This window comes from Hevea brasiliensis, chromosome 9 (genome assembly GCF_030052815.1).
Source record: "Hevea brasiliensis isolate MT/VB/25A 57/8 chromosome 9, ASM3005281v1, whole genome shotgun sequence".
Classification (NCBI taxonomy): domain Eukaryota; kingdom Viridiplantae; phylum Streptophyta; class Magnoliopsida; order Malpighiales; family Euphorbiaceae; genus Hevea; species Hevea brasiliensis.
The window spans coordinates 93,348,411-93,420,499 of NC_079501.1; the positions used below are offsets into that span (position 1 = coordinate 93,348,411).

The 72,089-nt window shown below is 31.8% G+C and overlaps 7 protein-coding genes across 7 annotated transcripts; 2 read left to right on the forward strand and 5 right to left on the reverse strand.

Annotated features, from left to right (window-relative positions):
- Positions 1 to 24,898: 24,898 nt before the first annotated feature.
- Positions 24,899 to 27,469, reverse strand: LOC110643395 (heparanase-like protein 2). The gene is made up of 9 exons (XM_021795753.2): positions 27,212 to 27,469; positions 27,093 to 27,129; positions 26,817 to 27,000; positions 26,578 to 26,729; positions 26,251 to 26,484; positions 25,982 to 26,171; positions 25,770 to 25,895; positions 25,571 to 25,670; positions 24,899 to 25,366 (listed from the first exon to the last, which is right to left on the reverse strand). The coding sequence occupies exons 1-9, from the start codon at positions 27,422 to 27,424 to the stop codon at positions 25,031 to 25,033; spliced, it is 1,572 nt and encodes a 523-aa protein (XP_021651445.2). The 5' UTR covers positions 27,425 to 27,469; the 3' UTR covers positions 24,899 to 25,030.
- An 11,542-nt stretch (positions 27,470 to 39,011) lies between these two features.
- On the forward strand, positions 39,012 to 40,961 carry LOC110650810 (pentatricopeptide repeat-containing protein At2g20540). The gene has a single exon (XM_058153997.1). The coding sequence runs from the start codon at positions 39,097 to 39,099 to the stop codon at positions 40,702 to 40,704; it is 1,608 nt and encodes a 535-aa protein (XP_058009980.1). The 5' UTR covers positions 39,012 to 39,096; the 3' UTR covers positions 40,705 to 40,961.
- A 252-nt stretch (positions 40,962 to 41,213) lies between these two features.
- On the reverse strand, positions 41,214 to 44,204 carry LOC110650811 (probable leucine-rich repeat receptor-like protein kinase At1g35710). Its single transcript, XM_021805925.2, has 11 exons — positions 44,011 to 44,204; positions 43,781 to 43,928; positions 43,624 to 43,695; positions 43,465 to 43,536; positions 43,265 to 43,336; positions 43,037 to 43,180; positions 42,870 to 42,950; positions 42,682 to 42,753; positions 42,397 to 42,468; positions 41,523 to 41,594; positions 41,214 to 41,434 (listed from the first exon to the last, which is right to left on the reverse strand). The coding sequence occupies exons 1-11, from the start codon at positions 44,096 to 44,098 to the stop codon at positions 41,344 to 41,346; spliced, it is 984 nt and encodes a 327-aa protein (XP_021661617.2). The 5' UTR covers positions 44,099 to 44,204; the 3' UTR covers positions 41,214 to 41,343.
- A 1,882-nt stretch (positions 44,205 to 46,086) lies between these two features.
- LOC110650806 (uncharacterized protein At3g61260) lies at positions 46,087 to 47,747 on the forward strand. Its single transcript, XM_021805919.2, has 6 exons — positions 46,087 to 46,265; positions 46,339 to 46,430; positions 46,506 to 46,712; positions 46,843 to 47,170; positions 47,257 to 47,338; positions 47,416 to 47,747. Exons 1-6 carry the CDS (start codon positions 46,237 to 46,239, stop codon positions 47,605 to 47,607), a joined length of 930 nt encoding a protein of 309 aa, XP_021661611.1. The 5' UTR covers positions 46,087 to 46,236; the 3' UTR covers positions 47,608 to 47,747.
- Positions 47,748 to 47,962: 215 nt separating this feature from the next.
- On the reverse strand, positions 47,963 to 48,658 carry LOC110650807 (nodulin-related protein 1). Its single transcript, XM_021805921.2, has one exon. The coding sequence runs from the start codon at positions 48,539 to 48,541 to the stop codon at positions 48,122 to 48,124; it is 420 nt and encodes a 139-aa protein (XP_021661613.2). The 5' UTR covers positions 48,542 to 48,658; the 3' UTR covers positions 47,963 to 48,121.
- A 15,769-nt stretch (positions 48,659 to 64,427) lies between these two features.
- On the reverse strand, positions 64,428 to 65,554 carry LOC110650812 (nodulin-related protein 1). The gene has a single exon (XM_021805928.2). The coding sequence runs from the start codon at positions 65,548 to 65,550 to the stop codon at positions 65,041 to 65,043; it is 510 nt and encodes a 169-aa protein (XP_021661620.2). The 5' UTR covers positions 65,551 to 65,554; the 3' UTR covers positions 64,428 to 65,040.
- Positions 65,555 to 69,343: 3,789 nt separating this feature from the next.
- Positions 69,344 to 69,997, reverse strand: LOC131183306 (nodulin-related protein 1-like). The gene has a single exon (XM_058153998.1). The coding sequence runs from the start codon at positions 69,924 to 69,926 to the stop codon at positions 69,516 to 69,518; it is 411 nt and encodes a 136-aa protein (XP_058009981.1). The 5' UTR covers positions 69,927 to 69,997; the 3' UTR covers positions 69,344 to 69,515.
- Between the last annotated feature and the right edge of the window lie 2,092 nt (positions 69,998 to 72,089).

Consider the following 72,089-nt stretch of genomic DNA (forward strand, 5'->3'; position numbering starts at 1 on the left):
CAGCTGATGGGATTAGGGTGGATCCTAAGAAAATAGAAGCAGTGATGGAATGGAAGCCTCCCAGGAATACAACTGAGGTCAGAAGTTTCTTGGGGCTAGCTGGGTATTACAGGAGATTTGTGAAGGGATTTTTGTTAATAGCTGCTCCAATGACCAAGTTGTTACGCAAGAATGTCAGATTTGACTGGAATAACAAGTGTCAGGCTAGTTTTGAGAAGTTGAAGGCTATGTTGACAGAGGCACCAGTGTTAACACAGCCAGTGTCGGGAAAGGACTTTGTGGTCTATAGTGATGCCTCTCATAATGGGTTAGGGTGTGTATTGATGCAAGAGGGGAAGGTGGTCGCTTATGCTTCCAGACAGCTAAGACCACATGAACAGAATTACCCTACCCATGATCTAGAGCTTGCAGCAATTATCTTCGCACTGAAGATATGGAGGCACTACTTATATGGTGAAAAGTGCTACATTTACACAGACCACAAAAGCCTGAAATACTTGCCAACCCAGAAGGAGCTCAACCTTAGACAGAGGCGATGGATTGAGTTCCTAAAGGACTATGATTGTGTAATTCACTACCATCTTGGGAAGGCAAATGTAATTGCTGATGCTTTGAGCAGAAAATCCATCACAGCTTTGAGATCATTGAATACCCATCTATCTTTGATTTGAGATGGAGCTATTTTGGCTGAGTTGCAAGTGAGGCCAAACCTGTTACAACAGATTTTAGATGGACAGAAGATAGATGAGAAGCTAAAGGCTATTATGAGAAAAATCCTAGAAGGGAAAGAAACTGACTATGAAGTGAAAACAGATGGGTGTCTGTACTACAAAGGAAGACTGTGTGTAGCAGATGATGGAGAATTAAAAGCCAGTATTCTGAAAGAGGCACATGCCAGTGTTTATGCTATGCACCCAGGAAGTACAAAGATGTATCATGATCTGAAGCTTCAGTATTGGTGGCCTGGTATGAAGAAGGACATAGCTGACTATGTGACTAAATGCTTGACATGTCAACAAGTCAAGGCAGAACATCAAGTTCCATTAGGTTTGCTATAGCCGATACGTATACCTGAATGGAAATGGGATCCGGTCACCATGGATTTTGTAAGTGGTCTACCTCTCACCCAAATGAAGCATGATGCAGTATGGGTGATAGTAGATAGATTGACGAAGTCAGCACACTTTCTGCCAGTTAGGACTAACTACTCACTGGAGAAGTTAGCAGAATTGTATATCAGTGAGATAGTTAGACTACATGAAATTCCACTTTCCATCATATCTGATCGAGACCCAAGGATTACATCGAGATTTTGGAAGAAGTTGCGTGAATCCTTGGGTACACAACTCCACTTTAGCATAACTTTCCATCCTCATATGGATGGGCAATCAGAAAGAGTAATCCAGGTAAATAATTGAAACCAATTGAATTAATACAAATATTGAACTAAAATGATAATAATAACATAAAATATATGTCAGGTCCTTGAGGATATGCTGAGGAGTTGTGTCATTGAGTTTGAGGGAAGTTGGGATAGATATCTTCCACTGGCAGAATTTGCATACAACAATAGCTATTAAGCTAGCATCCAAATGGCCCCGTATGAAGCACTGTATGAGAGGAAATGTAGAACTCCAGTGTGCTGGACTGAATTGGGTGAAGATAAACTAGTTGGGCCATACCTGGTGAAACAGACTGAGGAGAAAGTAAAACTAATCAAAGCCAATCTGAAGGTTGCCTCAGATAGACAGAAATCATATGCCGACTTGAAGAGAAAAGGAATAGAGTATGCAGTTGGTGATAAAGTGTTTCTCAAAGTCTCACTGTGGAAGAAGGTGCTGAGATTTGGAAGAAAATGTAAGTTAAGCCCTAGGTTCATTGGCCCATATGAAGTCATTGAACGTGTGGGTCCAGTGGCCTATAGGCTAGCTTTACCACCAGAGCTGGACAAGATCCACAATGTGTTCCACGTATCTATGCTAAGAAGATACCGCTCAGATCCTTCACATGTCATCTCCATGGAAAAAATTGAAGTACAATTAGATTTGACATATGAAGAAGAACCCATACGGATCTTGGGTCGGGAAGTGAAAGAGTTGAGGAATAAGCAGATTCCACTGGTGAAAGTGCTTTGGAGGCACCACAACACTGAGGAGGCAACTTGGGAAAGTGAAGAGATGATGAGGCAACAGTTCTCTCAACTGTTTGTATCAGGTAAATTTCGAGGACGAAATTTAAATTAGAGGGGAAGAGTTGTAACACCCTCCCTGTAGCAATTCTGCACATTCTACTGTTCCGGTGATCGGTGTCTGTCCAGACAGCTAGAACGTCTGGAAAAATATTTAAACTAAAGTGAGGAACCATAATTAACTCAAATATTAATAAGAAAAATTTAGTAAAAATTTTAGAAATAAAATACAACCAAGTTAAATGAGCCGGTGCCCAAGGGATGGGTAACCTAGTGAGAAGTTGCGGTTCTCGCAACTAGGAGCCCTAGACTCAGGGAAAAATTCATAAAATAATTTTTGGGACTCCAGAGAAGGGTCATTGAAGTTCCTATAGCATTATAATGCCAAGAAAATATTTAGAAAAATTTTTCAATCGGTACAGACAATTTTGACCCGTTAAGCCAAACGGAGGGCATTTTGGTCATTTCGTCTTCAGAGATGATTTTTGGCCGACTTGTCCAGTTAAGTAAATAATTATTATAACATAAAATATGGATAAGAATACAACAAAAGCTCATAAAAATCCAGCAGCCATCACCTTCACAAAACTCACCCGTAGCTCTCAAATTCCATACCCATTCCACCATAGAAAACTTCATCAAGCTTCACACCCCACTAAGTTTCATCATAAACCCACTTAATCACTTCACAAAAACTCTTCCTTGCACCTTAAACTCTCTCTAACCAGCAAAAAGAAGAAGGAAAAGAAAGTTTTTGCAAGCTTAGGAGTTAGCTCCAACAAGGTTAGTGCCATATACTTTGCTTTTATACCTTTCTAATCATGAATTTGAGCTAAGTTAAGTTGAAAATTTGATAAAAATTGAATTAATGAAGCATGGTTATATTCCATGAAATTTTGGCAGCCTTGACATGAGTTAGTGTTAGGAGAATTCTTTGGTTAAAGTGACATATTAGCTGCCCCTCTTATAAATTATATGATTAGTATAGCAAATTGGGAGTAAGATGCATGAATTGGAGGCTTGGTCAATTAGGGTTAGGGTTTTGAAACTTAATTTTGGTGGTGGATGACAATGGACATAAACTAAAGTTTTAATGGTCAATTAGTGACCATTTGAGGTAAATTGACCATAACTTGGAGTGAATTGTAGCATTAAAAAACTGATTTGGTATGCTGCCTAGTGAAACCAGCAGGTTTGGATGTGAGTCCAGCCTGTTTGGACAGCCATAACTTGGGTTGAGTAGGTTCAATTGGTGTTTGGCCAATTGGACATGAAACTAGACACATAATGGCACAACTTTGGTGAAGAAACCATGCCCATAAGACCAAACCAAGTGAACCAAAAACTTGCCCCAATCCGGGTGTCCTGTAACCAGTTTCTGCAGAATGACTAAATGAACAGTGATTGTTCATTTGGCCATAACTTAGTGTAGAATGGTCCAATTGACCTGAAATTTTACCAGCAACAAGCTAAGATATAGAACAACAACTTTCATGAAAAAACCTACCCCAAATTATGACCAGAACCTATCCAACAAGGGAGTTGCAGTCACTGTTCACTGCACAGTAGATATGGTCAGCCCTGAAAATTTTCAATCCGGCCAGTTGTGGTTTTTGGACCATAACTTGAGCTAAAAAGCTCCAAATGGAGTGATTCAAAAAAAGAAATTCAACTAGACAAAATAAGGAACAACTTTCATGTTTATCATTTTCTCAAATTCCCACTGCAACAGTAACTAATGGAACAGTAAAAATAGGGTATGAAAACTGAAAATTTTGCTCCATTAAATTTAAGCTTAGAAATGGTATTGGTAATCAATACCAACAAATTTTGAATGCAAAATGTGGTATGTTGGGAGTGTTAAAACCAATGTACCTATTTTCTATACAAAAGTCAACATTTTTGTTGACTAATGAAGGGAATAGTAACACCAAAATTTGAAATTCAAAAATTGAAAGATTCAAAAGTGTCAAATGCCCTAGTATACCTAACAAGATTGGTTTGGATAGTTTGGCATGCCAATAGGGTTCAGTTAGCAGTACTGCATATGGCATTATGCTATTCTGTCACTTCATGGCTTTTAGCCATTCTGACATTGTGTTGAGATTTGGCCTTGTGCCTGATGTTATTACAGCTTATTAGCTGTTCTGTTGCACACCAGGAGATACATATGTGACCGATGGTGTGACGGCCCAAGGTACTTGATACCCAGTGCTAGTTTACCCGTTTATCCAGTCCAGTCGTCCAGTATAGGTTACTTGGGAAACCAAAAATGAAAGTGGATAAATGTAATGAAATAATGAATATAACCAGTACAAAATAAGTACGACTACAAATACTCAACGAAAATTTATTTAAAATGAGATATCAATGCATTCACTACATATTTATTTTCTGTTATTTCTTTTTATTTTATTTTTGGCACCACTAAGCATTATTGCTTAGCACGTTGCTTTTGCCACGCGTAGGTTCTGGAGATACTGACCAAGAGCCCAGTAGACCACAGACTGGGTGAGACCTCCTGCAGCTCTGCATAGTATCCGTGTCACCTCACTGTCATCAGTGCATTGGTAGGACACTAGGTTTTATTTTGATATTTTGTAATTAACTTTTATTTTCTCATATGTAATTGAAACTTATGTAATGTATTTTGGTATTAATGTAAATAGTAGAAATTGTAATTATGAATGAAAAAGTGAACATTTATTTATGACTTTTACATGATTATCATATGAGATGAATGATTGAGAAATGGAAATGTTGTTGAAAAACATATTGAGATTTTGTTGATGAAATGGAGTTTGGGATTGATTGAAAATATTGGAAGTGTTTTTCACAGGTTTCGAAGAACTGTTTTCTCCATTTTTAGCCGGTACTCTACCGGATTTTCTATAAAATTTTCAGAATCTCAAATAAATTATAATTTCGATAAATGACTTAAATGAATTATATTTCACAAGTTATATTCAAAACTATGATAAAAATTAATTAAGAAAGAATAAAATGATTAAGATAAAATAAAGTGTTCCGGTACACCGTGTGACATATCTTACTCGGATATACTGTAGACGGGTAAGGGGTGTCACAACATATTCTGTGACACAGTACGCCTGACTCTACATTCGAGAAATAGTCAGATTGCATGGAGTTCCTGCTTCAATAATATCTGACAGAGGGCCCCAGTTCACTTCTCGGTTTTGAAGGAAGTTGCAGGAGGCACTTGGCACACAGTTGAATTTTAGTACTGCTTTCCACCCTCAGACAGACTGTAACACCCTCCCGGTAGCAACTCCGTACATTCTACTGTTCCGGTGACCGGTGTCGATCCGGACAGCTAGAACGTTCGGAAAAATATTTAAACTAAAGTGAGGGACCATAATTAACTCAAATATTAATAAGAAAAATTTAGTAAAAATTTTAGAAATAAAGTACAACCAAGTTAAACGAGCTGGTGCCCTAGCGATGGGTAATCCAGAGAGAAGTTGCGGGTCTCGCAACTAGGAGCCCTAGACCCGGGGAAAAAATTATAAAATAATTTTTGGGACTCCAGAGAAGGGTCATTGAGGTTCCTATGGCATTAGAATGCCAAGAAAATATTTAGAAAAATTTTTAAATCGGTACAGACAATTTTGACCCGTTAAGCCAAACGGAGGGCATTTTGGTCATTTCGCCTTCAAAGATGATTTTTGGCCGACTTGTCCAGTTAAGTAAATAATTATTATGACATAAAATATGAATAAACATTACTAAAAATTAAATTGAAAATGAGTAGTGATGAAAAGAAAAGAAAAATGAAATAAAAAGCAAATTATGACATATGATGATGTCATTTAAAAAGCTACCACCAATCATATTTAAACAAACATTCAATTAACAAATAAAAAGAGATAAATATGGCCAAAAAATTAAAGAAAGCAGCAGCCTTCTTCTTCCCCAAAATCAGCCGTTTCCTTTGCCTTGCCCAACCTCCATTAAACCTCACTTCCCAAGCTTGATTCTTACTTTGTTTCATCACAAAACCCTAACCTCTCTTCATTAAAATTTTACACCACACCTTAAACAACCTCTAGGCAGCCATTAAGAAGAGAAGTGTGGAGTTTTTCAACTCTTGGAGATTGGCGAAATTCAGGTTAGTGCATCTATATACCTAAACCTCTTTACTTTCATGATTAAGGACTTGAATTTAGTAAGAAATTGTAATTTAAATGGACAAAAACTCATGTGTATGTGTACATTGATTTTCGGCAGCCCTATTGCAGGAATAGGAATGAGAGTTTTGTTGAACTTAGAGTGGGCTAGAAAAGATGTTTAAGGTATATATATGCATGGATAATGACCTAGTGTGCTAACTAAGGTGTATGAGTAAATTGAAATGGACACTAGGGTTTTGAGAAGTGAAAATTTGACTAGGCTTAGGAAATTGTTAGAGAACATTTTAATGGTCAATTAATGACCATTTTAGGTAACTTGACCATAATTTGGACTGAAATGTAGCATGGCAAAGTGAATGAGTATGCTGCCTAGGGACAGCACCAGGGTGACTGAAATTTCAGTCCACTTAGACAGCCATAACTTTGGCTGTGTAGGTCCAATTGGTGTTTGGCCAATTGAAAATGAAACTAGGCTTATAATGGCACATTTTTGCTGAAGAAACCATGCCCAAAAGACCAAAGCAAGAGGACCAAAAGTTGGCCCCAATCCGGATACCCTGCAACAGCACCTGCAGAAATGACCAAATGAACAGTAACTGTTCATTTGGCCATAACTCACTGTAGATATGGCCAATTGACCTGAAATTTTTACAGCAACAAGTTAAGACATAGGAAAACAACTTTCATGAAGGAACCTACCCCAAATTATGGCCAGAACCCATTCAACAAAGTGATTTCAGTCACTGTTCATGTTACTGTAGATATGGTAATTTCTGCAGAATGGAAATCCGGCCAGCTATGGTTTTTGGACCATATCTGGAGCTACAAAACTCCAAATGGAGTGATTCAAAAAAAGAAATTCAACTAGACAAAATAAGGAACAACTTTCATGTTTGCCATTTCTTCAAATTCCCACTGCAACAGTGCTTAATGGAACAGTAAACTTAGGCTTCAAAAACTGAAATTCTGCCCTCTTGGTTTTAAGCTTAGAAATGGTAATGGCAATCAATTCCAATAAGTTTTAAATAAAAAATGTGGTATGTTTGGGGTGTTAAAACCAATACACCTATTTTCTATCCAAAAGTCAACATTTTTGTTGACCAATGAGGTGAATAGTGACACCAAAACTTGAAATTCAAAATTTAAAGAATTCAAAAGTATCAAATGCCCTAGTATACCTAACAAGATTGATTTGGATAGTTTGGCATGCCAATAGGGTTCAGTTAGCAGTACTGCACATGGCAATATGCCATTCTGTGATTTCATAGCTTTCAGCCATTCTGACCTTGTATTGAGCTTTGGCCTTGTGCCTGATGTTATCACAGCTTGTTAGCTGTTCTGTTGCACACCGGGAGATGCATATGTGACCGATGGTGTGACGGCCCGAGGTACTTGATACCCAGTCCAGTCATCTAGTGTAGGTTACTTGGGCAACCAAATGAATGAAAGTGGACAAAGTTAATGATATACAAATTCAAAACAAATAAAACATATACATTCACTACATATTTATTTTCTGCTATTTTCTTTTATTTTATTATTGCACCACTAAGCATTATTGCTTAGCGCGTTGCTTTTGCCACGCGTAGGTACTGGAGATACTGATCGTGAGCCCAGTAGACCGCAGACTGGGTGAGTCCATCCTGCAGTTCTGCACAGTGTCCGTGTCACCTCACCACCTGCAGTGCATTGGTAGGGCACTAGGTGTCATTTTGTTATTTTGTAACTAAATTTTTATATTCTCATATGTATTTAGAATTATGAAATGTATTTTGATGATCATGTAAATAATGAGAATTGTGTTTGTAAATGGAAAAGAGAATGTTTATTTGTGATTTATACTTGATTATCACATGTGATGGATGATTGAGAACTGAAATTGAAAATTGTTGAGAATTTGATATTGAAGTTTGAGAATGATTGAATATAAATATTGGAAGTGTTTTTCACAGGTTCCGAAGAACGGTTTTCTCCATTTTTAGCCGGTACTCTGCCGGATTATCTTCAAAATTTTCGGAACCTCAAATAAATAATAATTTCGATAAATGGTTTAAATAAATTATATTTCATAAATCATATTCAAAAGCATGATATAAATTAATTAAGGTATATTAGAGTGTGCCGGTACACCGTGTGGCATTACTTTCTCGCATATCTTGTACGGGTAAGGGTGTCATATTTAGTGGTATCGAGCACGGTTAGGCGTTTCTGGGCCTAGATTGAGTCCATACCATGCATTGCATTTGTACGAGTCGAGGTGACACTAATGCAGATCTGTGTGTCTTTCTTATTTTGAATAGGATATGGACCCTACATCTCGGGGCGATTGAGGAGGAAGTGGAGAGTCATGCTCCACCGCAGCAGTGAGACTGGGGTATGGGAGAACTCGCTCGCCACTCAAGCGAGCTCGCTCACCTCCACAGGCCATGTTCCATCAAATGGCTGAATTTTTCAGACAAATGGCCGGGGTAATGCCAGTACCACCACCACCACCTCCACAACCAAAATCACATCTGGAAAAACTGAGGAAGTTTGGAGCAGTGGACTTCTATGGTAAGAGAGAAGATGACTCATGCGTGAGAATTGGTTGAACAGAACAGGCAGAGTACTAAAACAACTCCGCTGCACTCCAGAGCAAAACCTGGAAGCTGCCATATCTTTGTTGCAAGATGATGCCTACGAATGGTGGGATACTGTGTCGAGTGAAGTGCAGCCAGAAGTTATAACTTGGGACTTCTTTCTCTCCGAATTCAAGAAGAAATATGTGGGTACTGTATACCTAGAAGAGAGAAGAAGAGAGTTTATTAACCTGAGGCAGAGACAGTTGTCAGTGACCGAGTATGAGAAGGAATTTGTAAGATTGAGCCGCTATGGAAGGGAGATAGTCCCTAATAAAGCTGAAAGGTGCAAGAGATTTGAAGAGGGACTAAATGACAACATAAAGATCATGATCACTGCTTTGGGAATCACTGACTTCACCAAGTTAGTGGAAGCGGCAATAAAGGTTGAAAAAGTAAGAATCAGTGAGCAGACCAGAAGAGAGAGACAGCAGAAGAGGGGCCCAGGTCAATCTAGTTCAGCTCTTGCATTTGGGAAGAAGTTCAAGGGTCCACCTGCACAGAGTTCAGGCCAACCACAAGGTCGTGGTCGATCCACGAGGCCTGTGCCACGCTTACCTCTAGGAGAGACCAGTCCACACCATCAGTGGGCAGCTCTCCAGGGATGGGGTTCAGGGGACCAGCCCCAGCAACTTCTGCATGTCCACACTGTTTGAAATGGCATAAGGGGGAGTGTTGGAGAGTAACTGGTGCCTGCTTGAGGTGTGGGTCAACAGAGCATCAGTTGAGGAACTGTCCACGCAGAACTACTACCGCTGCTCCAACACAAGCAGACAGACCTACTCTTGCACCACAAAGGGGTAGGAAATCTGGCAAATCTGAGGCAGTGGGATCATCTCAGAGGCCTGCATCTGAGCCAGCAGAGAGGCCTGATAACAGACCACCTGCCAGAGCTTATGCCATGAGAGCTCAGGAGGAGCAAGATGCCCCAGACGTCATCAGGGGTACGTTCTCCCTCTACAATACACCTGTGCATGCATTGGTGGATCCAGGATCCACTCATTCATACATCTGCGTCAACTTACCCATAGAAAGGGGGATACTAGTAGGGGAGAGTGACCAAGACATTCTGGTCACTAATCCATTGGGCCACAGTGTAGTGGTGAACAAAGTATACAAGGGTTGCCCGTTAAGGATTCAGGGGTATGAATTTTTGGCAGACCTAATTGAGTTGCCTTTCCATGAGTTTGACGTGATTTTGGGAATGGATTGGTTGTCACGTCATCAGGCAATGGTTGATTGTAAACTGAAGAGGATTTCTTTGAAAACTTCTGAGGGTAATGAGATCACAGTTGTGGGGGAAAGGACAGATTTCTTGTCCAATGTCATCTCAGCCACAGTTGCGAGAAGAATGATGAGAAAAGGCTGTGAAGCCTACCTAGCACATGTGGTGGATACTAGGCAGGCTAAGCCAAACCTGAGTGATATACCCACAGTAAGAGACTTCCCAGAGGTATTTCCTAAAGAATTGCATGGTTTGCCACCAGAAAGGGAAGTTGAATTTGCTATTGAGACACTGCTGGGTACAGCACCCATTTCCATTGCTCCTTATAGGATGGCACCCACAGAATTGAGGGAGTTGAAAACTCAGTTGCAAGAGTTGCTGGATAAGGGGTTTATACGCCCCAGTGTGTCACTATGGGGAGCTCCAGTGCTGTTTGTGAAAAAGAAGGATGGGACTTTGAGGCTATGCATCGATTACCGGCAGTTGAATAAAGTGACTGTGAAGAACAAATATCCGTTGCCTAGAATTGATGATCTGTTTGATCAGTTGAAGGGAGCAGGAGTATTTTCTAAGATTGATCTCAGATCAGGGTATCATCAGTTGAGGGTGAAGGATGCAGATGTGCCAAAGACTGCATTTAGGACCCGATATGGGCATTATGAGTTCCTAGTGATGCCCTTTGGCCTAACAAATGCACCAGCGGCATTCATGGACCTTATGAACCGTATCTTCCATCCACACTTAGATTGGTTCGTAGTGGTCTTTATTGATGATATTTTGGTGTATTCCAAGACCAGGGAAGAACATGATGAGCATTTGAGGATTGTTCTACAAACCCTGAGAGAAAAGAAGCTGTATGCTAAGTTGTCCAAGTGTGACTTTTGGTTGAATGAGATTGCATTCCTTGGACACATAGTGTCAGCTGATGGGATTAGGGTGGATCCCAAGAAAATAGAAGCAGTGATGGAATGGAAGCCTCCCAGGAATACAACTGAGGTCAGAAGTTTCTTGGGGCTAGCTGGGTATTACAGAAGATTTGTGAAGGGATTTTCCCTAATAGCTGCTCCAATGACCAAGTTGTTACACAAGAATGTCAGATTTGACTGAAATGACAAGTGTCAGACCAGTTTTGAGAAGTTGAAGCCTATGTTGATAGAGGCACCAGTATTAACATAGCCAGTGTCAGGAAAAGACTTCATGGTCTACAGTGATGCCTCTCATAATGGGTTGGGGTGTGTATTGATGCAAGAGGGGAAGGTGGTCGCTTATGCTTCCAGGCAGCTAAGGCCACATGAACAAAATTACCCTACCCATGATCTAGAGCTTGCAGCAATTATCTTCGCACTGAAGATATGGAGGCATTACTTGTATGGTGAAAAGTGCTACATTTACACGGACCACAAGAGCCTGAAATATTTGCCAACCCAGAAGGAGCTCAACCTTAGACAGAGGCGATGGATTGAGTTCTTGAAGGACTATGATTGTGTGATTGACTACCATCTTAGGAAGGCAAATGTAGTTGCTGATGCTTTGAGCAGAAAATTCATGACAGCTTTGAGATCATTGAATGCCCGTCTATCCTTTGTTCGAGATGGAGCTATTTTGGCTGAGTTGCAAGTGAGGCCAAACCTGTTACAGTAGATTTTAGATGGGCAGAAGATAGATGAGAAGCTAATGGCTATTATGAGAAAAATCTCAGAGGGAAAAGCAACTGACTATAAGGTGAAAGCAGATGGGTGTCTGTATTACAAAGGAAGACTGTGTGTACCAGATAATGGGGAATTAAAAGCCAGTATTCTAAAAGAGGCACACACCAGTGTATATGCTATGGACCCAGGAAGTACAGAGATGTATCATGATTTGAAGCTTCAGTATTGGTGGCCTGGTATGAAGAAGGACATAGCTGACTATGTGACTAAATGCTTGACATGTCAGCAAGTCAAGGCAGAACATCAAGTTCCATCAGGTTTGCTACAGCCTATGCGCATACCTGAATGGAAATGGGATCGGGTCACCATGGATTTTGTAAGTGGTCTACCTCTCACCCAGAAGAAACATGATGCAGTATGGGTGATAGTAGATAGATTGACGAAGTTAGCACACTTTCTGCCGGTTAGGACTGACTACTTACTGGAGAAGTTAGCAGAATTGTATATCAGTGAGATAGTTAGACTGCATGGAATCCCACTTTCCATCATATCTGATCGAGACCCAAGGTTTACATCGAGATTTTGGAAGAAGTTGCATGAATCCTTGGGTACACAACTCCATTTCAGCACAGCTTTCCATCCTCAGACGGATGGGCAATCAGAAAGAGTAATCCAGGTAAACAATTGAAACCCATGAAATTGATACAAATGTTGAACTGAAATGATAATAATAACATGAAATATTTGTCAGGTCCTTGAGGATATGCTGAGGAGTTGTGTCATTGAGTTTGAGGGAAGTTGGGATAGATACCTCCCACTGGCAGAATTTGCATACAACAATAGCTACCAAGCTAGCATCCAAATGGCCCCGTATGAAGCAATCGTATGGGAGAAAATGTAGAACTCCAGGTGTCTTTGGACTGAATTGGGCGAAGACAACTGGTAGGGCTGCACGGTGAAACAGATCGAGGAGAAAGTGAAACTAATCAAAGCCAATCGAAAGTTGCCTCGCATGCATGTAAATCTTATGCCGACCTGAAGAGAAAAGAAATAGAATATGTGGTTGGCGACAAAGTGTTCCTCAAGGTGTCACCGTGGAAGAAGGTATTGAGGTTTGGAAGAAAAGGTAAGTTGAGCCCTAGGTTCATTGGCCCATATGAAGTCATTGAACGTGTGGGTCCAGTGGCCTATAGGCTAGCTTTACCACCAGAGCTGGACAAGATCCACAATGTGTTCCATGTGTCCATGCTTAGAAGATACCGCTCAGATCCTTCACATGTCATCTCCAGAGAAGAAATTGAAATACAACCGGATTTGACATATGAAGAAGAACCTCTACGAATCCTAGCTCGGGAAGTAAAAAAATGAGGAACAAGCAGATTCCACTGGTGAAAGTGCTTTGGAGGCACCACAACACCGAGGAGGCAACTTGGGAAAGTGAAGAGATGATGAGGCAACAGTTCCCTCAACTGTTTGCATCAGGTAAATTTCGAGGACGAAATTTAAATTAGAGGGGAAGAGTTGTAACACCCTCCCGGTAGCAACTCCGTACATTCTATTGTTCCGGTGACCGGTGTCAGTCCGGACAGCTAGAACGTTCGGAAAAATATTTAAACTAAAGTGAGGGACCATAATTAACTCAAATATTAATAAGAAAAATTTAGTAAAAATTTTAGAAATAAAGTACAACCAAGTTAAACGAGCCGGTGCCCTAGCGATGGGTAACCCAGAGAGAAGTTGCGGTTCTCGCAACTAGGAGCCCTAGACCCGGGGGAAAAATTATAAAATAATTTTTGGGACTCCAGAGAAGGGTCATTGAGGTTCCTATAGCATTAGAATGCCAAAAAAATATTTAGAAAAATTTTTCAATTGGTACAGACAATTTTGACCCGTTAAGCCAAACGGAGGGTATTTTGGTCATTTCGCCTTCAGAGGTGATTTTTTGCCGACTTGTCCAGTTAAGTAAATAATTATTATGACATAAAATATGAATAAACATTACTAAAAATTAAATTGAAAATGAGTAGTGATGAAAAGAAAAGAAAAATGAAATAAAAAGCAAATTATGACATATGATGATGTCATTTAAAAAGCTACCATCAATCATATTTAAACAAACATTCAATTAACAAATAAAAAGAGAAAAATATGGCCAAAAAATTAAAGAAAGCAGCAGCCTTCTTCTTCCCCAAAATCAGCCATTTCCTTTGCCTTGCCCAACCTCCATTAAACCTCACTTCCCAAGCTTGATTCTTACTTTGTTTCACCACAAAACCCTAACCTCTCTTCATTAAAATTTTATACCACACCTTAAACAACCTCTAGACAGCCATTAAGAAGAGAAGAGTGGAGTTTTTCAACTCTTGGAGATTGGCTAAATTCAGGTTAGTGCATCTATATACCTAAACCTCTTTACTTTCATGATTAAGGACTTGAATTTAGTAAGAAATTGTAATTTAAATGGACAAAAACTCATGTGTATGTGTACATGGATTTCGGCAGCCCTATTGCAGGAATAGGAATGAGTGTTTTTTTGAACTTAGAGTGGGCTAGAAATGATGTTTAAGGTATATATATGCATAGATAATGACCTAGTGTGCTAACTAAGGTGTATGAGTAAATTGAAATGGACACTAGGGTTTTGAGAAGTGAAAATTTGACTAGGCTTAGGAAATTGTTAGAGAACATTTTAATGGTCAATTAATGACTATTTTAGGTAAGTTGACCATAATTTGGACTGAAATGTAGCATGGCAAAGTGAATGAGTATGCTGCCTAGGGACAGTAGCAGGGTGACTAAAATTTCAGTCCACTTAGACAGCCATAACTTTGGCTGTGTAGGTCCAATTGGTGTTTGGCCAATTGGACATGAAAGTAGGCTTATAATGGCACATTTTTTCTGAAGAAACCATGCCCAAAAGACCAAAGCAAGAGGACCAAAAGTTGGTCCTAATCCGGATACCCTGCAACAGCACCTGCAGAAATGACCAAATGATCATTTGGCCTTAACTCACTGTAGATATGGCCAATTGACCTGAAATTTTTATAGCAATAATTTAAGACATAGACAAACAACTTTCATGAAGGAACCTACCCCAAATTATGGCCAGAACCCATTCAACAAAGTGATTCCAGTCACTGTTCATGTTACTGTAGATATGGTAATTTCTGCAGAATGGAAATCCGGCCAGCTGTGGTTTTTGGACCATATCTGGAGCTACAAAACTCCAAATTGAGTGATTCAAAAAAAGAAATTCAACTAGACAAAATAAGGAACAACTTTCATGTTTGCCATTTCTTCAAATTCCCACTGCAACAGTGCTTAATGGAACAGTAAACTTAGGCTTCAAAAACTGAAATTCTGCCCTCTTGGTTTTAAGCTTAAAAATGGTAATGGCAATCAATTCCAACAAGTTTTAAATACAAAATGTGGTATGTTTGGGGTGTTAAAACCAATACACCTATTTTCTATCCAAAAGTCAACATTTTTGTTGACCAATGAGGTGAATAGTGACACCAAAACTTGAAATTCAAAATTTAAAGAATTCAAAAGTATCAAATGTCCTAGTATACCTAACAAGATTGGTTTGGATAGTTTGGCATGCCAATAGGGTTCAGTTAGCAGTACTGCACATGGCAATATGCCATTCTGTGATTTCATGGCTTTCAGCCATTCTGACCTTGTATTGAGCTTTGGCCTTGTGCCTGATGTTATCACAGCTTGTTAGCCGTACATTGCACAAGGAGATGCATATGTGACCGATGGTGTGACGGCCCGAGGTACTTGATACCCAGTGCCAGTTTACCCGTTTATCCAGTCTAGTCATCTAGTGTAGGTTACTTGGGCAACCAAATGAATGAAAGTGGACAAAGTTAATGATATACAAATTCAAAACAAATAAAACATATACATTCACTACATATTTATTTTCTGCTATTTTCTTTTATTTTATTATTGCACCACTAAGCATTATTGCTTAGCGCGTTGCTTTTGCCACGCGTAGGTACTGGAGATACTGATCGTGAGCCCAGTAGACCGCAGACTGGGTGAGTCCATCCTGCGATTACGCACGATGTCCGTGTCACCTCACCACCTGCAGTGCATTGGTAGGGCACTAGGTGTCATTTTGTTATTTTGTAACTAAATTTTTATATTCTCATATGTATTTAGAATTATGAAATGTATTTTGATGATCATGTAAATAATGAGAATTGTGTTTGTAAATGGAAAAGAGAATGTTTATTTGTGATTTATACTTGATTATCACATGTGATGGATGATTGAGAACTGAAATTGAAAATTGTTGAGAATTTGATATTGAAGTTTGAGAATGATTGAATATAAATATTGGAAGTGTTTTTCACAGGTTCCGAAGAACTGTTTTCTCCATTTTTAGCCGGTACTCTGCCGGATTTTCTTTAAAATTTTCGAAACCTTAAATAAATAATAATTTCGATAAATGGTTTAAATAAATTATATTTCATAAATCATATTCAAAAGCATGATATAAATTAATTAAGGTATATTAGAGTGTGCCGGTACACCGTGTGGCATTACTTTCTCGGGTATACTGTACACGGGTAAGGGGTGTCACACAGACGGACAGTCCGAAAGGATAATCCAAACACTGGAAGACATGCTTGGCATGAGTGTTTTGGATTTTGGAGGTCAATGGGATGATCAGCTAGCTTTGGTGGAGTTTGCCTACAACAACAGTTACCATTCCAGCATAGGGATGGCAGCCTATGAGGCACTATATGGAAGAAAGTGTAGGTCTCCTCTGTGTTGAACGAAAATGGGAGAAGCGAAGGTGCATGATGTAGATCTAGTGCAGTACACTTCAGAGATAGTTCCTTTAATCAGGGAACGATTGAAAACAAACTTTCAAGATGGCGTAAGAGTTATGCGGACCCGCAGAGGGATGTGGAGTTTGCAGTAGGCGACTACGTATTCCTGAAGGTTTCTCCGATGAAAGGAGTCATGAGATTTAAAAAGAAGGGCAAATTGGCACCTCGGTATATTGGACCTTTTGAGGTTACTGATAGAGTTGGAGCAGTTGCCTACCAGTTGGAGCTACCACCCAACCTTTCTCATGTTCATCTTGTGTTTCACATCTCCATGCTCAGGAAATACATTCCTGATCCTTCTCATGTGCTACAGCAGGATGTAATAGAACTGAAAGAAAACTTGACGTTTGAGGAGCAACCTGTAGCCATAATGGACTACCAAGTGAGGCAGCTAAAATCAAAACAGATTCCTATGGTTAAGGTTTTGTGGAGGAGCCAGTCAGTGGAAGAGTGCATCTGGGAGTCAGAACGGGACATGCGTAGCAAGTACCCTTATCTATTCAATGTGTAATCTTGTACTTTATTCTGCCTTGTGTAAAATTCAAGGACAAATTTTCTGTAAGGGGGGAAGAATGTAGCACCCCTAAATTTTTAAATTTATTTTTTTTTTGTAAATATTGATATTTTATTTTAATTGAATTTTAGGAAATTATTTGAAATTTTTCGAATTTTAGAAATCAGGTTCGATTTTCCGAAAATAAAAACTTTGATGATTTTTAAAAATTAATTTAACGACCACGTGGCAAAAACTAAAAATACATTTAGAGTCTACGAATTTTTCTGAGTTTTCTAGAATTTTTTCAAAATTTTTGAACCTCGTTTTCGGTCCCAAGGCAGATTTAAAATTCAAAATTTTGTATCTTGAATCGGACCGGCCGAATCTAACCAGACCGGATCGGACCGATCGAATCGGACCGGCTTCTTCTTCCTTTTTCTTTCTCCCCGCGCGCGTCCCGACCTCTCCTTCTCTCTCTCCCATTTTCTCTCTCCTCCCTTCTCCCCTAGTCGGCCAGCCGCCACCCAGCCCTCTCCACCTCGCCGGTGCGCCACCTCAGCCTCCCTCCATCGCGCTCTGACATGGAATGTCGGCAAACCGCGCGCGGCGTGGCAGCGCATCTGCTTCGTCTTCCGGCGAATCAGATCCGCCACCGACGATTCCGGGTCTTGTGTCAAACAACATCTACACCTCGAGAGCTTTCCATAGACACCAAGAACACCAAAATCCATCGAGCTGTTTGTCCAATTTTTGTCCGGGAAGTTTTAGCCCATTTTGACTTTTGGGCTAGATTTCTTGCAAACCGTGAACCCCACGAGGAAACCGAGAGTACTAGAGAGCTCCACTCGTCGAGAGCTTTGCTGCAATATAAATTTTGAAATTTTCCGACACCGTTTTTTGGTGGGTCCCACGAAACTTCGTAGTATTTTTTTGAGTATTAAATGAGCTTAGAAAATTCCGTAAAATTTATGTACTAACTCCCGTGTTGTGGGCCTCGTGTAGGTATCTTCAATTCGGGGAAATTCGACAGTTGTCCGGGTCTGTGAATTTCCGGTCAGACAGACCGGCTACCAAAAAGGTCTCCGAATTAGATCTAGATTTTGGCTACCCCATCATTGTCAAACGTCCCGAGCGTGTCCCCAGAGTCGAAATCGGCATAGGTAAACCCAAACTTTACTTTTTCTTAATTTTCTAGTGCTTAAATGAGATTAAAAATCCATAAAATATTCGTGGTAGCTCAGAAAATTATGATTCTTTTTGCATTAGCCTAGTAATATTGCTAAGGACCGTGGGGAAAAGTTTTAGAAATTTTAGAGTTTATTTGGATAGTTTTTGCAAAAAGGGTCAATTATAAGGACTAAACTGTAATTTTACATGTTGTGATTGATGACTGTTTGGATGGGCCCACGAGGGGCTGTGTGATATGATTGAGTTGTGGGTGTATAGTTGGTGGATATAGAAGTGTGTTTTAAACCCATATGCAGATTGGGTAGGTCCTAGGTATAGGGGAGACTCTGCCGGATTTTCGGCCCGACTTAGGATGTATTTGGTCTTTTCTTGGTTTGTATTGAGTCAATTATATTAAATAATTGTAATAAAATTATCAGGTGAGCCGGGATAGCTTTCTTCCTCCGCCCAACCGCCACAGTGACTGCTGTCAAGTCTGTGAGTAAAATATTAATTTTAATTGTAATTTCCATATTATTATATGTTCAAGCATGCCCATGCATCACTTATATGCATATATCTATGTAGTTAAATTCTAGGCACGTTTTATGTTGCATTCACAACTGTTAAAGTGCCATGGATGTTGTTATGGTAATTTGGAGCAGTGTGCGTGCGTTGGTGTGCGTGTGATGTGGTGTTGACTATGGATAGGACGGGTAGACACGACTTGAGATCTTCGCTAGGACCCGGTCCTTCGGGGTAGACACAACTTGCATTCTTCGCTGGGATCCCGATTTGGTTTATTATAGAAAGTCCGGCTTGAGTTCTTTACTGGCACAGGTTGGATTTAAGAGAGCTGTATAGGGGATCAGCTCCCATATATTTATGATTTGACATTACTGGGTGTATGAGTGCTCCAAATTACTTTTTTGCTGTTATGATGTGAAAATATTGCTGATGTTGCATTTCACTCTACAGGGTGCATTAGCTTTAGATAGTTATAGAGATTATGGTTAAAATTGATATTTTACTCTCTGAGTCGAACGCTCACTCCTGTTCAATATTTTTCCAGGCCACAAGAGGATATTTTTGAGGTTAACCTGCTTTTCTCCCTCGCAGGTTGTTTATTAATATTTATATAAATCTGTTAACTCTTAGAATTTCCGCATGTGTTAGAAATATTTATTTGAATTAGGTCTGTAATATAAATTGTCATTTTAGACCTATAAACTTATTATTTTATGCATGTGTGTAGGGCTGGATGAGGGAGCTGAGCTCCCCAATTGATTATATATTGTGTTTACAGGTCGGGTGAGTCAGAAACTCCCTGTTGAAAGGTCCATTTTATAGCCAGACTTTGTCCGGTTGAATTATTGAAATTAGACCCAATGAGCCTTAGAGTTGGGTTAAGGAATAGTTAGGCTTACTACCGGCCTCGGGGGATTTAGGCTGGCCCAGGTCCTAGTGTCGGTCCGGCCCATAGGTTGGGTCGTGACATTCAAGATCTGATTAAAATTCATAATAAATTATTTATATCCATCTCGAATCGAAATATTATTATTATTTAAATATTATTTAATTTTATATATTTTAATTAATAATTCAAATAAAATTAATAATTTATATTTGAAAATTGTAATAATCTTATAAAATATTAATTTTTTTATTTAAAATATAATATTTCAAAATATATAAATATTATTACAAAAATATATATTTTATTATTTAATTAATTATTTATTTATATAACGAGTTCGAATGACGGGTATTCATAAAATCTAAATTTAATCCAAACTTATCTTGAATACTATAATTTAAACTTATTTAAATTTAATTACATATTATTAGAATTTATTATATTAAAATTAGATTAAATTGTCCAATTAACAACTTTATTTGTTGCTATAGGTAAGCTAGCTAGAGTGAGATTTAATGAAAAGAAAGTAGTAAATTTTAGAATACTATTGCTTATAAGTTTAATTTCATATAAAAATAAGTTTTTATAAGTTTAATTTCATATAAAAATAAATTTAACAATCATTAAATCAAATATTTATATTAAAATTAATATATTTATTATATATAAATAATAAATTTTATATATATCTTAATATAAATATTTCATATAATAATTATCAAACTCATTTCCATGTCATGTCGGGAATATATCATTTGGTGGTGTGGTGTAACTTAGTATTAATAACTACATGTCCCTAACTGTCCCTGCAAAAAATGGGAGTAATGAAATGCACAAAATTGGGTATCTCCTAATTTCCACACCTATAAATATTCGTGAATAATTTGATGACATGAAGAGATAGGTCTTTGCCAACTTCCTCCAGAAAAGGTGGCCCCTTTTCTTCTTTGGCAAAATTATATTCGTTCATGGGTCTCTTGCTTTGCATTAAAACCCTCTTTCTTCTATCGCCATCTTCTCTCCCTTTTCTCCTGCGTCTCTTCACCACTCTCTCTCTGGACCTCTCCATCAACTCCTCTTTCTTCAACCACACCATGTCTCGTCATTCTTGCCTTTTCATCTTGTTGCTATTTCTTCCACTGATCTTTTTTGTCTCCTCTGCGGCTAGACTCCCAAACCCTACTTCTTTCTTCAACTCCTTTCCAAGAAACCACCAACATTTCAACCCTCAACCCCTTTCTTGTGATTCTTTCTCTCACAAGAGTACTTCTCGTTCTTTGTGCATTCATTTTCAAAGAATGAACCCACAGCGACGTCTCGTGCCACCGCCACCTCCGCCGTCACCAGCAAGTGAAGAGATTGATCCAAGATATGGCGCGGAGAAGAGATTAGTCCCCTCTGGGCCAAACCCACTTCACAATTGAAGATACCAGCGTCAATACTATATGTAGTTTTTGTCTCCTTGAAGTAGTAGCCCACGATTAAATTTAGCATTTGGCCAACTTCCTCTATTAAGCAAAAGTTTCTTCTTCTTCTTTCTTTCTTCATCGTTACCTTGCATTTCTTGGTTTCTTTTACGTTGTCCTCGTCATGCTTTCTTCAGCATCAACGACGGAAGCAGCTGCAGAGAGAGAGGGAGAGCATTAATGGGCTACAGTAACTACTACAATAGGATCAATCTTTCTCATAGATTAGTCATATATTATTTTTTTAAATTTTTTCACCAATCCCTTGTACTACAAGCGAGATCATCGTCAAGATTGCTATTTCCATGCTTGTTTTTGATCATGTGATGTGCTTCATTATAATCTCATCTGTGACAAGAAAGGGTAGATTTTTGGCAAAAACAAGCATGGAAATGGTATGCTTTTGTGGGTTTTTTAATTTTTATTTTTTTCTTCAAAATCTAACCAATTCTAGGTGATGTTTAATTTAATTTTCAGTGGAGGCAGTTGAGTTCAAGAGAAACCCATGAGCTTCATTAATTGGAGCCGTTTAAGGGTGCATGCCAACACAAGACTCAAGAGGAGTTTCATCTTGACTTTAATTAAGGGTAAAATGGTCTTCTAGCAGCGCATCATGGTTGTTCTGCAATTATTGTATTTGATGTAAAGATCATTTATTAATTAGCTTGTGTTAATGTTTTAAATCTATTAATATTACTATTATAGATTAATATAAAGGTTTCTTTCCCTCCCTTTCCTTCCCTCAATTATTTTTTCCAACTTTACAAATTCTCTTTCCAATATGCCTCTAATAACTCTAATTCTCTCTATAATCTTCCTTCAGTGAGTGAGTTATTACAATCAATTTTCAACATTCAACTGCAACAAAAGAAAGATATTCTGCATTCCATTGAATTTGATTGCTAATTTTAATAAGAATAAAATAAATAAGAAAGGCGTCAATTAAGGATAGTGTGCTTAGTTTTCTTTCACCTTTGTTCGAATTTTCCCATTGGACCTCGAGTTGTGGCAAGTTACGAAGTGTAGAGAAATCATAATCATTATTTGGATCCTTCTATGTTAGACAAATAGAAGTAGTTAAGGATAAATTTTAATTAGGTTGGAAGCATGTTTGAATATTAAAATTATTAATAAAAATTTTGATACAGCGATTTTCGTTGTCATCCTTGCTCAAGATGATAATTATATATCCCAGAAATTACAATTAGCATTTTAGATTCTTGATACAATGGGACAGATTCATGTCAAAAATCCCAATGATTGGCTGGATTCCTGCTTTTTTTTCTTTGTAATTGTATTGGGGAATTTAGATACTCATCTTTTAATTGCCATGAGCAGATGAATTATAGATGGTTTTAGCTTCATAGTTTCACTGTTGGCAATGTCATTGCTTTTGATGAATACAACTAACATACAGAATTGTGCAAGAAATGTTCGTTTACAGAATTACATTTTATGGAAAAAGATTGTTCTTTTTTCTTCATGTCAGAAAATGCTAAATAATGGTTTGATTCAGAAGCAGAAACATGCCTGCCTTTGCCTCTTCAATTTCTTGCATTTTCCTTCCCTCCAATTTTTTTTCTATACTTTTCTTACTGATTTCAATGGTCTTCACGTTAAACGTTCTTGGTTGAGGCCACGCCGGCTGAACCTCTATTTTTGCCATCTCTTTCATCTCCCAGGAAAGTATTCCGGCATCCAATTTCTCATACCTGAAGATTTTGTTTATTAGAAGAAGAACAGCATATGACTCTAATTGCTAGTAAATGAAAATACCACTCTTAAAGTGATGAAGTACTTCTCTTTAATCTTAGTCAGCTCAGCTCTCTACCAAGCATCTACTTCTGTTTCTCCTATTCCAGATGCTGTTGTAGTTTGCGGGTCGAATTTAGCTGGTGAAATTGCAGGTTTAGTTGTGGCAGGCAGGTCAGGTCTTGGCACTTCCATTTCAGGGTTTATGGCAGGCATATCAGTTTTTGTCTTCTGGCTTTGAGGTTGCATTTCATCAGTTCTGCTCAATTGCCTTTTTCATTGATGGAGCAGGAGCAAGAGCATTAATTTACTGGTGTTTTTTCATCCTGGATTTCTGGACTTCTCATTGAATCTTCACCTGATGAGATGGACTATTTCATTATAATTAGTTCCAGAAATTATCTTATAATGAGCTGTACCTTTAATTACCTGATAACTTCACAGACAATATTATACCAGGCCCTGGACTAGAAACTGTTACCGTACCATCATTTCTGTTCTTGAATTCTTGACTCTTCCAATGGTGAAATGGCATATGCAGCAGCTGCCGCGGCAGTTGCACGCTCTCTATTTCATTGGAGTCATATTCTTGATTCATCTGCCAAGAAACCTTTCTCTGAAATCAGTTTTGAAATCTCTTCTTTTCTGCAAAATGCACCATTGTTGTCTTGGCGGTGGCTTGAAGTAGGGATAAAAATTAGTAAAGTTACCTTCTTTGAAGGATGGAATTTTCAGGGGTGGTATTCTTCTTTCTCTGTTGCTGCCAGGACCTTCTTATCTTTTTTTCTGTTCAGAAAATGTCAACCTAACAGAAGTTGTATCATTCCCCGGTAAGATCATAATAAAATTTTACCAAGCTTGCCTGATTAAATCTCCAGTGCTTCAGCAAACAGCAACTCTGAAATGTTAAACTTTCTAAACAATTGTTATAGCTGGTCATAGTTGGATTTGATTTGCACGCAAAGCCTGGTTTGGATCTTAAAAAACTCTAACATACACATTAAAAGAGAGAATAATTGAAGGCTACGAAACACATCTAACCACACGCAGGAGCATTGAAGTCTCTTAGAAGTGCAACAACTATTGAATGTGGTGTAACAGTAATGGGCATAGAAGGATCGACAAGCTTAGGATTCATAGGATGAATGTCAGATAAGCACCAATGGAGTTCCATTCAGTAATTCCATCATTGACGATAGAAACACTGCAGTTAGTGGAGTTTGACAGGTTCTGAGAAGCAAAGCAATGCCAGGCTGCAATGATTAGAATGAAAATTTTACGTTCAGGAATCATATAGTCCACAGAAAATCTCAAGTTCGAGTTCCCCTCCACCTCCTTTGTTAAAAGTTAACAATTAAGAAAGTGCTCATCACAAAGTATCTTTAAGGGTACACCCATAATAATCTGCGAAAGCTAACATGGTATCACTGCTTTACTATATAATTTCTTCCAGTACATGTCCCAAATTTCTTGACAGTTGCTAAGATGTAACCATACACCTTTGCTATTTGATCTAGGAAATTAATGTGGATCCTGAACCTTCTCAGTAAGGTTGGGATCATCACCTACCATTTTATTTTCCACATAAAATGGGCAGATTATATCATTTTTTTGAAATCAGAAACTTGATTTCTACAACATAACAAAAAGTTACCAAGGAAATGCTACATTCATTCAACTTTTAGTTTGCCTGATTAAATACTCCATAGCTTGAGCAAACAACAATTCTGAAATGTTAACTTTCTGAAAAATTGTCCTGCACAAACTTTGTCAAGAAAAGTATTCTCTGTCTAGCTTTGATGCTTCATCTTTTAATAAATAAAGTATAACTTAAACCTTTTTAAGATTGGTAGTGTGGGCATCATGATTTATTTTTCACAATTAGTGCATAAAAGATTAAGGGAATCAGAGAAATAAATTAATTGAAACTAAAAATTAAAATCCTTTATAGCTCATTGAGACTAAAAGTCCAAAACCTCAAAAAACAAAAGAAGGGAAATCCAGACTGTTTCTCTACGGCTAAGCTAAGCACAAGCAGGTTCTCTACGGCTAAGCTAAGCACAAGCAGGAGCCTTGAAATCTTTAATGGTAACATAAACAAAGGAATCAGGAGCAACGGTGATCGGAGTTGAAGGATCGACATACTTGGGTTTCATTTCAGGAATTTCTAATGAACTTGTAAGCTTCAATGGAGTTCCATTCAGTAGCACTACATCACTCTGAATATTTCCATCTTCAGGAGTCAAATGGTACTCTTCCCTTTTCTCTGATCCTCCATAAGAATAACTCTTCAACTTGTAATTTCTTGGATAAGGAGCATTATCATTCAAAACAGAAACACTGAAGGTTGTTTGGTTTGACATGTTAATTAGAAGTAGAGCAATCCCAGGCTGCAATTAAAACAAATCAACTTCCATAAATAATCTTGTCTTCATAACATAAAATGTTCTTGTAACATTAGTTTTTATTATTACTTACTAGAAAGCAAACAAACCAATTAATTAGGCTAATCAGGCATAATCCCATTAATCATAATCAGGCTTAGATAAGAATTTCCTGAAAGAAACACTGCAACTAGTTAAAGTAAGGATTACCTTGTGCCTAGAACAATGGGAATATGCTCGCAAATAGGGAGTAGTATTGTGAGTGGTAACTAGCACTTCTTTGCCCATCAGACGATGCCATAGAAGTGCACTAATGCAAGGAAAGAAATCAATATTAAAGAAAGGCAATTAAGATTAGAAAGACTTATGTAGATTAAGGTATGAGATAGATCTTAATTATGTATAATACCCATAATAATCAGGATTTGGTATGAATGATGTGGTATTAAGGAGGCCATAATTTCCACCAATAAGGGCTTGTCTGCAGAAAACCTTGTGGTTGAATGTTGCTGTCATGCCAAGTTGATCCAAGTACCTATTTCACACAGATAACTGTTAATATCATATTAAAGATGATGTACAAGATAAATAAAATTTGTGCAAGGAAGTAAAAGTCCTGACCAAAATCCATCAGCAAAGGTATGTGAGACATCCTTCCCTCCACTGTTATAAGCACCACCAGATTCCCCAACCCAAGGTCCTGCCCATGGAGCATTTTCCTTGATGCTGATTGAAAGATCTCTGTATGTCTGTGCTATTTGGTCCAAGAAATATGGATCTTGAACCTTATGAATCAGGTTTTCATCCACACCTAAATGTAATATTTAGCTTATCAATTTTTGAAAAAAAAGAGAACCAATAATCATATAGAAAATTAAAGAAATATTTACCTGGACCAAGGTTGTATATATGGTGGGTTATTGCCTGAGCAACATTTGGTCCAGTGACCTGAAAAAAGGTATTAAACCATTTCTCATCATAAAAACCAGCAGGGCCTAACACTGCTGGTCTTGTTTCAGGATCTGGGTACAATTCATCTACTAATTTTTTCAGTGTAATGAGATCTTTGCCATATTGAACAGCATCCAGTCTTGCAGATACTCCTGATGCGCACAATTCATTTCCTGATGATAATATATGATACACAATTCAGAAAATTTTTCATTAAATTGATAAATATTTATTAAAAAATTCTTTTTAATAAAAAAGAAAATTACCCAATTCATAAGAATCAATCTTATGGCCCTTGGAAATAGTATATTTCATAAGATCATAAGCATTTCTGGAGTTCCATTCGCCTACCCATAGGATTGAGTCATTAGACTTGTGCTTCCCAATTAGAGCATTCAAACCAAATGTAACTTTAGCCCTGCAACCATATTAATTTACCAAAAATTATGATTTTTATAAAAAAAAAAAAAAGAAAAAAAAAGTAAACACATATATATAAATATACCCTGTTTGGTTGAAGAGATTATTAAGTTGATCCCATCTATCCATAGGAAGAGATCCTCTAGTAAATCCAAACAAGCCTTTATCATCTCTTTTAAAGTGAGGGAATTTCTTGATAGAATCTCCAACTTGATAAACAACTTGATCTTGCAGTGACCCTCCAACCCTAATTCTCATATGACCAAATGCTGAAAATTTTAACTAAAAATCAGATTTTTAACACAAAAAATTCTTAAACAAATACCCAAAAGAAAAAAAAATCCAACCCAAAATCCTTTACCCTTGATAGCATTAGCTAAAATCTTATTCTCCAAATCCTGCAAATAAAAGTATACAAAAATCATCTTAAACATTCAATTTTAATAATGAATTAGTTAAAAATAATAAATAAATAAATACCAAATTTAGAACTCCAGATTGGCCCCATGGGCACTGTCCATAGTCACATTTAGTACTTGGCCACCAATCCAAAGTTGCGCAAATGAAAGTATCATCTGTTTTAGCTACGGAGGTGAGTCCTTTGACAGTAACCTGCACATCTTCAGCAGCTGCAAAGCAGAAACATGACAGAAAAAAGATTGAAAAAGCAGATAATACTCTAAGCTCCACCATTGATGGATACTGGAAGTGTAAGATAATGCAATGGATTGAATTGAATTGAGTTCAATAGAAGAATGATTTTGATATGTGTATATATATATATATAATGAGTATTTTCGGTTACAGCATAAAAATCTAAACAAATTTTGAAATAATTATAATAAATCTAAATAAATCTTATCATATCTCAACCACAGTGATTATTTCAGATCAGATGAAAATCCTATTCTCAACAACTTCAACTTGTAGTTTCACAATTTGAATTTTCTGCTTAATTAGTAGTTATGTGGTTATAGAACTCTGACAGTTATTTCAGTAATTAAAATCTATTGATCATGGTGAAACTTACATTGATTTTAATATAATCAAATGTGAAAGTATATTCATTATAACTTCACTTGGAAAAAATTATATATATAAAAATTAAATTAAATTCTCACATAATTATATTATTTTTATATAATTTGTATTTTTTTAATAATTATAAAACACTTTAATAATATGTTACTTTTTTTTTTAAAACAATGTAACCTATTTTATTTTTTAAACTATTCTTTTAAATGATTGTATCAAAATTATAGATATTATAAAAAAATCCTGCAACCATGAAGATCTCCTAAAGAATTTCTAAGAAGTTCAAAGAATTTCTATGAAGACTTTTTAATTCAGCAATAGAAAGGATATAGAAAGAAGGGAGATAATCAATGAGAAAACGTTTTTCTCTACAATCTTGGTACCATTTTAGATCAACATGTAATAAGAAATTATTAGATAGTTTTTGAAAATATTACTCTTTTTTAATTTCATTAAAAGATAACTCTGTTTTTTCTTAAAAAATAACCCTTTATTAATTTCAAATTAAAAATAAACTAAGACTTGATATTTTTATTATAAATATTTAGGATAAAATGGTAAATATTATATTTTATTATTTAAATATAATGGATGATATACTTAAATTACTTTAATATAATATTAAATAATTAATTAATTTCCCTAATTATTCAAGTTGAGTTTTCTAATACTCAAACTTGGATCTGTCCCATAGTTAATTTACATACGCATAAAAAATTTTTGCAGATAAAAAATTTTATTTTTTAATTGTTTCATATGTGTATAATATACGCCTTCTTTGATTCATCAATATTGTGAAAAAATTTCAGTTAAATTATGCTATAGAAAAAAAAAGAATTTTTGGATTTTTTTCGCTTCTGCTAAGAAAATGGAGTCAAATTCTCATTAGTACGAGTCAAAGGAATAGCCCCCCGGCGTCTGATTTTCATATAAAGGACACGTTGAGCATAAATACCCTCTTTAACTTCTGGACTACTCTATCTCAAGTTTGGATCAATTAAAATTGATTCAAATTCAAGCATTTTGTGAATTGAATTTAAGTAGTTCATAAATAGCTACTAATTTTTATTTTTATATAAGAGCCTTTCACACTAAAATTTTTAAACTTTGAAATTTAGCCATCATAATTTTTTAATTAAAAATTTTTTGTATAAATTAAAGTGAATTTTGTTTGTTCAAGAGCAATTAGCATTACGTATAAGAGTGAATTAGAGATATAAAATTTGTGTTTATTTATAGGCGTTCAAAGCTTTAAATGTAATAAACTTTCTCGAACTAGCATTCAAATGATATATAAGCAACGACCAACTTAAATTTTAGTTTTTAATTATGGAAATATATTTAATAAACTTTTACATTTAATCTCAAAATTTTTTAAATAAATTTTAAAAGGTTGATTTTTTTTGCTTATCAGTCAACTAAAAAAAATTAATGAGTTTATATTCTCATATTTTAAAAAAAAAATTTATTGACCTAATTATATAAAAAAAATGTGTGGCCCATATTTTTAAAATTTATTTTTAGTAATAAAAATAAATTTTAAAAATATGGGCCACACATTTATAATTTTTTAAAAGAGGATTTAAAAAAGATTTAAATCATGAGTAATCTATCTAATATGGAACTCGAACACTGAAAGGGGCCTTCCTTTAAAATTTTAATTTTTAATTTAAAATAAATTAAATGTTGGCATATCATTAATAAACTCTCACATATAGTCCCTAAAAAATTTATAATTTTAAAAGATTAATTTTTTTATTTGCTCAATTAAGTAAAAAAAAAAAATTTAATGAGCCCATATATGTGTATGAAAACTAAAAACTCAAAAATAGTTAATTACAACTATATTTTTATTATTAAAATTAATTTTAAAGTTTTTATAAATTTAAAATTCTTAATTTTAGAGTTTATATAAATTTAAAATTCTTAATCCTACTTACGTTTAACTTCAATTAAATATAAAATTTTATAAGAAATAATTAATTAAAATATGAAATTAATAAATAAAAAATAAAAATATATTATTTAAATATCTATTATTTATAAAAATATATAAAAAAATTTTTATAGCGACAGATAAATAGTTTGTGCTAATAATGCATATGAAAGATAATAGTATATTAATTCATATAAATTTGTCGCTAATACTATTTAACGATAAAAATATACGTCACTAATAATTTTAGCAATTTGTGTCTTCTAACATATTATTTTGTCGCTAAATCCTTTAAAATATCAATTCTATAATATTGAATTGTCTCTAATAACTTTTAGCGATAAAATATTTGTCACTAAATATTTAATAATTTATTTTTTAATATTATAATAATTAATATAAATTAAAATTTTAATATTATTTTAATAATAATTTCATTTATACTAAAAAATATATTATAATTCGTAATATAATAATTCTATAATTATAATTTTATGAGTATTATTAATTTATAAAAAATTATTTAATTTATTTTAATAAAATTAATAAGTAAATAAATAAATATATTTAATTAAATAAAAATTTATCGTTAACTACATATCAAAATTAAGAATTTAAATTTTTAATCGAATTCAAATAGATGAACCACATTATTAGTCATAAATTTGCAACTTTTTTTTAATTATTATATCAATTAAAATATAACTTTAATCAAATTTAAAATTTATTTTCATATTCAAATAAATTTTATTTATTTTATTTTTAATAAGAATAAAAATAAATAATTTTATATTCTCAAATAATTATTTAATATAATAAATTAAAAGATAATATGTATTTGAAACTTTAATATAATTATTATAATTTATTTTAATTTTGACTAGTTTAAATAAATAGAATAAAACTAAATTATTTTAGGCAAATAGAATGAAACTAATATTAATTTTATAATTTTAATAAAATCAAGTAAAATTTAAATAAAATTTAAAAAGTTTTTAGAATTTTTTAGTTAATTAGTCTTATTTTCAAATTAATTTTATTTTTTACATCAATAAAATATTATAATTCATAAATATATTAAAAAATTTTTAAAAATACTATTCATAAAAACTATTTAATCTTTATTTGAATAATTAATTGTTTAAAATAAAAATAAATTTAAATTTTATATTAAAATATAATAAAAACATTATAATATCAAATTTAAATGCTTATTCATTTTAAATTTTTATTTATTTCTATAAATTTTATATTATTATTTAAGGGATAAATGTTTTAAAAAATTAAAACCTTTATAAATTTCTTCAATTTTAGCCAAACATTTTAATTTTATCAATTTAATCTCAAACTTTTTAATTTTTATTTTACCTTACAAGTATAAATTAATAAATAATAAAAAATTATTCAATCATTAACCTAACTTTTTTTACTTATAGTATTATATTTTCTTAATAATTAATTAATAAGTATAAAAATAAGATCAAATTATTTTATAATTTTTTTAATTTACAATAAATAATATTAACATATTAAAATATTAGTCTCATTATAATTCTTATTTGAAAAAAAACGTATATAGATAAAAATTCAAACTCATAAATAATTTTATTAATAGTAAATGGTAATATATAATTTAAAGGCTTAATATTAAAACTTTTTTTTCAAATTTTTATAATTTTACCTAATTTTTTTTAACAGTTTTAGCATAGTTTTAAAAGTTTTTTTTTTCTTAATTTATAGTCAAAATTAAGTTAAATCAGTTAACGTAGTGTAATTTTAATTGTTGATTTCTTTTCTAATCATAATTTTAACTATCAAAATATTTCAATTTTCACTGCTTACTAAAAGTAATTTGTGTTAAATCAATATATAAAACTAAAGATAGAAGGAAAAAAGACATTATAATTATTATCCAAAAGTAATTATTATTCTAATATTTTTATTTTCATTATTTAAATTTAAATATTACTTATTTATATTTTATTTATTTGATTTTATTAATATTTATATTGAAGTGACAATCTTTCATCTTATAATCATGTATAAAAAATTACATAAAAATAAATTAAATCACGAATAATGTATATGAATAAGTGTATAATATGAATAAGTGTATAGCACGTTTAAAAAACTAATATATATATATATATATATATATATATATACCATAAAATTGTGTATTTGTAAATCAAATAATTTTAGATAAGGCTAACAAATTTTAGCATATAATATGCAATTATATTAATTACATAATATAGAAAATTAAAAAGAATATCAATTAATCTAAATGATTGGCACAATCTAAGTGCAATCATGTGTAATCAAAAAATTCTCTCATTTGTAAATTAAATAGTTTTAGATAAGGCTAACAAATCTTATCATTTACATCAGTTACATAATAAAAAAATTAAAAATTTATTTAAAAATATAAATTAATCTAAATGCAACCATAAAATTCTGTAATTTAAAAATCAAATAACTTTAGACAAGGCTTTGCTTGTGAAGAGCGCATTTCATATGAAATAATATTTAGAGAAAATTAATTAATAATTATTTTAAAAAATTTTAATTTAATTTAGATGAATATATAATTATTTAAACTATTAATAAAAATCTAAATTATATTTAATATAATTAATAAAATAAAATATATTATTAAAATAAAATAATAAATAATTTACACAATACTTGAATAAACAACTAATGATTCATAAGATATGATTTTTGAAAGTTTTAAAAAATATGTAAACCGTTGATGTCAACTCACATTTATATTCATAAATTTTAATTTTGTGTAAAATAGTTACACCTTTAAGATTTATTTTATTTAATGGAATGAAATTAATTTGAAAAGTTAACAATAAATTATAATATAGTATATAAAATTTTATTTAATTAATAAATAAAGTTGCGCAAATGAAAGTATCATCTGTTTTAGCTATGGAGGTGAGTCCTTTGACAGTAACCTGCACATCTTCAGCAGCTGCAAAGCAGAAACATGACAGAAAAAAGATTGAAAAAGCAGATAATACTCTAAGCTCCACCATTGATGGATAATGGAAGTGTAAGATAATGCAATGGATTGAATTGAATTGAGTTCAATAGAAGAATGATTTTGATATGTGTATATATATATATATATAATGAGTATTTTCGGTTACAGCATAAAAATCTAAACAAATTTTGAAATAATTATAATAAATCTAAATAAATCTTAGCATATCTCAACCACAGTGATTATTTCAGATCAGATGAAAATCCTATTCTCAACAACTTCAACTTGTAGTTTCACAATTTGAATTTTCTGCTTAATTAGTAGTTATGTGGTTATAAAACTCTGAAAGTTATTTCAGTAATTAAAATCTATTGATCATGGTGAAACTTACATTGATTTTAATATAATCAAATGTGATATATAAAAAAATTAAATTAAATTCTTACATAATTATATTATTTTTATATAATTTATATTTTTTTAATAATTATAAAACACTTTAATAATATGGTTTTTTTTTTTTTAAACAATGTAGCCTATTTTATTTTTTAAACTATTCTTTTAAATGATTGTATCAAAATTATAGATATTATAAACAAATCCTTGGGAGGCTTGCAGGCTGCAACCATGAAGATCTCCTAAAGAATTTCTAAGAAGTTCAAAGAATTTCTATGAAGACTTTTTAATTCAGCAATAGAAGGGATAAAGAAAGAAGGGAGATAATCAATGAGAAAACGTTTTTCTCTACAATCTTGGCACCATTTTAGATCAACATGTAATAAGAAACTATTAAATAGTTTTTGAAAATATTATTCTTTTTTAATTTCATTAAAAGATAACTCTGTTTTTTCTTAAAAAATAACCCTTTATTAATTTCAAATTAAAAATCAACTAAGACTTGATATTTTTATTATAAATATTTAGGATAAAATGGTAAATATTATATTTTATTATTTAAATATAATGGATGATATACTTAAATTACTTTAATATAATATTAAATAATTAATTAATTTCCCTAATTATTCAAGTTGAGTATTCTAATACTCAAACTTGGATCTGTCCCATAGTGAATTTACATACGCATAAAAAAATTTTACAGATAAAAAAGTTTCATTTTCTAATTATTCCATATATGTATAATATACGCTTTCTTTGGTTCATTAATATTGTGAAAAAATTTCAGTTAAATTATGTTATAGAAAAAAAAAAGAGGACTTTTGGATTTTTTTCGCTTCTGCTAAGAAAATGTTTATTCTTCAACTCATTTCAAAATACTTCAATTGGTACATGCAAAAAATAAGCCAATTCTGTTCTTTAAGCTCAATTTTTCGTGGAGTCAAATTCTCATTAATACGAGTCAAAGGAATAGCCCCTGGCTTCTAATTTTCATATAAAGGACACGCCGGGCATAAATACCCTCTTTAACTTCTGAACTACTCTATCTCAAGCTTGGATCAATGAAAATTGACTCAACTTCAAGTATTTTGTGAATTGAATTTAAGTAGTTCATAAATAGCTTGACTAATTTTTACTTGTGTATAAGAGCCTTTCACACTAAAAATTTTAAACTTTGAAATTTAGCCATCATCATTTTTTAATTAATTTTTTTTTGTATAAATTAAAGTGAATTTTGTTTGTTCAAGAGCAATTAGCATTCACCTATAAGAGTGAATTAGAGATATAAAATCAATATTATATTTGAAGTATGTTGAAGATATAAAATTTGTGTTTATTTATAGGCGTTCAAAGCTTTAAATGTAATAAACTTTCTCGAACTAGCATTCAAATGATATATAAGCAACGACCAACTTAAATTTTAGTTTTTAATTATGGAAATATATTTAATAAACTTTTACATTTAATTTCAAAATTTTTTTAATAAATTTTAAAAGGTTGAATTTTTTTATTATCAACCAACTAAAAAAAATTAATGAGTTTATATTCTCATATTTTGAAAAAAAAAATTTTATTGACCTAATTATATAAAAAAAATGTGTGGCCCATATTTTTAAAATTTCTTTTTAGTAATAAAAATAATTTTTGAAAGAGGATTTAAAAAAAATTTAAATCATGAGTATTCTGTCTAATATCGAACCCGAACACTGAAAGTGGCCATACCTTTAAAATTTTAATTTTTAATTTAAAATAAATTAAATGTTGGCATATCATTAATAAACGATCACATATAATCCCTAAAAAAATTTATAATTTTAAAAGATTAATTTTTTTATTTGCTCAATTAAATAAAAAAAATTTTAATAAGCCCATAAATGTATATGAAAACTAAAAACTCAAAAATAGTTAATTACAACTATATTTTTACTATTAAAATTAATTTTTAAAGTTTTTATAAATTTAAAATTCTTAATTTTAGAGTTCATATAAATTTAAAATTCTTAATTCTACTTACGTTTAACTTTAATTAAATATAAAATTTTATAAGAAGCAATTAATTAAAATATGAAATTAATAAATAAAAAATAAAAATAAAAAATATTATTTAAATATTTATTATTTATAAAAATATATAAAAAATTTTTTATAGTGACAGATAAATAATTTACGCTAATAATGCATATTAAAGATAATAATATATTAATTCATATAAATTTATCGATAATACTATTTAACGACAAAAATATGCGTCACTAATAATTTTATCAATTAGTGTCTTCCAAACATATTAATTTGTCACTAAATCCTTTAAAATATCAATTCTATAATATTAAATATTATCTCTTTTGTCACTAAATATTTAATAATTTATTTTTTAATATTATAATAATTAATATAAATTAAAATTTTAATATTATTTTAATAATAATTTCACTTACACTAAAAAATATATTATAATTCGTAATATAATAATTCTATAATTATAATTCTATGAGTATTATTAATTTATTAAAAATTATTTAATTTATTTTAATAAAATTAATAAATAAATAAATATATTTAATTAAATAAAAATTTATCATTAACTTCATATCAAAATCAAGAATTTAAATTTTTAATCGAATTCAAATAGATAAACCACATTATTAGTCATAAATTTGTAGCATTTTTTTAATTATTATATCGATTAAAATATAACTTTAATCAAATTTAAAATTTATTTTTATATATAAATAAATTTTATTTATTTTATTTTTAATAAGAATAAAAATAAATAATTTTATATTATCAAATTATTATTTAATATAATAAATTAAAAGATAATTTGTATTTAAAACTTTAATATAATTATTATAATTTATTTTAATTTTGACTAATTTAAATAAATAAAATAAAACTAAATTATTTTAGGCAAATAGAATGAAACTAACATTAATTTTATAATTTTAATAAAATCAAGTAAAATTTAAATAAAATTTAAAAAGTGCTTAGAATTTTTTAGTTAATTAGTCTTATTTTCAAATTAATTTTATTCTTTACATCAATAAAATATTATAATTCATAAATATATTAAAAATTTTAAAAAATGCTATTCATAAAAATTATTTAATCTTTATTTAGATAATTAATTGTTTAAAACAAAAATAAAAATAAATTTTATATTAAAATATAATAAAAACATTATAATATCAAATTTAAATGTTTATTATTTTAAATTTTTATCTATTTCTATAAATTTTATATTATTTTTTAAGGGCTAAATGTTTTAAAAAATCAAAATCTTTATAAATTTCTTCAATTTTAGCCAAACATTTTAATTTTCTCAATTTAATCTCAAACTTTTTAATTTTTATTTTACCTTACATGAAATTATATATATATAAATTAATAAATAATAAAAATTTATTCAATCATTAACCTAACCTTTTTTACTTATAGTATTATATTTATTTATTAATTAATTAATAAATATAAAAATAAGATCAAAATACTTTATAATTTTTTAATTTACAATAAATAATATTAACATATTAAAATATTAGTCATATTATAATTCTTATTTGAAAAAATACGTATATAGATAAAAATCCAAACGCATAAATAATTTTATTAATGGTAAATGATAATATATAATTTAAAGGCTTAATATTAAAACTTTTTTTCAAATTTTTATAATTATATCTAAATTTTTTTAACAATTTTAGTATGATTTTAAAAGTTTTTTTTCTTAATTTATAGTCAAAATAAAGTTAAATCAGTTAACGTAATGTAATTTTGATTGTTAATTTTTTTATAGTCATAATTTTAACTATCAAAATATTTCAATTTTCACTACTTACTAAAAATAATTTGTGTTAAATCAATATATAAAACTAAAGATAAAAGGAAAAAAGACATTATAATTATTATCCAAAAGAAATTATTATTCTAATATTTTTATTTTCATTATTTAAATTTAAATATTACTTATTTATATTTTATTTATTTGATTTTATTAGTATTTATATTGAAGTGACAATCTTTGATCTTATAATCATGTATGAAAAATTAATAAAAAATTGCATAAAAATAAATTAAATCACGAATAATGGGTATGAATAAGTGCATAGCACGTTTAAAAAACTAATATATATATATATATATATATATATATATATATATATATATATATATATATATATATATATATATACCCACACCATAAAATTGTGCATTTATAAATCAAATAATTTTAGATAAGGCTAACAAATTTTAGCATATAATATGCAATTATATTAATTACATAATAAAGAAAATTAAAAAGTAATAATGTTATTTAAAAATATCAATTAATCTAAATGATTGGTACAATCTAAGTGCAATCATGTGTAATCATAAAATTCTCTTATTTGTAAATTAAATAATTTTAGATAAGGCTAACAAATCTTATCATTTACATCAGTTACATAATAAAAAAATTAAAAATTTATTTAAAAATATAAATTAATCTAAATGCAACCATGTGTAACCATAAAACTCTGTACTTTAAAAATCAAATAACTTTAGACAAGGCTTTGCTTGTGAAGAGCGCATTTCATATGAAATAATATTTAGAGAAAATTAATTAATAATTATTTTAAAATTTTTTAATTTAATTTAGATGAATATATAATTATTTAAAATATTAATAAAAATCTAAATTATATTTAATATAATTAATAAAATAAAGTATATTATTAAAATAAAATAATAAATAATTTACACAATACCTGAATAAACAACTAATGATTCATAAGATATGATTTTTGAAAGTTTTAAAAAATATGTAAAACCCTATTTTTTAATGGTTAGTTAGATAAAAAAAAATGCCAAACAACTCACATTTATATTCATAATTTTTAATTTTATGTAAAATAGTCGCACTTTTAAGATTTATTTTATTTAATGAAATGAAATTAATTTGAAAAATTAACAATAAATTATAATATAATACCTAAAATTTTATTTAATTAACAAATAAAAATTTTGTATATAGTTGTGATTTAATACAAACATTTAATATTTTTAGTCTATTAATTAAACTTTATATTTAAAAATAAATTTTATTTTATATTTATTTTTAATCAAAATTTTATACTAAAAAATATTTTTATTAATTTCAGTTAATGTAATTAACTTTTGAATCAAGCTAGACAAATCTATGTGTCCCAATACAAAATGTGAAAATAAGTTCATACATTTTTATAAAATATTTTTTAAAAAATATATAATTAAAAACAATATATCCTATATAAATTATAGTCTTCATAAAATAAAATGTGTATTTTATATATAGTTTACTCTAATTAATATATTTTTTTTATTTAATGCATGTTACATTTAATGATAAATATGTATTCTATATAATAAATGCTATAATACATAATAAATCTGTTTTAGACATAATTTTTTTCATATACTAATTGAAGTAAATTATATATAAAATACACACTTTATTTAAATGAATGCTATAATTTATGTAAAATATATTTTTTCAATTATATAGTCTTTTTAAAATTATTTTGTAAAAATGTAAAAATTTATTTTATATTTTATATTTAGATAAATAGATTTGTATGGTTTGATTTAAAAGATAGTTATGTTAATTAAAATTAATTAAATATTTTTTTAATATAAAGTTTCGATTAAAACTAATATAAAATAAAATTTATTTTTAAGTATAAAATTTAATTAATAGACTAAACATATCAAATATTTCTATTAAATCATAATTATATTTAAAATTTTTATTTATTAATTAAATAAAATTTTAGATATTATATTATAATTCATAATTAACTTTTTAATTTAACCCATTGAATGTAATCTAACAAATTTTAAAGGTGTGATTAATCTCACGTAACAAAAATATGAATTGACATAAATATTTCACATTTTTTTGTCCGATTGCCCTTTTCAATGGGTTAGAGATGGAAGGTTATTTGGTGACTCTACCCGCCTAAACCGTATGCCCATGAACCTATGCCAGCAGCAGCTAGATGCAGTAGCAGAAGATGCCTCCTGCTTTTGGAGAAATGCAAAAGCATGACGCACCTCAAGCAAGCTCATGCTCAGGCAATCACTTGTGGCCTCGGCAACAATTCCTTTGCTTTAAGCAGGCTCTTAGCCTTCTGCTCTGACCCACGTCATGGGAGCCTTAATCACTCCTGGAAACTCTTTCAACATGTTCAACAGCCTACCATTTGCATATGCAATACCATGATTAGAGCTTTATTGCTCAAAGGTGAACTCACCAGTGTTTTTAATTTATACTCTGCCATGCTCCAGAATGGTATGTGCCCTGACAATTATACCTTGCCTTATGTGTTAAAAGCTTGTTCAAAGTTGCAATCTTGTTTTCTTGGTGAATTAGTGCATGGGCATTGTTTACAATTAGGTTTCGTGATTAATACTGTGGTGGGTAATTCTTTGATGTTTATGTACTGTGGGTTTAGTAACATGAAGGCAGCAAGATACATATTTGATGAAATTCCTAGTCCATGTGCTGTGTCATGGACATTAATGATCTCTGGGTATGCTAAAGCGGGTGATATTTGCTCTGCAAAGTTGTTCTTTGATGGAGCTCCAGAGAAGGATAGAGGAATATGGGGTGCCATGATTTCTGGTTATGTACAAAACAATTGTTTCAAAGAATGTTTATATACGTTTAGGCTGATGCAGTTGATTGATATGGTGCCAGATGAGGGTATCTTTTTAAGCATACTTTGTGCTTGTGCTCAGTTAGGTGCTTTGGATACTGGAATTTGGATTCACAGATATTTGGACAGAATAGGACTGCCGTTGAGTATCCGCTTGAGCACGGGTCTCATTGATATGTATGCAAAGTGTGGGAATTTGGATTTAGCTAAGAGACTGTTTGATGGAATGCCTCAGAGAGACACAATTTGTTGGAATGTCATGATTTCTGGTTTGGCAATGCATGGAGATGGAGAGGGTGCACTTAAATTGTTTTTGGGGATGGAGGAGGCTGGGTTTAGGCCCGATGATGTCACATTCATAGCTATGTTGTCGGCTTGTAGTTATTCTGGCATGGCACAAGAAGGTTTAAGAGTATTAGATAGAATGTGTAATGTGTATGATATTGAGCCCAGGAGTGAACATTATGGGTGTATGGTTGATCTTCTTAGTAGAGCTGGCCTCCTTCAAGAAGCAAAAGAAATTATCCAAAGAATGCCTAATTCAAGCAGTTCCTCTGAAGAAGCAGTAGCTTGGAGAGCATTACTAAGTGCTTGCTGCAATCAGGGACAACCCCAACTGGCTCAGGTTGCATCTGAGAAACTTCTGCAGTTAGAACCTCACAGTGGGGCATATGTTCTGCTCTCAAATTTGTATGCAACTACCGGGAAACATGATGATGCCAAAAGAATAAAGAAGATGATGAGAAACAAAGGGCTAAACAAGGCACCTGGTTGCAGTTCAATCAAAATTAATGGTATTGTTCATGAGTTTGTTGCAGGAGAGAAAATACACAAACAATTGGAAGAAATAGAATCTGTTTTGGAGAAGATGAAAAAGCAGTTGAACTATTTGGGGTGTAACCTCTATCCCTTTCTTGTTGACCAGACATGACACTTCCACTCTTGAATGGTTACCGACCATATGCTTGTAGTATTTTAGCACCTGTGATTCTTTGGAATACATGCTTGTTTCATAATGTTCTCTTACAAGGTACAAGTCATTTGTACGGTAAAGCTTTCTAGCCCAATTTTAGTATTCTTGCACATACTGCAGGATAACTCCCAAGGTTGGTGTTGGTGAACAATTTATGGAGCACAATTGCTGTAACAGTGAACGTTTTATATGGATTTCATGCACCATTTGCATCATTTGGTTAAATATATAGATGGATCAAATGGTTGGAGTTAAAACATATTCAAATTGTTGGAGTTAAAACGTACTTCAGCCTTTTTTGGAATCCAGCACTGCTAGGTTCAGCTGCATCTTTCAGTCAACAATATAACTAGGAATTCAGGTTGAAAATGGTCTCCAATAGAGTTCCATATAGTGGCTTGTTTAAGAGAAAGCAAAGTGACATCCCTCAACTAATTCATACAATTGAGTAGAGAGAATTCCATTGATTAGCAAAACTTTTTGTAGAGAGGTATTGGATTTTCCCATTTTCATTCACAAACTCATAAAAATTGATTTGCATGTCAAATATGAACTTGATCACAGTATCTAGATAATTAAAGAATAGGTTGATGTCTGCTAAACTAAGAAATCTGCATCAGAGACTTCAAGGACTTTATGGACACCTAATGGGTTTACACCTGGCCTGAAAGCATTTCCTTCAATGTACCTGCACAGGCAATCAATCCATTATTAAATCACTGCACACATTTTCAGATTTGTCAAGTTGACAGGTCTCAAAGGAGAAAGAAACTCACATTTCTTTCAAGTACGGATGTTTATAGAAGGCATCAGCAATTCTCCCTGAAAATTGATTGTGATCCAAGTATCTGGAATACAATCAAGGCTAGCTTAAAAAAACAAAAGAAACAAATTTCTGTACAGTAAAACATCAAAGCATTCCACAGTGAGCAAAAATGCGCTGATATGTGTACTCCCATATTTTCCCAACTCAAGGGGACAGGGAGGAGTAAACAATCCACCAAATTAATAGCACAGCAAGCAGATTTGTTTTTATTTTGCTAAGAACAGCCATGGACATTTTGATGACCACATAAATGCAAGGTCAGATATATATATATATATATATATATATATATATATATATATATATATATATATATATAAGGGAAAAACAAAGAATAAAAAATTTGTATCCTAGATATTCTCTATAATTTTAAAGAAGTGTCATATAACCATGCAACAATTCATATGAATATCAAGAACAGAACATGATGATCAGTAAAATCTCCTCAGAACCCTGGGCACGTATTCACATCAATTTATGATGATGTGATCAGTTTGTGTAAAAAATCCCTAACATCTGCCATTAATCATTATTGAGTATCCAAACTAATGGGCAAAAGAGGTTTACCTTAAATATTTGAAAGAAAAAGACTAAATGAATCGTAGAAACAAGAGGTTAGTTTTTTTTTTTTTGAGATTATGCTTTTATTTTTCTCCAAAAAATAAAATGTCAAAGTATGTCGTATATCATGAATCAATCCCCTTTTTTCTCCGTCAGCCAAATAAACCATCATCGAGTAAATCAATACAAAGTAATGTAGATACCCACACCCACAACCAACAAAAAAGGGGAAGAAGAAGGCAGAAGCAGTAAAAGGAACTCACAAGTGAGTCAATCTAGGAATATGAGCAAGTCCAGCAGGTATTATTCCAGACATCTTATTATATGATAGATGCCTGTAACCAATAAAGTCAAAATTACACAAACCTCATTGTAAAAAATACTGGAAATCTAGCTGGAAGTCAATTCTTTAGTGCAACCCTTACACATTATTTTTTTTAATTTTTTTTTTAAAAAGCACTACCCATCAAATGAATAAAACAACTAAAAATAATGTGTGAAATAATAATAATAATGACGACGACGACGTGAAAATGAACAAAACTTACAATATTTCTATATTGCTCAAGTTTGCCAGTTGTGCAGGGACTCCTCCAGTGAGGTAATTATTATTTAGGTAACTACACATCATAGTCAGAAATGGAGTTACTTAAATTAGTAGTTTGTTGAAATAGGAGTTACTTAAATTAGTAGTTTGTTGAAATATTTGTAAATTTGGCAGATCAAATAATCTTACAGGTTGCGAAGTGCAGGAAAGCAACCCTCAAAACGTATTAATTCTCTTATAGTACCCACCAAATGATTGTTGCCAACATCCCTACACAAATTGGTTTCACTATGAGACAAAGTAAAACTATATTGCTAAATCTATACAAACATTCAAAGGAGAACATAGAATGTTACAAGTGCCGAAGATGTTGCAAAGTCCCCAACTCTGCAGGAATTCGCCCAGAAAATCGATTCTCATGTAAGTAAAGATACCGGAGCTCAGGAAGATTAGCCAGCTCCTTTGGTATTTCACCTTTGAAATTATTGAAGCTCAAGTATCTGCAAAATTTTGCCCCTTCAACTTTTACCAGAATAAAATTTTACGATATCAAATTATAGCGGAAGAAAATCCAATATACTCACAGGTGAGTTAGACTCTTGAGTTCACCAATTTCAGGAGGAATGACATCTTGCAGTTTATTCCACCTCAAATTACTAAGAGAAAAACAAAAAAAAAGGACCAAAATAATAAATCAACTTTGCACCAGCTAAATCAAATTGTTCTAAAGTTTAAAATTAAACACAAAATAATCGTAGTACAAAAGGAAGTAAAGGGGGTAAACAGTATCTTCAGACGCTTCAAGCGCCCAATTTGGGAAGGAATAGGCCCTGTCAGTTTGTTGTTATGCAGATCTCTGTTACATAGAAAAATTCATATAAATATTAACAAAGCAAGCAACAAATCAAAAGGAAACAGAAAAGAAAAAGGAAGAAAATCATACAGCCTAGTAAGATCCAAGAGATTGGTAACAGCAGTAGGAAAAGGCCCAACAATTGACACAGCATAAACTTCCCTGTAAGCAATAAACATAATCTCTTATACCCTTGTGCCTGGAAATTTAAAAATTTTTCAAGTGTGATTTGGAGTGAGAAATTTACAATTCAGTTACAACTCTATAATCTCCTTGAGTTGAGCAAGTGACGCCGGACCAAGGAGGAAGATCGCCATCACCGCAAGGATCGTCGCCTACCCAAGCGTAGACGACTCTCCAACCGAGCGATGCTTTAATCTCATTCAAAGCCTTGACTGAAGAAGAAAAGAAAGCAGAAATTCAGTGAAAAACTATAGCACGAGAGCGAGAGAGAGAGAGAGAGATCTGAAGATATACCGTCGCGTTTGAGGGTTTTGGAGAAGCCAAGATTCAGTAGCAGAGGGAAAATTAGGATCAAGAACACCCAATTTGATACAGGCGCCATCTTATCGAAGCTCTGATCCAAGTGAATGCAGTTAGTTGATAGCTCTTCATTTTCAGTTAAGGCGCATGCCTGACCGTCTCGTAGTCATAGAGGAGCAAAACGTCGCGTTTTAGATGGGCAGCAATCGGGGTGTGCATGGATCTGGATGGGCGGGTTTGATGAATTTTATCAAATCAAATCGAAATAGTCAATTTTAATGGTATTTAAATTAAAATTAATAAATTAAATTATAAAATTATATATATTTAATTTTTATAATAAGTGGGTTAGATTTGATTTGGGTGATTTTTATTTGTTTTAATATTTTTTTATTTTTATAATACAATTCTAATACTCCCATATCAATTAAGTGCATTTAATATTTTTAATAAATAATCTCAAAATGCTCTTTGATAATCAAATCTTGCTTCATTCTCATAGCTGAATTAACCTTATTGGATTATTATGTTATAGGTATTTGTCTTTGCTCTTTAGAAAGCAATCTTCTTGTAATTAATATATGGTGAGAGAAATTTAATAACTAGCTCAAGGACTTCTAAATTTTAAAAATTTTGAGAATGTACTTCATGTGTTTTGTTAGTCAAATGTTTGATCACTTTTGTGAAGAATATTAATTTAGAATAAGGAATATCCATTTTGAAGGGAAAAAAAAAATCTTAATTTAGACTATTATATATTAGTGAAGCTCATTTCCTTAACAAAATATTTCCTAATTTTCCATTTTATAGCAAATTATATATCATTTACTGCTCAGAATAATTAAATTACCTCTATTTGTGAAAATTTAAAGTTGACTGAATTAAATGCCAATGAGAGCTGATTTAGTTGATAAGACTCAGGGCCTGTTTGGATTAACTGTTTAATACAACTAATAGCTGTTAGCTGATAGCTGTTACTATTAGCTGATAGCTGATAACTGATAGCTGTTTTATATTAAGTATTTGGTAAAATTATATTTAACTGTTGCTGTTAATATGTGAAATGACTAATAAGGGTATATATCGTATAATTTATTTTATTATTTAAATAAATATAAAATTATAAATTTATTATGTTATATTATTTATTTTATTATTTAAATAAATATAAAATTATAAATTTATTATATTATATTATTTATTTTATTATTAAATTAAATATATAATTATTAAATTAATATATTATATTATTTAAATAAATATATAATTATTAATCTTTTATATTATATCATTTATTTTATTATTGAAATAAGAAAATAATTATTTTTTTAAGATAATTAAATAATTTTAAAAATATAGATAAAATAATAAAATAATTATTATTATTAATAGAAAAATTTATAATTAATTTTAAGTTTTTGGATATAAATAAATATTTTATATTTTATGTTATTAATAAAAAATATTTTAACAAAGTTGAAATACATTAATTAAAATATTAAAATTATAAATAAAAAAATAAAAACATTAATAATATTAATTTTCAAGTTAAATAAAAAAGGATAATATGGTCAAAATAAAAAATAAAACCAGATCAACTATCAGCTGATGAGAAACAATTTCTAAAAATAGAAATGATATAATCGCGGTGATGGGTATCATATCAGTTACCCATCAGCAATCAGCTCTATTTTTTTAAACTTGCCAAACACCACAATTTACTTGTTTGGGTGTCTATCAGCTATCAGCTGAACTCAACAGGTAAACCAAACACCCCCTCAATCAAGGGTGACGCCTTTATTAGATTGAAAATTTGAACAAAACATTTTGGGAAGCAAAACAAAACATATTTCCATCTCTTAAATTTGAAGAGTTGCCTAACAAGATTCTCATCCAATTCTCAAAGTAGAAACCTGTAGAAAGGTTACTACTAAAGGCCACTTAACCTTTGTATATTAAAGATGAAGCTTCAAGACTCAAGAAAAGAAAGAAATCAAAGAATACTTTTCTTAACAGAATAGGCTTTTAAGATGCAAAACAGGCTTTGCATGCAAAGCATATCCAACTTTGCTTGTACCCTATCCCTGGCCGCAGCCTATCCAACCATAACAAACCTCTCCTTCCCTAGGCTTCTTTCCCTTAAAATAAAGACAGGCCACAAATGGGTCCAGGATAATTGTTCAGGAAGTTAGCATTTCAGAATTGTTATTTGCTCAACCAATGGAGTATTTGATCAGGCAAACTAACAGGTGAATGCAGCTGCCAGTTTTTCCTTGGTACCTTTTTATTGTGTTCTTATAGGTGAATGACCACTTCTTTTAGGGTGAGATTTGCTGGACAACAAGGCGTAGCAGGTCCTGGCAGCAGCAAAGAAAGAAGAATTCCTTCCCAGAAAACCCTATCCTTCAAGGAAGGTAACTCTAGAGAATTCTTCATCTCTACTTCTAGTTACTAGCCTACTACCACCATAAAACTGATGCATTTTGCAGAAAAGAAGAGACCTCAGAACTGGTTCCGGAGACAAATTTCTTGGCAGATGAATCAAGATTATGACTTGGATGGAATAGATCGAGCAACTGCAGTAGCAGCTGCTGCATGTGCCATTTCATCATTGGAAGAGTTCAGCATTCCAGAACAGAAACAGATAAGCAAGGCCACTCAACCTTCTTTTACCCGAAGTAAGACCAAAAAAGAAGGTAAAACAACAGTTTCAAGCCTTGAGCCTGGCGTTGTATCTAAAGAGATTCCGGGTACTAAAAAGGTTCACATAATGAAATAACAGTTATTTTCTGAAACTAATTATCATTCAATGGTATATGTTATCAGGTCAAGATTCAATGAGAATTTCAGAAATCCCAGATGAAAAAACACCAGCGAAGGTTGTTGGTCCTACTCCATCAATGAAGAGGACTCCAACTTTTACTGAAAAGCCTGCTGTACCGATGAAAAAAATTCCGACTTTTGCCGAAGAGCAGTTGAGAAGAACCGATGAAATACAGCCTGAAAGCCTAAAGCCAAAAACTGATATGCCTGCCACAACTAAACCTCCAGTTTCACCGGCTAAATTTGACAAGCAGACTCCAACAAGACCCGGAATAAGAGGAAGAGAAGCAGATGCTTGGGAGAAAGCTGAGCTGGCTAAGATAAACAAGAAGTATTACTTCATGTTGAGGGTGGTTTATTCAATTACATGCAATTAGAGTCATATGCTGTTCTTATACTAATAAATAAGATCTTCAGGTATGAGGAATTGGAAGCCAGAATACTTTCCTGGGAGCACAAAAAGAAGGCCAAATCCAGACGACGACTGGACAGAATAGAGGTTTGCTACATTCAACTTTCTTTATTGAAAATTCATCCTAACCCTAAAACTTGATAACCCATTTACTGGATCTGCAGAGTGAACTGGAGAAGAAAAGGTTAAAAGCCTTGCAACAATTTCGCAGCGAGGGGGATGATATCAATGAGATTGCTGGAGGAGCAAGATCAAAGGCGATGGAGAGTAAAAGAAATGAAGAGTTGAAGGTCAAAGAGAAGGCAAATAAAATTGGGGTAACAGGAAGAGTTCCAAGGACATGTTTCTGCTTCTGAATCTAACTATTGTATAGCTTTATCTGTCATGAGGGAAAAAACAGTAATCTTTCTCAGTTATTAAATGTAAATAAGCATTTCTTGCACAACTCTGTATGCTAAGTTGCATTCATCACAAGCAATGCACAGATTTTCTTTTATAGCACTGACTTTTCAAATTGAGAAACTGGGCAGCTAATAAAAACTCTGTATTCCATCTACAATTTAACTGTTGAAGGAGATTAAAAAGAACAAGAGCAAGAATCCCAACCAATAATGGGAATTTCGACAGGAATTTAGAATTCATTTGCAAATTCTTCCAAAACTTGTAGAATTTGGCTATGCATGACTAAAGAAGTAGAACACTAAATAAAAATTTCAAGAAAACACTGGAACTTTAGCACAGTAAAGTATTAAACAGAACATACAAAGACAGGAAGCTTATAGCTTCAGATCTAAGAGTTGTACAACAGACATAAAAGCGGGAGAAAATAGGAAACACAACAAGAAAGATTTGCCTAATCGCTATTATATATCAGTGTTTCTTCAAGAAACCTTGAGCCATCTTCAAGTATTCACCATACCCACCTTCAGAATGGTCAGCAGCACCGCTTGAATGTGATGACGAGTGTGCGGTGCTAGTTGCTGAGTGGGAAGAGTTGGTGGTGGTGGTGGTGGTGGTAGAATGGGAGGAGTGGTACTGGTGCAGATAATCCTCAGCCTTCTCTACATACTTGCCAAAACTCTTCTCCTCGAGCTTGCCATAGTGAGAGGCAGCTCCAAGAAGATCAGCCGCAGCACCAGCAACCCTGCCCTTGTCTACCTTGTCAGTTTCGTGGCTAAGTGAGGCTTTGGCTGCCTCAGCCACCAACTTGGCACTGGAAAGAAGCTCAGAGGAAGATGGTTGGTGGGGCCTGGTGGGTTTGTTGCTGTGAGAACCTGGTGACGAATCCATGGATGTTGGGATTGGGTAGATTGTAGAAGATTAAATTAGGCAATAGCTAAATCAAGAAGAAAAAGCGATAAAGAAGAGGATAAATATTTGCGGATTTGATTGGTTTTGAAAATGGACCATTTATTGTGAGATTTTTTTTTTTTGTATTTTTTTATTATCCAGCGTCCAACAGGGAAGCTTCCTTTTCAGTGTTAGCGTGTTGCTCCTATCGTCCACACGTTTGTTGCCGTTCGTCAAATGTCAACTGCCAGCTCCTCATTTATTTGTTGCATAATTACATTATTTAGTTTTTTTTTTTTTTTATCAAAAATATTGACTTCATTGCCATAAAAAAGCCAGAGCCGACATAAACAAAAGGATGCGGCTAGATCGAAGAAATACATAAAAGAGAGCCCAATACCAAACATCAGGTAGCTAAACCCAAGGCCACAAATCACACTCAAAGCTCAAACTAGCATAATCAAGGCCTGGAGAGAAAAAAAAAGTCCTTAAGGCCTAACAGGCTGCCACAAGCAAGAAAAACAATTAAAAAACCAAAGGTCCAAGCATAAATCCTAAACTTTCTGGTTGACCCGAATTAGGCAAGATGAAGCAACGCCACTGTGCCTGCCCACCAAGCGTGATGGAGCCATTCTAGGCAAGCAAAAAAAGATCGATGAAGTATATAGGGATCTTAATTAGCGGCCAATGCTTACACACATCAGAACCCCAACAAAATCCTGGAAGAAAGCAAGCCCAGCAGAGCTCTTAGACAACGATAAAGAAACATAAACAAAGCACCTTGGAAATGAGCAGAATCTACATAACAATAAAAATAAAAATTGATATGCGAGTCTTTAGGTTAATTTCGAAAAAGATAAAATTGATATTTTAAATATTTTAAAATTTATAAATTCTATACACTAATTAAATATATTTATTTTCATTTTATTTTATATTTCAATTTTAAATAATAATATATTTTAATATAAAAGTATTTAGTTAAACATTACCTGTCACGACCCAACTTTATAAACTGGATTGGCACTAGAATTTGGATCAGTATAAAACCCTCAAAACTCGTAATAAATCTGACTGCTCCTAGACCCATAATCACACTAAAATCAAGGCAAAAAATGTAAAACAAAATAAAATAAAATATTATAAATTTATTTAGATCAACTCAAGTCGATATTTATCTAAAATTCATAACTAGGGGAGTCTAGCTCAACCCTGATGCCCAACATACAAAAACTACATAAGACCATTAATTAATATAATATATTAATAAAATAGTACTACAACAGAGTTTTAAAAATAAAATAAATAAATAAACAAAAACTTCTAATTGACAATATTATACCCTACGGGGAAAAACATAGGTTAGACTCTGAAGAAAATTGCTCCTTCTAAAACTTGGGAAAAATTATTGAATATGAGTTAGCGCTCAACTCAATGAGTTTAGATGTTGATTATAAATGCAATTTCTACAACTATCTAAAATTAATGCAATTCTATCATGAAATGTACATCCAACACATACAATAAATAATTCACCTAATACTCACACGAGAAGATAATTTAGAGCTACTCACGCACTTAGTGTATCACATTAATACATAAATATAAGAGCTGATTCCTTATACAGCTCTCTCAATCCAAATCCCATTAGCGAGCTTAACTCAAGCCTGACTTTCGCTTAAATCCAAGTGCGGGGGCCAGTAAGATAAACTCAAAGCCGTGCCTCACCCCGACTTTCCATATCCATAAAGACCGGGTTTCAGTGAGATCAACTCAAGCTGCAACTACCCGTCCAATCTATATCCATATATACCATATATAAATAACACACTCAGCTCCAAATTATCCTCAGGACGGCAATCACAAATAATTAATAATAATTAAATATGTAATAATCAAAATGCTCCTAATATATTAACTATTTATCTGTATAATTAAATATTTTTAAATGTATGAGCATGCCAGATATAGAATTAATATTGAAATTACAAAAATAATCAATATCTAACTCACAAACTAGTTAACTTGACTGCAATTGGTTCGATTAGATGGAGAAGATGGCTAGCTCGATCACCTATATAGACACATTGACCTATATCAATTTATTAATATAATTAACCAATTAATTTAATTACATAAGCAAGAATAAATCCTAAATCTTGCCGAAATTTCGGCAAAGTCTCTCCTAAATCTGAACCTAAGCTCCTATAAGACAACTCAAACAAACACAACACATAGGGCCTTGGACCCATAACAACAGCATCACATGCTTATCTAGGGCCTAGAAGAACATAATCTAAGTCCAATCATCTAAACTCTAACTCAGGTCTCTAACTTCTCTACAGTGCAAAATAATTATTTTTAGCACTTTAAAAATTATGAAAATATTCATGAAGGTCATATACATCATCATTATATTAATTAAACTCATCTTACTTAATTTTACTAAGCTAAGAATATTTTATAAATTTAACCAGTTAGCTTAATTAAGGAAAAAAAAATCACATAACTTAAGTTAGGGATCACTTTTGCAAATTCTGCTACTTGGAATACGTCTGGAATGTCTGAAAACATTGGAAACAACCACAAACATGACAACATTTCTGGACAACCCGTCGAGTAGTCAGATCGGTCCGAAAACTCGATCCTGATTGCTGGTGAGCTATCACTGATCTAATCGCACCTAAACGAAGCCCATAAATTATTAATAATTATCATATAATTATATTTAATTTACAAGCATCGAAAAACTCAAAAATCTCACCGAGCGATATGAATTGTTCGATGATTATCTTTTTCAAATGGCGTCCAATTAGAGCTGGATTGGTCCTATCTCAAAGGTCTCGATGTGCTGAGTTCAACGGTAGCCTTGGATCACTGATTTAATGACCAGATCGTTGAGAAATTAACCAAAAAGTTATTGCCTAACCCACCTCTCTCTCTCTCCTCTCCCTCACTAGAAAAGACCATGGAATCAAAATTAACAATAATGAAATAATATACTTTGTTATTTGATTTAATATTAATCTTTAAAGGTAATCGTTTAAATTAAAATTGGCCTATTAAATAATTCATAAAATATGTTTAGAAATTACATTAAAAATAATATATATAAGTGAAAGTACTACAAGATTATAAATTAGTTAGATAATATTAAAATAACATTAAATACTATTAAAATTTAATGAACTTTATATTTTAAAAAAAATCAAGTTATTACAATATTCTCCCCTTAAGAAAATTCATCCTCACATTTTAAATAAAAAGGGCCAAGGAAAAGCAGATAGTCGATCATTACTCAAACTCTACATATGTTGTCAAACTTGTTCTACTTTTCTCTAAATTTGCTATAGCATCTTAGCTATCATCATCCTCTTGAAGCGAAACTCTTACCTTAAACCACTCCTTAATCTTTTTTTGACATCTCTGGTACTCTTTATTCTTCCACTGTACTCTGATGTAATAGTTTGAAAATCTAGTCTCTTTTCTCTTATATTACCAATCTTTGTGGCGCACAAAAGTGACTCGTACTGCTTGTTTTACAATGTCTCATGAAGTGCTCTTCTAAAATAACTACCTTTGCATGCACCTTACCCGAGATCATTATTGATCTTGTTAACCATTGGAGCTTTAGCATGACTTTTCTTCATGCTTAAAGCACCTGTACTTCTTAATTCCATGATATTGTGAACTTCCCACTTACTTCCTGCCACTAGTAAGGTCCTTATACCAACTCCTATCCATCTTAAGTAACCCATTATTCTCGAGCCTTTCTCCTGTTCTTCAGTCTCATTTGCTCTCTCTTTCCTGTTTCTGCTACTATTGATATCTTCACTAACAACTGTACTTTTGCTCTAATCCTTGCCTCGAGTTTTGAGGTTATATTACCAATAGTACTTAGTGGTCCATCTTGTCTATCTTTAAACTTGTCTTTTCTCACCCTTGAGCCTCTTTCTTTAAAGATATCATCAGCATTAACTTTAACCTTCTTTTTATTTTTTAATCCTAGATTGATTGCTAGCTCCATTACCTTTAGAATTCTAACTCTGCAATTAGCTCGTACTAGCACATTCTTCATATAGTATCACACTATGGTACCAACCTATTATTCATATTATGGAACACAAGTAATTCACCATGGATGATTCTTTCTGTACCTCCTTCCCCAGCATGACCATCAAAACATTATCATTTCCTACTATCCATTGTAGGAAATTGCTTATCCATTGTAGGAAATTGCTCATCATGGTTAGATAGATGTCCTTGAACCTGTCAATTCCACTTGAACTAACAAGGTAGTGGTAAACATGTTTTCTGCCACAATACTTGATAAGATACTTCACGTGTTCATTCTCCTTAATAGGTATGTTTACTAGCTACAACTTTCCAAACTTTAGCCTTAAATTTACCCATCTTCAAATGTTCTTTCCTTCAAATCTTATCAGTAAATAACGCTTCCTCCAGCTTATAGCTACCCATACGACTCAACATAAGAAAAGCCTTTCTACAACTCGAGTTCACCCAAAACTTATAGTTGTGGACTAAGTCTAACTCATGTCACAAACCTGATCATTTCTTAATCCTTGATATTAGATATGCACTTACTATCATTTCCACCTTAGGAGATTGTGTATGAACCGGTGCCTACCAAAATCTCAAATAACTGGGTTCACTCGACATAATCTCCCTTCCTTATATAGTTTTCTAGAACCAAAAACATGAACTAAGCTTGAAGAGAAGGAGAAATCTTCTTCTACAGTTAACAACATACTATTATCTGATAAGCAATGTTTAGCTTACTTCTCTTGGTCTTTCTCTTCAAATTTCATCATCTCTTTGCAATTATTATGCTCTTCCTACAGGATATTAACTGTACAAAACCTTTGTTGCACCACAGTCTCACTTGCCATAACATCTTATAATTTTACTATTTCCACCTATACCCTATTATATTTCATAACTATCCTCCCTTGTCCTATGCCTCTGTCTTTTGCTATATTCTGGAAGATGCCTCTCACTAATAATTCTTTTAGAACTAACTCTAATCATATCATCGCCATTACTTTAACCCTTGTACTTCATGGTGATTATGACTACCACCTATAGCTGTCTCTTTCTATTCTGTGTCTTAATTTCATTATGTCATCAATGCTCTTACACAGGTAACTCTATTGGTCACACTGAGGAAATCTGCCTGATTCATCATTTTTGCAGTCTAACCTAAAGCCTTTATACTATTACATATCATTCTTTTCTCTCATCATGTCTGTTTGTACTATTAGGTTGACCCTAACTCTTCTCCTCAACTAACAGGATAGTTCAGGATACCGTTGTGCACCCTCTAGCTACTACTCTCTAATATTGCCTTTTAGTTTATTTCGTTTACCTTACCCAAAAGAACACTTTGTCTACTCTATATTTGACCTATTCTTCCTCATCTTGGCCTATTTTGGGCCTTTCAGTTGTTCTTTAATCTATCTCTTTTATCATACCCATAATAGTACTTTAACTGTAATATTCCTTAGCTCTATCCTTATTATCTACTAGACAGCTATGCTAGATAATTGTACCTTATAGTATCTCTGTCAAGTCATCTATACCTCTATACTACTCAGAATTGGTCCTCCAATCACTCTGATTAACGCTTCCACAGGCCTCCAGATGATCTCTCCTGTTGCATCTAAACCAACTATACTAACTCTCATTTTTTGCACTTTTTCTATTTACGAATATTATATGATTTGTCTTCATTGACTCATTGCCCTTTTTTCTTTTCTCTGCTTAGAGTATACTCTTGTCTTAAGCAATAAGAAGCTGAGAAGGAACTCAGGAAACAGCAGCCATGCACTCACTATGTGATCTCTATTCCTATCCATCAAACTACAGACTACCTTTTACTACCTTAAGGAGGAGATCTGTAGGGATTCTATTCTCCCATTTCCACTCAGTTAGCCAAAACTTAAAATACTGGGTACCCAAACTCGTCATTCAATTCAAAGGCTTTACACCCATCATAACTGACCACTTGTGATTTTTACAGTGAAACTTGCGCCCCTTCTAGGACACTTGAGCTAACAATTCTCTATCACACATTATAGTCCCATTTAGGACGTTATTTCATAGGTCACCATCATTAGTAATAGCCTTCTGTCTCTTCTATAAGAATAAACCATACTCTGTAATACAATTAGCTATAAGAGAGGTATTACATTTGCCACATTACCACAACATTGAAGGCTATCTGCTCTCTTATCATACTACAAACTTACTAAAACATCATTTCACAGGCTATGATCATCATTCGTAGCACCCAGTCTCCTTTAGGGAGCAAACTCGTATTCTACACCTTGTTGCCATACAAAGGAGGTACTATTCTCACTAAACTTTAGGCAAAACATACATCATAATGCCAAAACTATCCAAAATCCCATACAGAAAACTAGATGGTCTCACTTGGCAAGTATCGACATTATACTACAACCATACTAAAACCTTTAATCTCTTGGTAACTCATGGTACAAATGTTATGTTCAAGTTAGGAAAACCAAGTCAATGACTTTAGTTAATGCCCAACAGAGACCTTTGATACTTTATCGTGAGGGCTTTAAACCCTTAACTAGGAGTTTCCTAACTCCTCTACAGAAATAAAATTTTGAAATGGCGCCACTAAACCAAAATAGAAGCTATCTGCAAACACCTTCATCATGGACATGGAGATGTATGTAGCTCTACACAATAATCCCATGTAAGTAGTATAATCTACAGCTTACAGAACAAATAATGAGAGCATTGCACAGATTATTGTGATACATCCCAAAAGATCATGTTTCCCAACCTCTTATCTCTCTTTAACCCACTGATACCATAAACTTGCCCTGACTAGGTTGTCCACTAACAACTGCCAACAGTGGTACCTTTACTCCATCTAGGGCAGTTATACTACTATAACTCACCTTTATGTACTCGTGCTTTGCACTAAAAAGGCACGCCAATTAGCCCCATTCTAATAAAAACACAACATCCCTTGGAGTACGTATCCCCATGGCAAACCTTAACACATCTACTAACTCAAGTTCACATCATCGCGTACTTCATGAAAATTAAGACACTAAATTCAAGTACTCTTACACTATCCAAGAAATAACACAGAATCTAGAAATAAAAAATTACAGAAGAAGACAAAACAGGATCTTATACTCCTCATGTGACAACTTTAGGTATACACTTTCTCATAAATCTAAAGCCTAAGCTCTGGTACTAAATTTGTCATGACCCAACTCTATGGGCTAGACCGCACTAGGACTTAGGCTAACATAAAGCTCCCGAAGCCCGTAGTAAGCCTTATTGCTCCTAAACCCATGATCACAACAAAAACAAGGCCAAAAAATAAAAATTAAAATAATATATATTTATTTGGGCCAACTCAATACAATATTTATTTGAAATTCACAACTAGGGGAGTCCTGTTCAACCTTGATACGTAACATGCATAAACGACATAAGACCATTAATTAATATAATATATGTATAAAATAGTGCCATAACGAAGTTCTAAAAATAAAATAATTAATTAAATAAACAAATAAATAAATAACATTTTCTAATTAACAATATTGTACCCTGCGGGAAAAAATGCAGGCTTGACTCTAAAGAAAATTACTCCTCCTGCAACCTGAAAAAAAATTATTGAACAGGAGTGAGCGTTCGACATAGTGAGTTTAGATATTTTTTGTAGATGCAATTTCCACAACTACCTAAAAATAATGTAACTCTACCATGAAATGTACATCTAACATATACAATAAACAATTCACCCAATACTCACATGAGAAGTTAATTTAGAGCTACTCAAGCACCCAGTGTATCACATTAATACATAAATATGGGAGTTAATCCTCTATACAGCTCTCTCAATCCAAATCATGTAAGCGAACTCAACTCAAACTGGACTTTCCCTTATATTTAAGTGCGGGGGCTAATGAGATCAACTCAAAACCGTGCCTCACCTCAACTTTCCATATCCATAAGGACTGAATTCCAGCGAGACTAGCTCAAGCCGCGACTATCCATTCAATCCATATTCATATATACCATATATAAATAACACACCCAGCTCCAAATTATCCTCAAGACGGCAATCACAAACAATTAACAACAATTATATATGTAACAATCAAAATGTCCCTAATATATTAACTATTTATGTGCATAATTAAATATTTATAAAATGTATCAGCATGCCAGATATATAATTACTATTGAAATTATAAAAATAATTAATATCTAACTTACAGACTAGTTGACTTGATTGTAGCTGGTTCGGCTAGAAGGAGCAATCACCTATACAGACACATTGACCTCTATCAATTTACTGACAATATTTAACCAATTAATTTAAATATAGAAGCAAGAATCAATCCTAAGGTCTTGCCAAAATTTTAGCAGAGTCTCTCCTAAAAGTAGACCTAACCTCCTGTAAGACAACTCAAAACAAACACAGCACATAAGGCCTCAGGCATATAACAACAACATCACATGCCCATCCGGGGCCTATAAGAACCTAATCTAAGTTCAATAATCCAAACTCTAGCTCAGGTCCCTAACTCCTCTACAATCCAAAATAATTATTCCCAACATTTCAAAAATTATGAAAATATTCCTGGGGAACCTTTACATCACCTTATATTAATTAAACTCATCTTATTTAATTTTATTAAGCCAATAATATTTTACATATTTAACCAGCTAGCTTAATTGAGGTAAAAAAATCACACAACTTGAGTTAGGGACTACCTTTGCAAATTTTGTTACTTGAAACATGTTCGGAATTTCTGAAAACACTAGAAACAACTATAAATATGATCACTTTTTGAGACAGCTCGCTAAGCACCCGGACTAGCCCGAAAACTCGAACTCGAGTGTCGGTGAGCTATCGCCAATCCCATCGCACCTAAACAAAACCCATAAATTGTTAATAATTATCATAAAATTATACTTAATTTATGAGCATCGAAGAACTTAAAAATCTCACCGAGCGATCTAGATCTTCTAATGATCTCCTTTCTAAATGGTGTCCGATCGAAGCAGGTTGGTCCCATCTCAAAGGTCTCGACTTGCTAAGTTTAATGGTGGTCTTGAAACACGTATCTGACAGCCAGATCGTCGAAAAATTGGCAGAAAATTTGCTACCTAACCCACCTCTTAAAGGAGCGGAAGCATGAAAAACACAAGTTTATATCATTGAATTCAAAAATTTTCACCTAGGGTCACATGCATCATGCAAGATTTATTTTATCTATTTGATTTCAATGATAAACAACATATTAAAACTCTTTTAACATGTTTTTTGATCTATATTTACCATTCAAGATTTTAGAATTAATCAGATTAATTTTAGAACCCTAGATTAGATCAAGAACAAGTGCACTAACTTCTTGATGCACTGTAGTGTGTTTGGCACCTTTGGGATGCGTCTTTAGGACACCAGATGTTGTCCTTCTAGCTTGTCCACACCAAGATCACCTATGGAAGCCCTTGAACAGCTTCTAAAGCTTTTTCTATTAATTAGAAAATCAAGTTTTGCCTTTTAAGAGATTAAAAATATAAATAGGACACTAGAAATAATTTCTAGTATTTTTAATTCAAGAGATTGTTTTCTAATCTCTTGGAATTGATGAGAGATGAAGAAGAAGAGAGAATGGGAGCCTCAAGGGTGGCAGCACAAAGGGAGGCAGCAGCTGGTTATAATTTTTCTTTTCATAACAACACTTATATAGCTAGGTCACCACTTAAAACCCTTGCCACATGTCACCTTCTAATTGGCTCTAGGTTTAATTGACCTAATCACATTGTGCCAAGTGTCAAACCTATATTTAATCATAATTTTAATCATCTTAGATGATTAAAAGACATTTGGTAAGCTTATGTATAATGCCATCTGTTACCATCTCATAGTGCCACATGTCACCCTGTGAAATGACCAAAATGCCCCTGTGTCTTAATTTTGAGTTCTCAACCCAAAATAATTATTTCTCTTCTTCTAATCAATTTATATCAAATATAAATTAATTAATTAATCTCTATTAATTAATTTCTCATTAATTAAATTCATATTTGAATACTTTAAATATAAATTTAACTTGTATTATACATCCAATAACCTAGATTTGGTTTCAAGTCATACTAGAGACTTCACAATCTAATTGCAAACCAACCCTATTTAATTAATCAATTAAACTCTTTAATTAATTAATTAAATCATATTTAATTTGGTGATTACTTGTGTATGTGTGTGACTTACTAGGCTCATCACTAATTGGCAATGAGACATGATATCAACTCTTAATATCATCAGAACTCTTTCTTACCATAAATGATTTCTCAATCATTTTATGCACTTCATAGACTATGGTTAACACCTAGCATAGCATGCCATGGCCACCCAATTAGTAATAAGGTTTACCTTAAATGAATCTATAATCATATGTTACCATGCACTAGAATCTCTCTGTTACAAAATTCCAATTCAAGCTGGAGTCATGGTTTATGTCAAACCCCATTTGCTATGAATATTATGTTCTCTTTTAATTCCAGTTCTTGATTAAAAAGATTTTCTGATCAGAAACTCTTTTCTGATTAAATCTATCTGTTCTGGCCAAGAACTTGAAACATCAAGAACAATTAAATGAACATAGGATTTTATCCCTATTTACTTAGAGGAACAGATTCCATCTTGATCAACACCTACCTCCATATATAACTAGTAGGAGCCAACACATGCCTATATACCCATACATAGTACAAGTATGAAAGCAGTATCAAACTCAAACCACCTATATATAAGATAACTGTGCTATGTCAGGTTTAAAGATTATATGCACTGATATGATTTATGACAATATATTGACAAGAGTAAACTCCATGTGCTTGTCATAAGTGTCACTAGTTCGACCTACTTATCATTTATAAGTGCCTATCATGTTTGTTATATGGCATGAGACTCATTATTCTATCTTATTTATATCTCATATAAATAACTTGGGAACAAATATGCATACAATATTTCTGGATAAGTCATGTTCTTATTGTGAAGTATCCTCGATTGTGAACCTATTTATGATACTTTGTACTATAAATATTGTCACTCATATTCTTAACAACTTAAGAATAGAATTTCTAACAAAATATCAGTGGACCTTTTCTATTACACATAAATATATTATGTAAACGGAAAAGTGGAAATGCCTTTTATTAATAAAAACATGTACAAGATACATACTAAATGATATGCTCTAGGGCGTACTACTAACACCTCTCTCTCTCTCTCTTTCTTCTCTTCTTCACCAAAAAATACCATGGAATCTGGCGAGGAAGGTTGAGTCTTGAAGCTGGGCATGCAAGGATCTTGGCCGTCCAATGTCGAGATCGGCCGAAAATACATGGAGACGGTTTCAGTGGCCCCCCTCTCTTTTCCTTCACGTTCCTCACTGCCTAGAAGCCATGGCCGCCAAACCTGGTTCTTATGCATTCACTGGAGATCGCTGCAACTCATCTGGACCATCACCAGAGGTGAAGGAGTGGGCTGGCTGGAGAAAGGAAAGGGACAAAGGAGCAGGGAAGGAAAAATCGTGAGGGGGCCAGCTGCTACTCGATTTGAATTTTTTTTTTTACTTTTAATTACTTACTAAGACCATAAACTTCTTAAAGCTTTTCAAACAAGTCCTAAAAATCTTTTCAATTGGGTCTAAAAATACAATAATATATATAATTAAATAATAAAACATACAATAAATAATATTGATCATAATTTGATGATAATAATAATAATAACAACAACAACAACTAAATCAAATCTTAGAATCAAAATTAACAATAATGAAATAATATACTTTTTTATTTGATTTAATGTTAATCTTTAAAACTAATCATTTAAATTAAAATTGGACTATTAAATAATTTATAAAATATGTTTATAAATTACATTAAAAATAATATATATAAATAATAGTATTACAAGATTATAAATTAGTTAGATAATATTACAATAATATTTAAATACTATTAAAATTTAATAAACTTTATATTAAAAAAATCAATTTATTACATTATCTAAAACTAATAACTAAATTTTTAATTAAGAAACGATAAATTAAAGTGAAATTTCTTATATTCATTTTTAATCTAATATTAATAGAAGAAATAAAAATAAAAACTGATACGTGAGTCTTTAAATTAAATCCGAAGAAGATAAAAACGGGTATTTTAAATATTTCAAAATTTGTAAATTTTATACACTAATCAAATAAAGATGATAAACTAAAATAAAATTTTTAATATTTTAACATTTGTAAATTCTATACACTAATTAAATATATTTATTTTCATTTTATCTTATATTTTAAATTTAAATAATAATATATTTTAAAATAAAACTGTTTATTTAAATATTATCTAAAACTAATAATTAAATTTATAATTAGAAAAAGATAAATTAAGTAAAATTTTTAACTAAAATTATTATTTTAATTATGTTAAGTACCAATTAATGTTAAATCCAAGTGTCAACTTTTGATTAAATATTTTTTAGTTTATATATACATATATATAAAATGTGTGTGTGCACATACATCGAAGAGGTATTTTTGCTCTTGAAAGCGCCAGTTAGTTAAAATAATTTGTAGCTTTCTTTAAAAATGGGATAAATTTCAATAATTATCATTGAATTTATATAGTTATAATATTATAGTCTCTTAATTTTAAAATATAATATAAATCTCTTAAATTTTTAAATTTTGTATAGTAAAATCCATCTAATTTTCAATTACTGATTTTTCAATTAAAAATTGATGTGAATAGCTCCTTCATGGTGTTTAATCAACATTTATCTCTTTTCTCTTATGCAAAGTGTAAAATTATTCTCTTTATGTATGAAAAATTATTTTATCTATAGAGAAAAGAAGGATTCAATTTACACATGACTTGAGAGAGAAAAGTTCATGCTGAAATTGTACAGGTCAGCATCTAACCGAAAAATCGATAATTTGATGTTAGAGGGATTTTACTATGTAAAATTTGAAAGTTAATGAGGTTTTATATTACATTTTTAAGTTGAGAAACTATAATGTTACAACTAAATAAGTTCAGGGATAATTATTAAAATTTATCCCTAAAAATGTCAAATCGAATAGCATTTTCAAGAGTAAAAAAAGTGTATAGACAGACATCGTTCAATCATTAGAAATTGAAGAAATATTCTTTACCCTAACAGTCTCAATAAAGCTATTAAACTTCTACTGTACATCTGCCAGTCTCTACAAGTTTCATTAAATGATGATGAAGATGTTGAGTCCTTATTCTCTGAACAAGAAGAACCAGATGATGATACTGTATTTGCTCTAAGCCTAGATCAAAAAATATCTCTGAAATTCATAGAAGATAAAGAGTCCAAGTTAGACCCCTAGTTGCCAAAAATTTAATGAGAGGAAAGGCATGTGAAGAATTGTTACTTTCATTTCCTCAGTCGCCCAGGCTCTCTTCTTGTTACTAAAATTATATTGTAATTTTTATAATTTAATCCTTAAATAATTTTTTTTTTATATAATTCAATGTGTTTTTTTTAATTTATAGTGTATTTTTTTTCTTAATCTTTCCATAAGCTATTAAAATTATTTTAAATTATGAAATAAAAAATTTACTCTATACAAAACTGTCAAATCTTAATTTTTTTTATTTTTTAAATTTTATTGTGTAACAGCTAGGGGAGAGCAGTTTTCGGTTTAAATCGAAAAATTGAACCAAACCGATTAATTCAGTTTAATCGGTTCGGTTTTAAAATTTAATCGGTTCGGTTTATAATTTTGATAATTTCGGTTAATCGGTTCGGTTCGGTTATTTTCATAAAAAAAATCAAAAAAATCGAACCGAATCGAAATTATTAATATATATAGGAAATAAAAAAAATCGAATCAAATTGAATCAAACCGAATCGAACCGAACCGAAATCAAAGAAAACCGAACCGAACCTTAAGATTTTTGAGTTTTGATTTCTAATTTTTTTTGTTTTTATGTTTTTATTATTTAGATTTAATGTTAAAAATATGAAATTTTATAAATTTCAGTTTGATCGGTTTAAAACCGAACCGAACCGATATTTATCGATTCGATTCGGTTCAATTTTCTCTTATCAATCGGTTCGGTTCGGTTTTTAAAATTTTTTATTTTTGATTTTCAGTTTTATCGGTTCGGAATCGAACCGATTGTTTGCACACCCCTAATAACAGCTATGAGAAATTTAAATTTATAACATTAAAATTATAATAAAATTTACGATGTAGATTAATAAAATCAAAAAATAAAATATTAACATAATAAATCATAACTATCATAATAAATATTTATATTATAAATAAAAAATGTTAAACAAATTCTATTGCAACCCAATTTAAGCAGAGAGAGAACTAAGGCAATTGAAAAAATGAAAGCAATAATTTTTCATCTCTCTCTTCTCTTTAAATTCTCCTTTGACTCTTCCACAAGCAAAAAATATTTTTCTAGTTTCCAACGACACGACGTCGCCTTGCACTTTTTTTGCTCTTGAAAGTGCCATACAACTTGGCATCTTCAAAGAAAGCTACAAATTACTTTGATTGATTTGACAGCTATTGGAAATGCCAATTTGATTAGCATTTTCATTTTCAAGAGCAAAAATATATTCTCTTTGTACGTACATAATGTTAGGGTGAGTATTCTATTCGAATCGAATTAAATCGAATCTAATCGAATTAAATCGAATCTAATCGAATTAAATTATGAAAATCAAATTATATATTTTAGAAATCGAACTGAACTGAAATTAATAAAAAATCGAATTGAATTAAACTGTTCTATTTTAGTTCGATTCGGTTTAAATTGATCAGTTTTAATTTTTAATTGATTTTTTAATTTAGACTTGATTTTCAAGTTATTTGATCTAATTTTAACTTTGGTTTGAACCAATTAACCATTAATCAATGAAATTAAATAATATATATATATATAATTAAATATAATTCATAAATTCTCCATAAAAATAAATCAATTCAAAAATTGATTCGATTTGATTTGGTTCAATTTAAATATATAAAATTACTATTTAGTTCAGTTCGATTTAACTGATTTTTTTCTCTTTAAAACCGAATCGAACCAAAATAACCGAAATTTTTATAATATAAAATCAAACCGAACCAATTAAATTTTAAAACCGAAATGATTGAATTAAATTAATTCAGTTCAGTTTGATTTTTTGATTTGAATCGAAATCTACACACCCGTACATAAGTTACTCGAGATGGCATTTTCAAGAGCAAATCTAAACTCTTAAATCTCCATTTTGAGTTTGGCATTTTTATAAGCAATGTTATCTTGATAAATTGTTCAACTTCACATTATTTTTCTAAATTATTTTTTATTTTTTTATTTTATATTATTTAAATAATTAATCCCATTATTTTAGTTAATAGTTTTAATTTCATATTAGAATTAGAATGATACATTTTTTTTTAATTATTCTAATAATTAATCCAAGAGATTTAATATCAAAATTTTGTTATTATTTATTAGTTGATTCTTTTTATCTACAATACATGTAAATATAAAAAAAAAAATAAGAGGGCAAATTTATGAACAAATAAAATTCTTTTAATTTCTTTAGAATTGCGTTATTTATTTTCTTTTTTTATAAATAATATTTTAAAAAAATACAAAATTAAATTATCAAAATATTTTTAAATAAAATAAAAACTTTTCTCCTTCAGAGCTGAGCTGGCTAAGATAGACAAGAAGTACTACTTCATTTGAGTGTGGTATATTCATTCAATTGCGAGCAATTATAGAGTCATATGCTGTCCTAATATAAATAAGATCTTCATATATAAGGAATTGGAAGCCAGAATACTTTCCTGGGAGAACAAGAAGAAGGCAAAATCCTGACGACGACTGGACGCACAGAACAGAGGTTTGCTACATTTAATTTTCTATATTGAAAATTCAATCTGAATCCAAGAACTTGATACCCCATTTACTGGATCTGCAGAGTGAACTGGAGAAGAAAAGGTTAAAAGCCTTGCAACAATATCGCAGCGAGGTGGACGATATCAATGAGACTGCTGGAGGATTATGATCAAAGGCAATGGAGCGTAAAAGAAATGAAGATTTGAAGGTAAAAGAAATGCTTTTTGCTCTAGCATAATTGAACTGCTGAAGAGATTAATAAGAACAAGAGCAGGAATCCCAACCAATCATGGGAAATTCTACAGGAATTTAGAATTCATTTGCAAATTCCAACAGAACTTGTAGAATAAATTTTCATAATAACATTGGAACTTTTGGTACGTTGAAGTATTAAACAGAGCATACAAGACTGGAAGCTTATAGCTTCAAATCTAAGCGTTGTACGACATACATAAAAGCGGGAGGAAAAAGGAAAACACAAGAAGAAAGATTTGCGTAATCGATATTATATTTCAGTTTTTCTTCAAGAAACCTTGAGCCATCTTCAAGTATTGACCATACCCACCATACCCACCTTCAGAATGGCCAGCAGCACCGCTTGAATGGGATGACGAATGTGTGGCATCAGCTGCTGAGTGGGAAGAAGTGGGGGAATGGGAGGAGTGGTACTGGTGAAGATGATTCTCAGCCATCTCTACATACTTGCCAAAACTCTTCCCTTCGAGCTTGCCATAGTGAGAGGCAGCTCCAAGAAGATCAGCTGCAGCACCAGCAACCCTGCCCTTGTCTACCTTGTCAGTTTCGTGCTTAAGTGAAGCTTTGGCTGCCTCAGCCACCAACATGGCACTGGAAAGAAGCTCAGAGGAAGATGGTTGGTGGTGCTTGGTGGGTTTGTTGCTGTGAGAAGCTGGTGATGAATCCATGGATGTTGGGATTGGGCAGATTGGAATCAAGAATTGAGAAGAAAAACTGAAAAAGAGGAAGAAATATATGTGGATGTATTGGCTTTGAAAATTGGCCATTTATATACGTTCCTTCAGAGTGTTGGTGGCGTTTCGCTTCAATGGTCCACACGTTTGTTGCCATTCGTCAAATGTCAACTGCCAGCTCTTCATTTATTTATTCGATACTTAACATTATTTAATTTTTTCAATAAAAAATTTAGCAATTCAGAATCTCAGAATAAGGAAAAAAATATAAATATAAACATTTAAAATATCTTATTCAGAGATATTTAGATAGAGCATAATAATTTTTTTATTATTAATTAGTTTTTTTTTATTTTCGGTGATAAAAAAATTTCACCAACACTACTTTTTCATAAACTTGTTATTAAGGGTGTACAATTCTGACTCCAATTCAGTTTTTGTCTGAAAATCAGAACTAAATCGAAATTTTAATATGATTTCGATTCGATTCTTCGTTATTTCAATTTTAATTTTATTTGATTTTCGATTCTTCGATTCTAATTCTGTTCGATATGATTCTAGTTTGATTCTTGATTCTTACAATAATTTTATACAATTGTTTTGAAGTATGTTATTAATATATAATATATTATATAATATATCTTTAGTAATATATATAAGCATATTATATAATATGGATAAATTTCAACAACTGTCCCTGAACTTATATAATTGTAATACTATAGTCCTTTAACTTTAAAATGTAACATAAAAGCCCCTAAACTTTCAAATTTTGCAAAATAAAATCCCTCTAACTTTCAATTACTGATTTTTCAGTTAGAAATTGATGTGAATAGCTCCCATATGGCACTTAATCAACATTTCTCTCTCCTCTCTTATGCAAATTGTAAAATTATTCTCTTTACACATGAAAAATTATTTTGTCTATAGAGAGAAAAAGGACTCAATTTACACATGGCTTGAGAGAGAAAAGAGAAATATTGACTAAGCTCCATACTGGAACCGTCCAAGTCAGCGTCTAACTGAAAAACTATTAATTAGAGGTTAGAGATATTTTACTGTGTAAAATTTGAAAGTTAATGGGGTTTTATGTTATATTTTTAAAATGAGAGACTTTAATGTTACAACTAGATAAGTTCAGGGACAGTTGTCAAAATTTATCCTATATAATATAGTAGCATAAGTATATTATATATATACTTTTAACTATTTATTAACTATGTTATCTTTAACTATAAGATACAAATATAATTATGAACTATGCATGTATATAGTAGAATAGTACACTTATAATTTAGAATTATAAGATGATTTAATTTATTTATAACTAAAATATTAAGAAAATATAAAAAATGAAAGATAACATTACACACACACAATATATATATATATATATATATATATATATATATATATATATATATATATATATATATATAATTGGTTCTCAGTTTGATTTTGATTTGGTTTTGATACAGCTCCAGTTAGTTTTTAGCAAAAACCAAAACCAAAACAATGCATCAAAATAAGTTCGGTTTGGTACAGTTCTTCGATTTGGTTCAGGATTCTCAAGAACCATGCACAATCCTACTTATTACTTTTGTAGCAAAAAAAAAAAAAAAAAGAAAGTTTAAACCTCTAAAAGTCAATGAAGAAACAAACCGCACTACCAGACGCAATTGATAGAAGAATATTAACCGTAATTGAAGATTCAAAGTCTTCAACCAAAAGAAATCAAATATTTCGAACTGTCAAATAGTCTATTCAAATATTATTAACAAATAAACAAGACCTCGCAAATGAGGAGATAATAAAACCCCAGTAATAGATAGAATATGACTCTAATGTTGGCGAGAGAACCTCATATATATTCCTAATAAACATAAATCTAAGGGCATAAACCCATATCTATTATAAACAGATACAAATATAAGAGTTTATTAGAAAAAGAATTAATAAAAAATAATAAAACAAATAAAGAAAAACATTCTAGGAGTTGCCACCAATGAAAAAAGAGACACTCATCAGTGGTTGCCCAAAAAAGAGATCTGAAAGAAAAAAGAAAAAAAAAAGAGAGAAGAGAAAGTGAAAATAGGAGAGGAGAACCACATCCCGACGATTGTAGGGTATTTACATTATTTAGTTAATAATAGAGACATCAGAATTTCTTTGAGATGAAATGAGGGAACAACGATAGATATAGGGGGAGAGAGAAAAAAAGGGAGAGATTAGATATACATGAGAGAAAGGGGGTTTAATTAATAGAATAATGTTTAAAAAAATTACCATTCTAATGTGAAATTAAAATTATTAATAAAAATAATGTGGTGTATAAGAAAAAGTTAATTGAATTAGCATTTGTATAACAAGAAATAAAAAATTAGGTCAAGAAAATATTAGTTTAATTGGCATTTTTCATACTTACATATCCACGAGGATGCAGGAGTTTTAACATAAGAAAACACCAATCATATGATGATTTCTAGTTTTATCAATCAAATGCAGCCCATGAGGCCACTAGTCAAAATGAATTTTTTTTTTTTTTTGTATGCATAGAAAATTTCTACACTTAAAGGCTTTTTTTTTATAAGAAATTTCTTTACTTATGCGTACAGGCAAATGCTTTGATGTCACCTTTTTTTTTTAATTTTTATTTTTTAATTAATATTTTTCTTTTAAATTTATGAGGATATTCTTTTATGTTCATTTTATGATTTATAGAAAATTAATTTCTTTAAGGTTCATGATTACCCCTTTTAACAATATCTTCTCCAAGAATCGAATTCAAATTCTCCCCTTCAAAGCGTAATTACTATAAAAAAATAATCAAATCAATTTTTGTAATCGATTGAAATTGATTATTGTTAGTAATTGATTTGTAATTTTTGATTTTTGATGTAGATTAATAAAATAAAAAAATAAAATATTAACATAATAAATCATAACTATCATAATAAATATTTATATTATAAATAAAAAATGTTAAACAAATTCTATTGCAACCCAATTTAAGCAGAGAGAGAACTAAGGCAATTGAAAAAATGAAAGCAATAATTTTTCATCTCTCTCTTCTCTTTAAATTCTCCTTTGACTCTTCCACAAGCAAAAATTATTTTTCTAGTTTCCAACGACACGACGTCGCCTTGCACTTTTTTTGCTCTTGAAAGTGCCATACAACTTGGCATCTTCAAAGAAAGCTACAAATTACTTTGATTGATTTGACAGCTATTGGAAATGCCAATTTGATTAGCATTTTCATTTTCAAGAGCAAAAATATATTCTCTTTGTACGTACATAATGTTACTCGAGATGGCGTTTTCAAGAGCAAATCTAAACTCTTAAATCTCCATTTTGAGTTGGCATTTTTATAAGCAATATTATCTTGATAAATTGTTCAACTTCACATTATTTTTCTAAATAATTTTATAGAGTCATATGCTGTCCTTATATAAATAAGATCTTCATATATAAGGAATTGGAAGCCAGAATACTTTCCCGGGAGAACAAGAAGAAGGCAAAATCCTGACGACGACTGGACGTACAGAACAGAGGTTTGCTACATTTAATTTTCTATATTGAAAATTCAATCCGAATCCAAGAACTTGATACCCCATTCACTGGATCTGCAGAGTGAACTGGAGAAGAAAAGGTCAAAAGCCTTGCAACAATATCGCAGCGAGGTGGACGATATCAATGAGACTGCTGGAGGATCATGATCAAAGGCAATGGAGCGTAAAAGAAATGAAGATTTGAAGGTAAAAGAAATGCTTTTTGCTCCATTACAATTGAACTGCTGAGGAGATTAATAAGAACAAGAGAAGGAATCCCAACCAATCATGGGAATTTCTACAGGAATTTAGGATTCATTTGCAAATTCCAACAGAACTTGTAGAATAAATTTTCATAATAACATTGGAACTTTGGTACATTAAAGTATTAAACAGAGCATACAAGACTGGAAGCTTATAGCTTCAAATCTAAGCGTTGTACAACATACATAAGAGCGGGAGGAAAAAGGAAAACACAAGAAGAAAGATTTGCGTAATCGCTATTATATTTCAGTTTTTCTTCAAGAAACCTTGAGCCATCTTCAAGTATTGACCATACCCACCATGCCCACCTTCAGAATGGCCAGCAGCACCGCTTGAATGGGATGACGAATGTGTGGCATCAGCTGCTGAGTGGGAAGAAGTGGGGGAATGGGAGGAGTGGTACTGGTGGAGATGGTTCTCAGCCATCTCTACATACTTGCCAAAACTCTTCCCTTCGAGCTTGCCATAGTGAGAGGCAGCTCCAAGAAGATCAGCTGCAGCACCAGCAACCCTGCCCTTGTCTACCTTGTCAGTTTCGTGCTTAAGTGAAGCTTTGGCTGCCTCAGCCACCAACATGGCACTGGAAAGAAGCTCAGAGGAAGATGGTTGGTGGCGCTTGGTGGGTTTGTTGCTGTGAGAAGCTGGTGATGAATCCATGGATGTTGGGATTGGGCAGATTGGAATCAAGAATTGAGAAGAAAAACTGAAAAAGAGGAAAAAATATATGAGGATGTATTGGCTTTGAAAATTGGTCATTTATATGTTCCTTAAGAGTGTTGGTGGCGACGTGGCGTTTCGCTTCAATGGTCCACACGTTTGTTGCCATTCGTCAAATGTCAACTGCCAGCTCTTCATTTATTTATTCGATACTTAACATTATTTAATTTTTTCAATAAAAAATTTAGCAATTCAGAATCACAGAATGAGGAAAAAATATAAATATAAACATTTAAAATATCTTACTCAGAGATATTTAGATAGAGCATAATAATTTTTTTATTATTAATTAGTTTTTTTTTTTGGGTGATAAAAAAATTTCACCAACACTACTTTTTCATAAACTTGTTATTAAGGATGTACAATTCTGACTCAATTCAGTTTTTGTCTAAAAATCAGAACTAAATCAAAATTTTAATATGATTTCGATTCGATTTTTTGTTATTTCGATTTTAATTTTATTTGATTTTCAATTTTTTGATTTCAATTCTGTTCGATATGATTCTAGTTTGATTCTTGATTTTTACAATAATTTTATACAATTGTTTTGAAGTATGTTATTAATATATAATATATTATATAATATATCTTTAGTGATATCTAAGCATATTATATAATATGGATAAATTTCAATAACTGTTCCTAAACTTATATAATTGTAACAATACAGTCCTTTAACTTTAAAATGTAACATAAAACCCCCTAAACTTTTAAATTTTACACAGTAAAATCCCTGTAACTTTCAATTACTGATTTTTCAGTTAGAAATTGATGTGAATAGCTCCCGCATGGTACTTAGTCAACATTTCTCTTTCCTCTCTTATGCAAAGTGTAAAATTATTCTCTTTACAGATGAAAAATTATTCTGTCTATAGAGAGAAAAAGGATTCAATTTACACATGGCTTGAGAGAGAAAAGAGAAATATTGACTAAGCTCCATGCTGGAACTGTCCAGGTCAGCGTCTAACTGAAAAACTATTAATTGGAGGTTAGAGGGATTTTACTATGCAAAATTTGAAAATTAATGGGGTTTTATGTTACATTTTTAAAATGAGGGACTGTAATATTATAACTAGATAAATTCAAGGACAGTTGTCAAAATTTATCCTATATAATATAGTAGCATAAGTATATTATATATATACTTTTAACTATTTATTAACTATGTTATCTTTAACTATAAGATAAAAATATAATTATGAATTATGCATGTATATAGTAGAATAGTACACTTATAATTTAGAATTATAAGATGATTTAATGTATTTATCACTAAAATATTAAGAAAATATAAAAAAATTAAAGATAACATTACACACACACAATATATATATATATATATATATAATTGATTCTCAGTTTGATTTAGATTTGGTTTTGATACAGTTCCAGTTGGTTCTTAGCAAAAACCAAAATCAAAACAATGCATCAAAATAAGTTCGGTTTAGTACAGTTCTTCGATTTGGTTCAGGATTCTCAAGAACCATGCACAACCCTACTTAGTACTTTTGTAGCAACAAAAAAATAGAAAGTTTAAACCTCTAAAAGTCAATGAAGGAACAAACTGCACTACCAGACGCTATTGATAGAAGAATATTAACTGTAATTGAAGATTCAATGTCTTCAACCAAAAGAAATCAAATATTTCGAACTGTCAAACAGTCTATTCAAATATTATTAACAAATAAACAAAACCTCGCAAATGAGGAGAAAATAAAACCCCAATAATAGATAGAATAGGACTCTAATATTGGCGAGAGAACCTTATATATATTCCTGATAAACATAAATCTAAGGGCATAAACCCAGATTTATCATAAACAGATACAAATATAAGAGTTTATTAGAAAAAAATTAATAAAAAATAATAAAACAAATAAAGAAAAACATTCTAGGAGTAGCCACCAATGAAAAGAGAGACACTCATCAGTGGTTGCCCAAAAAAGAGATCTGAAAGAAAAAAGAAAAAAAAAAGAGAGAAGAGAAAGTGAAAATAGGAGAGGAGAACCACATCCCGACGATTGTAGGGTATTTTCATTATTTAGTTAATAATAGAGACATCAGAATTTCTTTGAGATGAAATGAGGGAACAACGATAGATAT

What these genes read in the sequence shown, in the direction of transcription:
- LOC110643395 (XM_021795753.2), bottom strand. Translation starts at nt 27,424, where the DNA reads ATGGTGGAGCTTAGAGTATTATCTGCTTTTTCAATCTTTTTTCTGTCA. An exon ending in GATTGATTCTTATGAATTGG is followed by an intron (nt 26,485 to 26,577) that starts GTAATTTTCTTT and finishes TATTATCATCAG; the next exon opens with GAAATGAATTGTGCGCATCA. An exon ending in CCAAATCCTGATTATTATGG is followed by an intron (nt 25,671 to 25,769) that starts GTATTATACATA and finishes TCCTTGCATTAG; the next exon opens with TGCACTTCTATGGCATCGTC.
- LOC110650810 (XM_058153997.1), top strand. Translation starts at nt 39,097, where the DNA reads ATGCCAGCAGCAGCTAGATGCAGTAGCAGAAGATGCCTCCTGCTTTTG.
- LOC110650811 (XM_021805925.2), bottom strand. Translation starts at nt 44,098, where the DNA reads ATGGCGCCTGTATCAAATTGGGTGTTCTTGATCCTAATTTTCCCTCTG. An exon ending in TTGAGCAATATAGAAATATT is followed by an intron (nt 42,469 to 42,681) that starts GTAAGTTTTGTT and finishes TATTGGTTACAG; the next exon opens with GCATCTATCATATAATAAGA. An exon ending in ATTCCTAGATTGACTCACTT is followed by an intron (nt 41,595 to 42,396) that starts GTGAGTTCCTTT and finishes ATTGTATTCCAG; the next exon opens with ATACTTGGATCACAATCAAT.
- LOC110650806 (XM_021805919.2), top strand. Translation starts at nt 46,237, where the DNA reads ATGGAGTATTTGATCAGGCAAACTAACAG. An exon ending in AACCCTATCCTTCAAGGAAG is followed by an intron (nt 46,431 to 46,505) that starts GTAACTCTAGAG and finishes TGCATTTTGCAG; the next exon opens with AAAAGAAGAGACCTCAGAAC. An exon ending in AAGTAAGACCAAAAAAGAAG is followed by an intron (nt 46,713 to 46,842) that starts GTAAAACAACAG and finishes ATATGTTATCAG; the next exon opens with GTCAAGATTCAATGAGAATT.
- LOC110650807 (XM_021805921.2), bottom strand. Translation starts at nt 48,541, where the DNA reads ATGGATTCGTCACCAGGTTCTCACAGCAACAAACCCACCAGGCCCCAC.
- LOC110650812 (XM_021805928.2), bottom strand. Translation starts at nt 65,550, where the DNA reads ATGGCCAATTTTCAAAGCCAATACATCCACATATATTTCTTCCTCTTT.
- LOC131183306 (XM_058153998.1), bottom strand. Translation starts at nt 69,926, where the DNA reads ATGGATTCATCACCAGCTTCTCACAGCAACAAACCCACCAAGCGCCAC.